This window comes from Odocoileus virginianus, chromosome 2 (genome assembly GCF_023699985.2).
Source record: "Odocoileus virginianus isolate 20LAN1187 ecotype Illinois chromosome 2, Ovbor_1.2, whole genome shotgun sequence".
NCBI lineage: Eukaryota > Metazoa > Chordata > Mammalia > Artiodactyla > Cervidae > Odocoileus > Odocoileus virginianus.
Window position 1 is genome coordinate 78089513 of NC_069675.1, and position 72089 is coordinate 78161601.

Consider the following 72089-nt stretch of genomic DNA (forward strand, 5'->3'; position numbering starts at 1 on the left):
ATGGATCTCACTGGAGAGTCCAGGGCTTGTAGATGGGACAGAAGCTGCTATGGAGCCATAATAATGGAACCAGCTAGAGATCTGCCTTCTAGGTTCCAGGACAAGCTATTCCTGGGGAGATATTTCACTGGAGGCACTTTGCTATAAAACCACCCAAGGCCTGGAGTGCCGTGGGATGCCAACCATTAGGTGCAGCTGGCCTCTGTGCACCACTGAATCTATGCATATTGCAAAAGCTTTAGCATGATACTAAGGAAGCTACCAGAAGGAGTTCATTGCTGTGAAAGTTGAAAACGCACACAGGAGCCTGGTCACCTCCACTGTGAGAAATGGGTAAGCAAATGCATTGGAACCTGGAAGCAAAAACTTTCTTCCTGCAGTGTCTCTCCACTGTTCTCTAATGACAAAGCTGAACACCCATTTCCTTCCTTAGTTAGCAAATGGAAAATATTTAAACAGCTAAGCTTCATTTTCAAAGAACAGGCAAAAAGAGAGAATTTGGAACTAAGAAGCAATTTAATAACTGGCACAGTCCACCTCTTTGACCACTGAGCTTCCATATGCAATTCTTTGTTTCAAGCTGATGTCTGTTTGACTATATTTCCACCAATGTGGTCTAGGGTTTACCTCCTGGATTATTTAGAACACAGTCTATACAACATGTAAACCATGATATATGTTCTTCTTGAGGACCACAGGAGTGAGTAGGACTACCGACACTTTCCTTTGGTCCTGATATATGGTATCATGGCTTGGACTTTGGTTGCCAAGCCACATCGGTGGCTTTTATTAAACTTACTTCCAATTAAACTTTGAGTAATGCTGTTCTATAATCTATGCTGCAACCTTTTGCTTTTAAAGATTTGGAACATTTTTTAAAGTCTTTATTGAATTTGTTACAATGTTGATTCTATTTTATGTTTTGGTTTTCAGGCCATGAGGCCTATGGATCTTAGCTCCCTGACCAGGGATCCAACCTACACCCTCTGCTTGGAAAGTGAAGTCTTAACTGCAGGGCCACCAGGGAAGTGCCTATACTGTGCTCTTTTGTGTCATTTATTTAGTTTGCATGTTTATCTAGTCAATCAATTAATATATATTGAACATCTGTTCTATGATGGGTGAAAAGGGCCACTGCCTCTTACTCCACAGAGCGGCAGCATTGGCTGGGTCCTTGGGTCTCTGCCAACCACTCCTGAGCCTTTTCTGAGCCTTGCAAACATACCTCCTACCCTTCGTAAGAAATTACATCTTTATCACTATGGGAAATGAAAATTTTTCCTTTTCTACCACCTACTTAAGCCTTGAAACTCCTCTGAGTAATTATAAGATAGTGTTGTTTCCAATTTCAAATCCAATGAGATTTACCCTCACATGGGAAAAAGTGTAAGAGAGGTTGGCATAAATTATACATGTCTGTGCCAATGCATGCTTTTTCCATTACTACAAAGTAATGTAGAGATTTCTGGGTGTCCTCACCTGTTCTCTAGGTGAGCCAGAGATTTCTCGCCCCAAAGTCAACATTGACAAAAGGCCTCAAATTAGGATCTTTAGCGCTGGAGCAGATACATTTTCACTCCATTCTCTCACTGGAGTGGGATTTCAGGAGAGCCAGAACTGTCCGGAATTCAGGGAGGAGAAGAGATGTTTCCAGGTGACAGGGCAGAGTGGGAAAAGTCAGAGAGAAGACAGGTGATGGTTAAGGAATGGGAATGGGAAGACATGCAGACCACATTGGAGAAAAGGCTTTCATACCCAGTGGAAAGAAACAGAAAGTCTAGCATCCAGGGAATGTCTTCAGGGAACCTCAGCCCTGCAATTTCTCTAACACTGCCTATCCTGCGAACTGTGAATGTGTGTAGGTGTTTGCCTGAATAACAAAATTCCAACACTCTTTTATTTATTTATTTTTTGAAATTCACACTGTCTCTATGAGGGAGAGCGGTGTCTCTCTTTTTCTATGTAGTAGCAACAGCCTGAGTAGCAGGACGCATTTCTTGGTTTCACGTTGTTGATTCTCAAAGGGTCCACATTCACCCCCTAGACCTGGAGCTCACAGATGATGTCTCTGGGGCCCTGGCTGCACCAGCGTGAGTGTCATCCCAGGCTTGTCATTTCAGCCGTGTCTACAAATTTTCAGTTATTCCCAGTTTCCTGCCCAGCTCTCTAAGATAGGAGTGAACGTTTGTGGTAATTAAAACAGTGTGAAATTTGCACTGTCAGGAAACACAGCTATTTTTTTTTTCTTCTGCCAGCCATCATGCTATTTATAGCAATATGCTTCACCATTTATTTGCTGGGCAATGACATCAAGAAACAGATATTAAGCAAGGAAGCCAATTTATTCCACAAAAACATCCATTATCTTTATCACCAACAGAGACTGGAAAATAATCAATTAGAATGCTTCACTTGGGAGTGACTAATTGACTTGTTAAAAATATACAGTATTGGGAAAGTTATCCTGAGAGCCTAAATATTAATTCACATAAGAGGCAACACCTACTCTATAGAAAATTGGTACCACTTTGTACATCAGGATTGAATGCATCAATGGACTCAAGTTACAAATCAAAATCCTTCCTTGTGAATCTACTGGATCTGAATATCATTTTATTCCATAGAAGTGTCACACTTGCTAGTAACATAAACGTCTATTTTCTAAGCACCCTACCAGAAGACTATCTCCCGGAAGGTAATGCCCGTAATGAACCCAGACTAGGATATGCAGTTACATAGGCGCACGTGTGCACACGCTCATACACTATTCTCAGTATAGTAAATAGATACTTTGAATATCTATTTAAAAATGAGATGCCATGTTCTCGTAAGAGAACTTGAGACACATGTAGAATGGTTTAGCCAAAGATCCATCCCAGAGAACAAAAAAAATTATTTTCCATTGTTTATTTTATTCATTCTTTCCTTCATTTTATTAAATGTGTGTTAGATGCCTATGACCACTTAATGCTCTTAGGATACATAGATGTGGAATAGACAGTTCCTGGTTTCAAGGAGTTCATACTTTGGTGAGAAAGACAAGCTGAGAGATCAGTCATTACAATACATATTGACAAATACTATGGGGCTCTGTCTTGGTCACCTTGGGATCACAGAGGGCACTTCGCTGACATTTCAGATGAGTCTGACAGTGAACTTAAGTCAAATATGTGGAAGAAAGGCATTCTAGTTAGAAGCAGTACCTCTTTCAAAGAGGCACTGGTATATTTGGAGAATATGTTACGTGCAAAGTGTAGAATTTGAGGCGACATGTGGAGAAACTGAGAAACCAAAGAAGGGTTTTGCTTGCTGTACTAAGAGGCTTGATCTTTCTTTGGAAAACACTTGGAAGCCTCTGAACTGTATGAAGCAGGGTGTAATCTGATGACATTTTTTTTTTTTCCAGGAAATCCTCCTGGTGCTAATGTGAATGATGGGAGGAAGAGTGAGGGCAGGACAGAGAACGGGCAAGGGAAGTGGGGGAGAGACTGGACAAGGAGAAGCAACTAGGAAACATTTGCAAAAGTATAAATGAAGAGTCACGCAGACCAGAACTGGGTGACCGGAAGTTGGGGACAAGCAGAGATTGGGGAGGGAGATTTGACAAGTCACACGGGTGTAAGGAGGAGGCAGACACCCGGGTTTCTGGGTTGAGTAAAGAAGCACTTCATCAAGATGTCAACTGAGATTCATCACAAGAGAAGAAGCCATCCTCGAAGAGGTCAGCTTCGGACATGTTGAATTTGGGGTGTCTGTGGGGTGATGGATGAAAGATGGGGTGGATAAAGGTGTATCAGAATCAAACACTAGACAAGAAGGAGGCTCCTGCGTGGCTTTCCTGGAGACTTCGGAGAGCCTGAAAGGATCATCCCTGTGTCCAGACTCTCACTTCCCTTAAAATCCTCTGCTTGGTGGTGGGTAGAGGAAGCGGGGAGGGTGCTCTCCTCGTCTGCTCCCTCCTTAGTTAGACCAAAGATGCTCAGTCTGAGGGAGGTTACCATCTACCTCTTTCCTCCCGCGAATCCAGGGTGAAGTGCTAACTCTTCCCTTCAAAGAGCCCACTTTTAGAATAAAGAGACTCTCATGAAGAGGACTGTGTAGGCAAATTAAGATACACTGATATATCACCTCAAGACTCCACTTATGTGTGTGTGTGTTAGTTGCCTGGTTGTGTCTGACTCTTTGGGATCCCTTAGACTGTAGCCCACCAGGCCCCTCTCTCCTTGGGATTCTCCAGGCAAGAATACTGGAGTGGGTAGCCATTCCCTTCTCCAGGGGATCTTCCTGACCCAGGGACTGAATCCAGGTCTCCTGCATGGCAGGCAGATTCTTTACCATCTGAGCCACCAGGGAAGCCAGGGGTCCAGCTATTTTTCATTAAATTAAAAAATTTCGTTATGAGGTTCTTAATTTTATAATTCAGAGAATTTAGAGAACAACCTTCTCTCTTTCATTTTATTCCAACTCTTATCTTCCTCCTTCTTCCTCCCTCAGTAACCAGGGCCATGAACTGCTCTGGGGTGACGTGGAAGAACTCCCGAGCCACTCATATCGAAGGTCCTTGGTAGAGATGTACCAGTCCCTGTAGCCTCCTTGCCAAGCACCATTCTTTTTTTTCCCTTCCTAAGCGAAATGACCTTCAACAGAAATCACTATTTTATAATGCAAGGCAAGGACAGTCTGTCTGTATTTTGCATCTGTGCATAGCTAGCTCAGTTATAGAAAAATAAGATTCCTTTTTCTAGGAAACTGGACTATGTGGGATAGTTCTGGATTTTATTTTGTTAGGGGTTTCCATCCTCCCAAAGCACTGGAAAAACACAACCATTCAAAGATGACTCTGAGTCTGGGGTCCCACCATCTCCAATTTCATTGCTTGTTTTTCCAGAGAAAGATTTAAAGTTCTCACCCTCTCCCATCAAGAAAGCACACTTTATAAGTGAGAGGGAGAGCCTGGCTTTGAATCCAATTTCAGTGTTTTGTGTTTTTTCTTGAAATTGAGAAGAAGGCAAAGGCAAACATTACCATAGCCATGAAGTAAATTAGGCCGGGATGATGGAATTTGGAGACTCCCCCTCAGATTTCTGTTAAGCAGACACCTTTGCTTACAGCCTTCCCTTTAAATATACATTTAAAAGCCAAGCCGGGGTAGGAATTCACAATCATAAAATGCATATACACTTTTGCCCTACCAATTGCAATTCTGGAATTATATTTTTAGGAAATAACCACAAATGTAAGAAAGACTTTGTACACAAATACATTCATTACACTGTCGTTTGTTATTGCTCAGTTGCTCAATCATGTCTGACTCTGTGACCCCGTGGACTGCAGCATGCCAGGCTTCCCTGTCTTTCACTCCCAGAGTTTGCTTAAACTCATGCCCATTGAGTCAACGAAGCCATCCAACCATCTCATCCATCCTCTGTCATCCCTGTCTCCTCCTGCCTTTGATCATTCCCAGCATCAGATTCTTTTTCAACGAGTCAGCTCTTCGCATCAGGTAGCCCAAGTATTGGAGTTTCAGCCCTTCCAATGAATATTCAGGGTTGGTTTCCTTTAGGATTGACTGGTTTGATCTCTTTGTTGTCCAAGTGACTCTCAAGAGTCTTCTCTAGAACCACAATTCAAAAGCATCAATTCTTTAACACTCAGGCTTTCCTATGGTCCAACTTTCACATATGTACGTGACTACTGGAAAAAACCATAGTTTTGATTATGTGGTATGGTAGCAGAAAAGACAACTAGTAAAACATTCCTGGAAAATATTGCTCACAGGAAAAATATGGTACAATATCAAGTAAAGAAAGCAAGATAAAAAATGTTTATTTTCTATGCAATTTCTGAACTATAGATATTAGTTAATATTAAAAAAAAATTTAAGTACACAGATCAAAATATGAACAGCTGTTGTTTCAGGCTGATGGTTTTACAAGTTCCAAATCTATGAGGGGGGTAGAAAAAAGAAAAAAAATGAATTAAAATGCTATGAGAAATTTTTTATATGTTAAACATTGGGAAATTGGCATCAAGTTTGAGAAGAGATTTATTAAAAATAAGATGTGTGTATTGTGAAGACTGGCAGTTTCTTCTGCTTTCAAAGGGGTTGCCAAAGGGGTGGAACACACTGTAACAGTCTAGAACTATAGATGATGCTCAGTAAGCGTATACCTTTTACCCCAAGCTGAACCAGGTACTAGGATCTCCAGAGGGAGATAAGGGAATTCAGTGATGACTGATTCATAGTCTAAAATCTTGGTCTCTCAGTCAGGAATACAAAGGACCATCTTGCAGATGTTTATGAGAGAAATGCAACCTAAATACTTCAAGAAAACTCATAGTCCACACGTTTCAATGGATGGAAAAGTCTTGGTTTGAAATATAGATGATAAGAAGGAGAGTTGAAAAATTATACTCAGCAATTTCTACACCTTGGCCAATAATTGGTGCAGAGTGATCCATGTTTGCCAAACTGCTGACCAGTCCTTAGAGCTCTTTAGAGTTTGGCCCAACTGTGGACATCCAGGATGACAATTTGTATTCTGTTGGCCATGAGCACCCACGGAAAGTGTTTGAGCAGAGGGAATACAAGGTAAGAGCTTTGTTTTAAGAAAACTTAGCTGGTTGTAACAAGCAGATGGAATGGGAAGGAAAGAATGAAGGCAGATGTAGAGGGTGGTGGGGAAAAGACTGAGAGTAAGAGAGAGAGAGAGAGAGAAAGAGGTGCTAGGGCAGTAGCAGAATTAATTATTAAGCGGGTCGTGAGGCTATATAGGAGGCTTCCCAGGTGGGGGCAGTGGTAAAGAATCCATCTGCCAAGGTAGGAGACTCAGAAGATCTGGATTTGATGCCTGGGTTGGGAAGATTCCCTGGAGTAGGAAATGGCAACCTACTGAGTACTCTTGCCTGGAAAATTCCATGGATAGAGGAACTTGGTGGGCTATAGTCCATGGGGTCAGACACGACTCAGCACACACCAGACTATCTAGACAGAATGGCAGGACTAGCCGTGTGCCTGAGGCCAAGGCAAAGGAGAGTAAGGAGTCCAAAATGGTGATTTGGGTGCCAAAGAATACTTCATAACCTCTGTTGTTGAACTGGAGTCACCTACATAAGCCCCAGGTTTCACAACCATCACGCTTTCCTGTGAGTCTGGAGCTGATGAGGACATGTGCACGCAGGAGGAAAGCTCGCAGAGCCAAGTCATTGCCAAACAGGTGAGTCTCCTCAGGAAACCAGCAAGGGGTCTCTCTCTGTTTCCACTCACACCTACCCTTCACCTGGGTTCCTGTCACTCACTGCCAGAGCTTTGGCAGAGGGATCTCAGCGAGCTTTGATCCTTTTACGAGGCAGCGCGTCCAGACTTGCGTCTCCTGCCTTCTCCTCTTCTGGGCTCCCACGTTTCATTCTCAGTTACCCTGATGCTGCCTTCAGAATCCATCACAGACCACATATACATTATCTCTGGCCCAGGTGGTCTTTCAAGTCCCCACAAACCTGGCATCTCCCTGAGTAAAATCACTCTTCGACTCTGCAAATGTGTGGGGGACATTTTTAGTGGCCTATCCAGATTGCATTTCTCTCTTCATCTCTGACTTTTATTCAGACAGTCACACATTCTCCATCCACTTCTGGGCTATCAAGAAAGCTGACTGCACTCCCAATTCCAGGAATGGGTCTGATTTGTTAGAGTAATTCTACTGATTGGTTCAGGAGGTGTAAGGCTGCAACTTGGTCCAGTGAGACCTAAGAGATATCTTCTGCTGCTTCTGCAAAAGTAAAGAGTTGGGGGGCAAGAATGATGGTGTTCATCCTCTCCCTCTCTCTCTCACACGCACACATATACACTCATATCCCACACCATTCATTCTCTTTCTCTAGAACGCCACACAGTACGCCCTGCCCCCACGGCTTTCGTAGTTTAAAGACATAATCGTCAAAACCAGTCTTCCCTAAGCCCCCCCTTGTTCCAGTAAACTGAACAAGGTCATATGTGGCAGTCCCCCAAGGCTGGCTCAGAGGTGTTCCTGCCACCAGGTGAAGATGCGTCCTCCGGAGCAGAGCAGTCCTGAGAAGCTGAAATGAAGGCAGCCAACCACTTAGCATGTGATGCTTATGTTCCAGTGAAGGAGTGCTTTCTTGTAACAAAAGCAAATGGGATTAGTAATGAGCGTGTCACTTCGTCATTAAACTTAGACTCTTGAATAAACAACCCAATATGTATAAATGAAAGATTTAGAACGGAAATTAAAATAATAAGTATTTCTGTCAATTCATTTTGACCGTATGGTTTAATAGGTTTTTTTTTTTTGAGCCCAGGGAAGAAGTTGGAAATAAGACACAAAGAAATTCCAGCCTCCTGACTCCAGTTTACTTTCTGGTTAGGGACTTTACATGTGGGATGCTTTGCGGCCATGTCTTTATAAATGCACGGAGGAAGCAAAGTGAATAAACTTGAAATTCAAGGGGGAGTATGGCCCTATTGAAGGACTGACTCGCTTTCAATTTACTCAGAGAAAGAGCATGAGCTAACATTGTATTGCTGATTAGAGACACTGCAGTATATAGGAAGAAGCATCAGGGGGGGGTCCACAGGCAGATTTGGGACTTGACATAAGCCCTGTTCCATCTAGTAGTAGGAGAGTCTGGGCTTAATATGAGCTTCAATGTCTTCATCTGTAAAATATAGCTAACAACTTTTACCTTATGGACTTCCATGAGGATAAATAGAAAGCAATTCAAAACAAAGCACCTAGTGGAATATAATAGCTATATTACTATCACTATGATGATGATATTATTGTCTTCATCATTTTCATGTGGAGCTCTCCTGAGGTCTGGGTCCTGGCTTCACAGGTGAGATCCTCTGGCAGCTCCCTGCTCTAACACTTTGGATTTCCCCAGCATCTACAGGCTGGACTTCCCCCATGGCGCTAGTGGTAAGGAATCTACTGCTGAGGCAGGAGATGTAAGAGACAGGGGTTCAATCCCTGGGTTGGGAAGATCCCCCGGAGGAGGAAAGGGCAACCTACTCCAGGATTCTTGCCTGAAAAAATTCCCATGGACAGAGGAGTCCTGGCAGACTCCTCTGGAGTCAGAAAGAGTCTGACACGACTGAGCATCTCAGCACATGCACATAGGCAGAGCACACTCAAGTCACCTTGCAAGCTTTATATCATTTGGTGTTAGGGCCAGCTGCTTTATTACACTGTATCCTACTTAAGGAAAGGGACACTTCATCTTCTGTTTCTCTTGGAATACCTGGGAGTGTCAGTGCATGTACCTAGTCAAGATTTCAAGGACTGTGCTGTGGGTAGAACTTTGGACTTGAAGCCAGAAACCTGAGCTTGTTGGCCGATGCTCTTTCTTCCACATCACACTACATCTCTGGAAGAACATCACCAATAGGGATGTTTAGAAACGTCCTCCGGGCCTTAGGGGTGTTCAGCATAGACCTCACAGGGCCAAGGATAAGAGAGCCTTTGGAAATGAGCCTTAGCTACAGGTGACTTTCCCCGACCTGCACTCAACCTGCATCCCTCAGGTATGTGATGTCCTGACTCCAAGCCCTTGAACAAGAAGACAGTCAGATGTGTTATAGTAAGAAAATCTAGATTAGACTGAAGGTTCTAGTGAGCAGAGGAGTATGGCATGGGAAGGGAAGGTTCAGGAGAAGTAAGGAAGTAAAGGAAGGGGCCAAGAGGAGATGAATTCTCTGGTGGCCCAGTGGTAAGACTTTGACTTCCAGTGCGGGGGGTGGGGGTTCAATCCCTGGTTGGGGAACTAAGATTCCTACCTGCCTCACAGCCAGAAAACATAAATCAGAAGTAATATCATAACAAATTCAATATAGACTTTAAAAATGGTCCACATAAAAAAAAATCTTAAAAAAAAAATGGAGCTGAGGGAAGAAGATGGTGGACGGCTTCATCTTAAGAAGCCCTTTGAATGGCCCTAAGCCACCAAACAGCCCATTACAGGGCACCAGGAAGAGCTCAGTCATGCTGCAGTGCACCCTGTCTTTGACAGTCACCCAGAGAGCCTCCTCCATGGGTTCCCTCCTACTGTGACTTTTGCTCATTTTCACCGTCTCTCCCACACTGACTCTGTTATCTGATTCCTCCCATAAGCCTCAGGCCCTCCTTGTTTTGTCAGCCCACTTGGACCTTTCCTCCAGTTTAATTATGCACAGATCTCAACTTGCAAACCCAAACACCTCCCTTCTGCAACCGTGGTAAGAATGCTCCCCCTACTTGCCTCACCCCCTAGGACCATGATGTTTGCTCAGCCCTCTTGACAATGTTGGGGAGTTGTCAGGGGAAATGTGGAGGGATAGAGATGGGAGGAGGGGATAGCTGACTTAATTCAGGTGTCACCTGCCATCAGAAGTTCTCATAGTGTCTTGCCAATTTAAAGATTAGAGCTGATACTGGTTAGTAACTGTATGTCAAGATGTTCAAGCTCCTGACTCTTTTTGGAATCCTTGAGATTTTGTTTAGTCCTCTTAAGCAAGAGAACATGATGAAAATTATTTCTTAACACTCTTGTTCTTTGCCCAGGTTTAATGGCCTGACCTATGAAACATCACAGAGAAAATACCCCATTTTAGGGGCAGATAGCCTGAAAACCACCACAAAGCAAATTTGTAAATTCCACAATAATTTGTGAAAAGGCCAGGTGGTTGCCAATGTATTTTTGCCAAGACATACAAAAATGTTTAAAGAGAGGCTAAACGTGCAATTGGAGTTAGTGATAGTAGGTTCAAACCATGTACAATGAGGTAGAGTCTGGCAGTCACAAAACTGAAAATCCATTACAGCAGATCACGAAGCTGCATCAGCTCTTCCTGAGAAACAAAGGAGGACTGCCTTGGAGGTTACATTTTTAGCTTGAACAGAACTCGTCTGGTTTGAAAGTGGAGATTTTTTTCTTTTCCTAAAAGTTTTATTGACTGTGTTGACATCTACTTTTAGCAGTATTTCAACTATTTTCCCCCCACACTTTATTTTCAGCAAGACCTTTGTTCTTCTTGCCAGCTAAGGAGTTTCAGCCTCAGTGTTTTTTTCAGACAGCACTTCCCATTGTTGGCGAGAGATGAGGGATTTTTGTATCTGTTTCCTCCTTAGCATCAGACTTGTGTTTTAGTTGAGATCCAATTAGGCCAGACGAGCCAACCAATTAGGTTTCCTACCTGAGCCATAGAGTAGATACTGCATAAACAAGTAAGATTAAAAAAAAAAAAAAAGGTATAGTTGTTTTACAATATTGTGCTAGTTTCTGCTGTACAAAGAAGTGAATGAGCTTTATATATATACATATATCCCCTTCTTCTTGGACCTCCCTCCCACCCCCACCTATCTTATCCATCTAGGTCATCACAGAGCCCTAAGCTGAGCTCCCTGTGCTATACGGCAGGTTCCTGCTAACTGTTTTATATATGGTAGCATATATATGTCATCCCAAACTCTGAACTCATCACACTCTGCTCCATTAAAAGGAACAAAATTGGGTCATTTGTAGACACGTGGATGGATCCAGAGACTGTCATACAGAGTGAAGTAAGTCAGAAAGAGAAAAGCAAGTATTATATATTAACACAGGGGCTTCTCCCCCGGCTCAGCAGTAAAGAATCTGTCTTCAATGCCGGAGACACAAGTTTGATCCATGGGCCAGGGAGATCTCCTGGAGGAGGGCATAGCAACCCACTTCAGTATTCTTGCCTGGAGAATCCATTGGAAAGAGGAGCCTGGTGGGCTACAGTCCATAGGGTGGCAAGAAGTTGGACAGTGTCTGAAGTGATTGAGCATGCATGTGGAAGCAAGTTAGATTTTTTAACACATTAATATAAAGCACAACTTTTAATGCAGATATGCTAATATTTCTTTTATTTTTCCCATCTAATTCTACAAAATAATTTGTGATGATGATTGTTGTTTTTATATGTATCATTAAGAGATGCTATAAATTAGAGCATAATGTCAGATTTCCATGTGGTGACAAAAATTTATTCATTCATTTGGTCAACAAATTATTATTAAATGTATTTTTTCAAGCATTGGAGATACTCTGGTGATCTTTGATACAGTTTCTCAAAGAGCTCAAAGAATATGAAAACTAAAGATGAAGAATTTCAAGGCTGGCAGTAGTATAAGTACAATAGCCTAGTCATTCTCCTGTTTATCTTGACAGATTTCCACAGCCATTACCCTGAACAGTGACTTGGCCAGATAAAAGGTAGGAAGTCATATAAGGATTAGTGTTGTGGTGACTTAGAGCATCAGAGACCCTTGGAAATCATCTCTTTCCAATAGTCACTCCTGAGGCAGAGAGATGGAGACTGACTTGTCTAAGGTCATAGATCAAGAAATGGAGATTGCTTGGCATCTGATCTCTTTGATTGTTGGGGAGGAATGAATAAGATTCTCCTTCCCCTGGTTTCTAAGCAAGTGCAAATCTAGGTAAAACCATGTGGTGACGTGGTCATCACCAATTGGTGTGATCCCAGCTGGCTTCCCTCAAGCTTCTTCTGAACAACATGCTTTCTCTTCCAAGAATGATCTCCCATTGTTGACTTCAAAACAGGACAGACCTGTTTTTGTGCTGCCTTTGAGTTTTATTTTCTGGTTTTTGTTCACAATTTTATTTATGTATTGACTTATTGGCTGTGGTGGGTCTTCACCGCTGCATGCGGGCTTTCCCCAGGTGCAGCCAGTGGGAGCTACTCTCTAGTTGCGATTCCTGGGCTCTCATTGCGGTGGCCCCACTTGTTGCCCACTGGGCTCTAGGGCACTCAGGCTTCAGGAGTTGCAGTTTCTGGGCTCTAGAGCCCAGGCTCAGTAGTTGTGGACATCGGCTTAGCTGCTCTGAGTCATGTGGGATCTTCCTGGACTGGGAATCGAACCAGTGTCTCATCTCCCACGTTGGTAGGAGGATTACTGCTGAGCCACCAGGGAAGCCTTGTTTTCTGGTTTTTTGGTGATTCTTTTCTTATTATTGTTGCTGATTTCTTTATTCAATATCAATATGTTATTAAAGAATTAAAATTCCAAACTCTAAAAATAAGAAAAGGTCTATAGAGAACTTTTCTGAATTCCCACCTAGGCTCTATGACCTGACCAATGAAACATGGCAGAGAGAGAACATCCCAGTGAAGGGTAGGTAGCCCAGTGACCACAATAAAGCGGGTCTCCAAGTTCCAGAAGTATCTGTGAAAAGGCCAGGTGATGACAGATGCATTTCGGTAAAACTTGCAAAAATAAAGGGAGACTGTATGGTTTCTTGTATCCCCTTCTAACTGGCCCCCAATTCTGTCAGTAAACCAAGATGCCAAAGTTATTTCTCAAACCAGGTCAGTTTGCCTGGCCACCTGTCACTCCAGACAGAATTTTCAAGTCAAATATGTCTTTTGCAGAAAGGCAGAATCTCTTTATCAGAGGAGAAACATAAAACAAGTAGGACAACCATACCCCTGTTTAAACCAGGACACACTTCTGCAGGTGAAAGAGGCACTACTACTAATTACTCCTAGACAAAGGTATTAATTAGAACTTTCCAGGGAAACTGGGATATGTCATCACCCTAGGCATAGGGAAAGAGCTTTAGATTTGAGGTCAGATCTACTGAAATGGAGTCTGCACCCTTCCCCTCACAAGGGGAAGGTATTCCCCTGAGTTGGTATTCCCCTATGTAAGGCAGGCATTGTAATATAGCATGCTCTGCAATGTGTGACTTGGGATTAGCTGGGTGTAGATGTAAAAGCTCTGGTACTTGGTGGGCTTTCAAGGTAGCTGTAGCTAATATGGCTTCTTAAGTGGCTCAGTGATAAAGAATCCGCCCGCCAATGCAGGATGTGGTGATTTGATCTTTGGGTCAGGAAGATGCCCTGGAGGAGGGCATGGCAACCCACTCCAGTATTCTTGCCTGGAGAAACCCCCTGGTCAGAGGAACCTGGAGGGCTACAGTCCATGGAGTCACAAAGAGTTGGACATGACTGGGTGACTAAGCACACACGCATGCATAGCTAACACAGCATCTCTGTGAGATGGGTATTATTATTGCCCAATAAAAACATTAAGGAAATCAAGGAAGTAGCTAGGTGAGTCATCCAAGACCCCAAAGCTGGTAAGTGGTGGTGTTGAGAAGCTGCCCCCACCACGGGCAGTCTGGCTTCATCACCTGCACTCCCAGTTTCTCCTCCACCTCACCTCAGTGTGTGCCCTGTATAATCAAACCTATCTATATGCAAGGTAGATGCTCAGTCAACAGGTAATGTGATGGGCGGTAGTTTGGGGAGGTGAGGAGGTGGAATGAGGGAGGAGAGGCCCAGGAGCACGTGACCACATGATGATGCGAACTTCCCAGGATCAGGCTGGTGACCTTGGTACATGGCCTCCTTTCTCTTTGCAGTGCAAAGTTAAATGCCCAGAACTAACTTGCTGAGTCATCGTAAAAGGTCTGGGATCAGTTTTCTTACCTATAAAGTGAGAGTGTTGGAAGGAAAGATGCCTCTAGCTTGCCTGTCTGCTCTCTGAGACAAAGATTTTTCCATTTGCTTTTGGTTCTCAAGTCAACTTCCGGCTATGACTCTGAGGTCCTGGAAAACCTAGAAAGGCCCTGAACAGCCCAATCTCTCAGGAGGGGGTGAGTTCACCTTCTTCTTAGACTGCCTGCAGGCGAGACCGGGCATCCTGGGCTGTGTGGGCAAGGAGTGGGTTCCCACACACCCACACCTCGGCCAACCAGAGAGACTGACCACCCATGCTCGCACCGGTCCTGGCCACATCAGACGGCAGCCTGGGTGGCCTCGTTGTCACTGCAGGCAGAGCTGTCCACCAGGATTAGCTGGACTAGCCGCAATGGCTCTTGCTTAGCTCCTTACTTCTGTGGCTCCAGTGCAAGGCATACAGCTCCCTGTCCTTCCAGCAGCTCCTCAGAATGGAGTTCACTGTGAAAAGCAATAAAATCTCCATAAGGGGGAAGAAAATCTGTTCTGGCAACATGTTCTGAGCATGCATGTGAATCAGACATCTGAAATATCACAAGTAGAAAGTCCCAGAGAGATACCTGAATTCAGTTTCATCCATCCTTTCATTCATTCATTCAGGTATTTAACACAGTAAACCCTTCTGTGACATCTATGTGCTGGACACAATGCTAGATGTTAGGGATTAAAAGATGACTCAGACACAATCTTAATCTTAAAAATAAAATAAAACCTCATAGTAAATGGAAGAGCAACCAAGAAAACAAGTTATTTCTTTATGAGTCAAGATGTAGCCGTGATATTCACAGATTACAGGACCCCAGAGGCGAAAAAATGATCAAAACCACTTAGAAAGGATGGGGATGAGGGAGTCATAGGTGGTTTCTTAGGGAAAGAAGTTTACAATGTACATCTTAGACTAGGAGTCGGCAACATGAAAAGGGGCTGAGAAGAGGTAGTACAGGCAGAAAAAGCATCTGTGCACCCTCCCTGTTGACAGGTCTGTGGCATAGATCATGGAAGAAGGAGAAACAAGAAATGAAGCTGGAGAAACAGGCAAGGGCTAGTCACAGAAGACCTTATAAACCAGATTAATAAGCATGGTTTTCATCCTTACTGAGGGTCGGAAATTCACTGAAGTGGGTCAGGTGAGCAGGTGCAGTGATGTGAGTTACAGAAAGGCCATTCTGGCAGTGTCCACACAGTGGCTCTGGAGGAGGCTTGAAAGCAGAAACCCTAGTGAGGAACCCACATTGTAACCCACAGAGAGGCAGTGAACCTATCCCTGAGTGCAGGGACTGCCTGAAAGGCACGTCTTCCCTGAGGTCACACTGTGGGTTTGCAACCTTGGACGGCAAGGAGATCAAACCAGTCAATCCTAAAAGAAATCAGTCCTGAATGTTCATTGAAAGGACTGATGCTGAAGTTGAAACCCCAATACTTTGGCCTCCTGATGCAAAGTGTTGAACCATTGGAAAAGGCCCTGATGCTGGGAAACCTTGAGGGCAGGAGGAGAAGGGGGTGACAGAGATGGTTGAATGACATCACCGACTCGACGGACATGAATTTGAGCAAACTCTGGGAGATAGTGAAAGACAGAGAAGCCTGGTGTGCTGCAGTCCATGGGATCGCAAAGAGGCAAACACAACTTGGTGATTGAACAACACGAGAGGCCAAGTCGATAATCAGCCATGATGACACGGGTCTCAGAGGGAAAGGAGAGAGCTAAGGGGCAGAGCACAAGACCAGCTCAAGGTGGGCTCTGCTGGTTGTGTAACGCTTCCCCATCAGCTTAGTATCTGGAGGCTCAGCTTCCTCACCTGAAAAGTGGGGACATTCCCTTCACTTGATTTTGTCCCAGATCTGGAATGTCAGGGGAAGAAAGCAGAAAAGGTTTTATAATGTGCGAGGCCGAGTTCGGTTTCTTATTTTATTCACAAAAAATCCGTGTGACAGATGATTGGAAAAAAATACCTTGAATGCATTTGTTTTAGACAAATCTCTTCAGGGATTTGATCACCTAGATTTGGATATCCCCTTTCTAATCAATTTCTTTTTCTTTTCTAGGTTTTCCTTTATATATATATATGTATAGGAGAAGGGAATGGCAATACACTCCAGTATTCTTGCCTGGAGAATTCCATGAACAGAGAAGCCTGGCTCCAGTATTCTTGCCTGGAGGATTCCATGGACTGAGACGTCTGGTGGGCTACAGTTCATGGAGTCGCAAAGAGTTGGACACAACTAAGTGACTCACACACACACACACACACACACACATATACAATTTTTTTTGGCTCTACTTGGTCGTCATTGCTTAGTGCAGTCTTTCTCCAATGAGTGAGGCTACTCTTCATTTCTGTGCATGGGCTTCTCCTTATGGAGGCTTCTCTTGGGAAACATGAGTTCTAAGTGCACAGAATTCAGTATTTGTGGCACATGGGCTTAGTTGCTCTGAGGCATTTGGGATCTTCTTGGACCAGGGATCAAATCCACGTCCCCTGTATTGGCAGGCTGGTTCTTAATCACTGACCCACCAAGGAAGTCCTCCCCTCACTTTCTTAATTCTTTGCTTCACATTGGTTGGCCTTGACAGCCTGACTACAGTGTAAGCTGGTTCAGTTTTCTAGCATCAGAAAAAAGAGAAGACATTATACTCAGTACTATCAAAGACAGACTTCCCTGAAATATATAATACTATACATATGTGTACATACATTATATGCATATTACATTATATCACATATATAACATATATTGTATATATACACCTATTATATATTAATATACATCTTTATTAACTTCATTTACATTATAGAATTGAAAGCTGTACATACATACTTAATATGTTGAAAACATGGTTCCATTTATTTAGAAGTACAACTGATATTTGTATTCAGCAACAGATCTGCAAAATTAATACATTCTGCACTTTCCCCTCAATTTTCAAATGCAGGTTTGGCACCTAACAAGACCAGTAGGAAGCTGCCACCATACTTTCTTCCTTACCTCTCAGCCTGACTTCACCTTTTAGAGAAAACAGTTGACCCAAGCCCCAGAGAGCCCTTGACACTGAGCTAAAGTGTCCCTCCATTTGCTCTCCCATCCCTGGCTCCCTCTGTCTTTTATGACCTGGTTGATGGTCTCCGTCACTTGTTCCTTTGAGTTGGGTGGCACTTGGGGCTCTCTAGAGTCATGGACATGCATTTATTTACCTGGAGGTTTGTTTACACACTTGGTTTCAGATTAACCTTCTCCTTTTAAAGTGAGAGATAGACTGTTTATTTCTTTTGATATACTGAAGGAGAAGATTGTGACCCCTGTGGGTGTAGTAGGTGTTCTGCTCCATGTCTGCATAGATGACACGTAACCAGACCTACATGTTAGCTGAGCTCACATCTGGCCAAATAAGCCAACTGGGCAGGTTGCTTTGCTTCCAACATGGTTCACCTTGAAAATGCTTTTTTCAGTTGGACATTGTACCCAGAAGGCATTGCCTGATCCTGCAACTGGGTTGCAAGTGAGGTGACAGGCAGTTACAGTAGCTCCTCAGTGCATAAGCACAGACTGACTTGGTTAGGTAAACTGTCTGTGTGCACATGTCTGCATGTTCATTTTGGTAAGCAATTCTCTCTATATAGCAACCATTAATAATGTCCCCAAATCATGCTGTTCATCATTGTCTAATTACTAAGTTTTAGGACATTCTATCATGTATAATTATTAGTTGGCTTATTAGATAATTGCCATGATCTGAAGTCTATTAGCTATTCCCACAATAACTGAGTTATGTTTACAAACAACCAGTTTTAGAATGTATCCACACCACGGCAAAATGAAGTGTGCTGTTTTTCGAAACTTCAGATAATCGAATGAGTTAGATGATAGAAATACAAATCTTCCCAGGGCAGTCCCTGCCCCAGAAGCCTTTCTTTCCATACTAGCTCCCCCATCAGACAGGCTGCTCTCCTCACTTCAACTTGAACCTGTCTTTTGTACAGTCATTTGCACCAAGAACGCCCTCTGCATTTAAGATCACTACCTAAATCCCAAGTTCAGCTCAGATCTACTGAAGGCAAGAGCTGTGATATGAAATAAGGCCATCTGACCTGCCTCTGCCTCCCTACATTCCTTGCATATCTCTACCTGTCCTTCTGAAGACTTGAAAAAGGCATGGATGAACTGGGCTCTGAAACAGAAGAAAAATAGAATTATTCAAATCTTTGCAGGCAGATTACTGTCTAAACTACCAGGGAAGCCCTAAGAATACTGGAGTGGGTTGCCATTCCTTTCTCCATCTTCCCCACTCAGAGATCAAACCCAGGTCTCCTGCATTGCAGGCAGATTCTTTACCATCTGAGCACCAAGGAAGCTAGAGAGTCTCAGAGGATTTTAAATACAGGCAGCACCTTAATGATCATTGAGGACAATCCACTTTTCTTAACTGGTAATAGTTGCTTCTACAACATGCCTGCCAATGTCATCGCAACTTGGTTGGACCACACATTCCTACAAGGTAGCAAGTGTAGTTCATTTGTCTGTTTTGCTGTTGCCAAGCATAGTAAAAGCACAGAAGCCGTGCTCAGTGACTGTTATGTAATTATTAATGCATTCCTGTTGAATAAATGCATAAGGGAGTTGGCCAGCCCTGCCTCATGTACATTCAGTGACTAGGAGCACTCTTTCTTTCTTTTATTTTTTATTTTTATTTTTATTTTTATTTATTTATTTATTTATTTATTTATTTATTTTGCTTTTAAACATCCTGCTCTCTGGCTTTCTTTTTTTTTTTTTTTCTTTTTTTTCTTTTTTTCCATTTATTTTTATTAGTTGGAGGCTAATTACTTTACATCATTACAGTAGTTTTTGTCATACATTGAAACGAATTAGCCATGGATTTACATATATTCCCCATCCCAGTCCTCCCTCCCACCTCCCTCTCCACCCGATCCCTCTGGGTCTTCCCAGTGCACCAGGCCCAAGCACTTGTCTCATGTACCCAACCTGGGCTGGTTATCTGTTTCACCCTAGATAATATACATGTTTCAATGCTGTTCTCTTGAAACATCCCACCCTCGCCTTCTCCCAGAGCCCACAAGTCTGTTCTATACATCTGAGTCTCTTTTTCTGTTTTGCATATAGGGTTATCGTTACCATCTTTCTAAAGTCCATATATATGTGTTAGTATACTGTAATGGTCTTTATCTTTCTGGCTTACTTCGCTCTGTATAATGGGCTCCAGTTTCATCCATCTCATTAGAACTGATTCAAATGAATTCTTTTTAATGGCTGAGTAATATTCCATGGTGTATATGTACCACAGCTTCCTCATCCATTCGTCTGCTGATGGGCATCTGGGTTGCTTCCATGTCCTGGCTATTATAAACAGTGCTGCGATGAACATTGGGGTGCATGTGGCTCTTTCAGATCTGGTTTCCTTGGTGTGTATGCCCAGAAGTGGGATTGCTGGGTCATATGGCAGTTCTATTTCCAGCTTTTTAAGAAATCTCCACACTGTTTTCCATAGTGGCTGTACTAATTTGCATTCCCACCAACAGTGTAAGAGGGTTCCCTTTTCACCACACCCTCTCCAGCATTTATTGCTTGTAGACTTTTGGATAGCAGCCATCCTGACTGGCGTATAATGGTACCTCATTGTGGTTTTGATTTGCATTTCTCTGATAATGAGTGATGTTGAGCATCTTTTCATGTGTTTTTTAGCCATCTGTATGTCTTCCTTGGAGAAATGTCTGTTGAGTTCTTTGGCCCATTTTTTGATTGGGTCATTTATTTTTCTGGAGTTGAGCTGGAGGAGTTGCTTGTATATTTTTGAGATTAATCCTTTGTCTGTTGCTTCATTTGCTATTATTTTCTCCCAATCTGAGGGCTGTCTTTTCACCTTGCTTATAGTTTCCTTTGTTGTGCAAAAGCTTTTAAGTTTCATTAGGTCCCATTTGTTTATTTTTGCTTTTATTTCTAAAATTCTGGGATGTGGGTCATAGAGGATCCTGCTGTGATTTATGTCGGAGAGTGTTTTGCCTATGTTCTCCTCTAGGAGTTTGATAGTTTCTGGTCTTACATTTAGATCTTTAATCCATTTTGAGTTTATTTTTGTGTATGGTGTTAGAAAGTGTTCTAGTTTCATTCTTTTACAGGTGCTTGACCAGTTTTCCCAGCACCACTTGTTAAATAGGTTATCTTTTTTCCATTGTATATCCTTGCCTCCTTTGTCGAAGATAAGGTGACCATAGGTTCGTGGACTTATCTCTGGGCTTTCTATTCTGTTCCATTGATCTATATTTCTGTCTTTGTGCCAGTACCATACTGTCTTGATGACTGTGGCTTTGTAGTAGAGTCTGAAGTCAGGCAGATTGATTCCTCCAGTTCCATTCTTCTTTCTCAGGATTACTTTGGCTATTCGAGGTTTTTTGTATTTCCATACAAATTGTGAAATTATTTGTTCTAGTTCTGTGAAAAATACCGCTGGTAGTTTGATAGGGATTGCACTGAATCTATAGATTGCTTTGGGTAGTATAGCCATCTTGACAATATTGATTCTTCCAATCCATGAACACGGTATATTTCTCCATCTGTTTGTGTCCTCTTTGATTTCTTTCATCAGTGTTTTATAGTTTTCTATGTATAGGTCTTTTGTTTCTTTAGGTAGATATACTCCTAAGTATTTTATTCTTTTTGTTGCAATGGGGAGCACTCTTTCTTATAAGACATTTGAATAGCTTTTGTGATGAGAAATTTCTTCCTTACATTGGATCTAAATCTGTCCCAATATAATTTCCATCCATCTATCAGCCCCAACTCTGCTCCCCAGAGGTACACGGAACAAATGTGCTCCTTCTGTGGATGTTTATAGGCAGTTACGTGTTCCCTCGAGACATTTCTTCCCCATGCTGATTGACTGATGTTGAGGCTTTGCTTGGGATCCTCTATATACAAGTAAATGTCTTTCAGCTGGAATGTACCTCATGGAAGTCCCCTCAATGTCCCAGCATTTCAGCATTAATAGAGGCTTGTTTTAGAGATTAAAGGGTCTGAGAAAGTGCATCTTTGGAGGAGAAATTTGTCTGGACCCCCGAGAGGGGCAAGTCCTCATGGCTCCGTGTTTCTGCAGAGTAACTTCTCCTGCTCCATCCATTGTCTTTAAGGTACACTGTGTTCTTCTATGGCCTTGAACCTCAGTTGACTCAGGTACCGTTGTAACTGTTCGGTAAATGTTAGGGACTCAGCACATGTCATGGCTCTTTACCTTGTACAGTAACAAATCTAGCTGTGCTTTTCTTGAAACAGTTTCAAATTTTTTCTTCTTTGCTTAGAATCATCAAGTTCTGGAAGGCCAGGAAGTCCCAGATTCATATATTTTTGCAATCGTTAAAATTAATTTTCTTTGTCTTTACGTCGAATGATCATGTTCTAAAATATCAGCACTGAGTCTTTCAATATCATTCTACTTCATCCTGTGACATTGGAACTCTATCAGTTATAGATTTAAGGCTATACAAAGACTTTAGGCTCAGTAATATAATAATAATAATAGTGCTTAATCATCACCATCATAGGGCTTAATAATAATAATAATAGGGTTTCCCTGGTGGCTCAGATGGTAAAGAATTTTCTTGCAATGCAGGAGACCTGGCTTCGATCCTGAGTCAGGAAGAACCCCTGGAGGAGGGCATGGCAACCCACTCCAGTATTCTTGTCTGGAGAATCCCATGGACAGAGGAGCCTGGTGGGTTACAGTCCATATGGTCTCACAGAGTCGAACACAACTGAAGTGACTTAGCATGCACAAGCAATGTTCACAATTAAGGTTGCCACAAGTAGTAAATGTAGATCATTGTACTGCATGAATATTCCACTTAATGCTCTGTCAAATTTGAGTGCTATCTGTCCTTCTTCATCTTTCTTTAGGCATTTTCTTTTAGGGCACTACAATAATGTAGTAGACTTGGGGACAGACTGGCATTAGATAAAATTCTTGATATCATGTAGAAATAATCTTTTCCTTTTACATAAGACTTTAAGATTTATAAAAGGATTTCACAGTTTTGCCTTTGTTTTTTCATTTGATTCTCAAAATGACCCTTGACTGTTCCTTCATTTGATAAAACAGTGAAACTGAAGCACAAAGAGAAGTGATTTGCTCAATTTCAGCAATTAAGTGGTGATAGAGTGTGGACTTAAACCCACGTTTGTCTGACTCAAAATGTGAGCTTCTTCCCGTGTTACCAGTTGATAGAAGGTGCTGAACTAAGAATCTATAGAAAGGATGGTTCTTTGCAGAAAGGAAAAGCCTAGGTAGGTCAAAGTGCCCACCTAGTGAATAACAAGAATTTTTGAGGAAATCAACACTTTGTCTCAGGGAAGCTACAAGTTCCAAAGCAGTTCTAGAAACGGTCATCATGAATGTTTATAAATGTTACTTCAGAGGACTCTGGGCATCTTTCATACCAACTGGAGTCAGGAGAACATGCATATTCTGTTCTACAAAGAAAGGAAAGCATTTCAGTCTGTGCTGCTTTGAACCCAGGAGCACAACATACTGAAATAAAAGTGTTATTTTGATTATTAACATGAACATTTGAATTGTGGTGTTGGAGAAGACTCTTGAGGGTCCCTTGAACTGCAAGGAGATCCAACCAGTCCATCCTAAAGAAAATCAGTCCTAAATATTCATTGGAAGCACTGATGCTGAAGCTGAAACTCCAATACTTTGGCCACCTGATGTGAAGAACTGAGTCATTTGAAAAGACCCTGATTCTGGGAAAGATTGAAGGCAGTAGGAGAAGGGGACAACAGAGGATAAGACGGTTGGATGGCATTACTGACTCAATGGACATGAGTTTGAGTAAACTCCAGGTGATGGACAGGGAAGCCTGGCATACTGCAATCTATGGGGTTGCAAAGAGTCAACACGACTGAGTGACTGAACTGAACTGAACTGAACCTTCATAGTTGCTGATTATGCTTGAAGCCATGATAAATGATGGTCAAAGCCTATTGAAGGACAGTGTGCCCTCTGTATCCATGGGTTCTGCTTCAATGGATTCAACTGACTTTGGGTTGAAAATATTCAGAAAAAATATTCCAGAAAGTTCCAAAAAGCAAAACTTGAATTTGCCACATGCTGACAACTACTAACATAGTATTTACATTGTATTAGATATTATATGTAATCTAGAGATGATTTGAAGTATATGGGATGCTGTGTAGGTTATAAGCAAATGGTATGCCATTTTATGTAAGATACTATAGCATTTGCAGATTTTGGTATCTGCTGTGGTCAGGAGGGTTCCCTGGAATCAATCTCCCATGGATACTAAGGACACTGGACAAAGCAAATATCAATTAACTTTTAGCATCCTTTATCTGGTGATGTTATGTATCAGGCATGGGCTTGGTGAGAGGATTCCCAGTAGAAAAGGACTTATTAAATTCTTTACCTTGTCTCTCTACTAACCTTCCAAATCTTTATTCAATTGCTATACATATGCTAACCTTTCATCTTTTAATATCAATTCAGAGAAGTCAAGTTACTAGACTAAAAGTTTACCTTAAAGTGTGGTTGATATCTTTATCATTAAAGAAAGAATTTCTTGAAGTCTGTAAAATAATTGAAATGTTTGGTTCTAAGGGACGTGAGTCTATTTGCCTGGTGTCTCAATGATGCAATGACTTCATTAGTTAAATGGCAGTGGCTTCTTCCTGAAGGCCGGGAACTGGTCCAACCCATGGTTGGCAGGTTCTTGGTGTTCTGAAGACTGTGATGCTGGGACATCTGGCCTGGGTACCCAGCTAGCCTAATGTTACCTGAGCCTGTGCTGTATAAACTCTTACTCCTCTGAGTCCATTTCTGTGTGGAGACTCCCAAGATGTGCAAAACTATTGCATAAGCCTCTGCTAGCTAACTTAATTGGCACATTCAATTTAGTCATATAAACCAGATTTTTTTTATATTTTGCCAATCTTTCATAGTGTAACAGGACTGTTTCCATGTTAAGAATTTCAAATAAGTGTTTCCTGGAGTGATTAGCATCTGACTAGACTGTGCTCAGCAATTACGCACAAACACGTTGATGCCCGTGCCTGATGGTGGATAGAGGGAGTTCTGAAGGCATCTCCACGTTATCCTTCAGTACCTCCTCGGAGGAAGAGAGGGACCAGCTGTGCTAAGCAGAGGCTCCAAGAAACACTTCTGGGAACAGGTTTGGGGGCTCTAAATCTATGGCCTCAGCGACTGCAATAGACCTGAACTCATTCCCCTCAAATACACGTGCATGGTATGGCCTTTTGGACATGCAAATCTGAAAATCTCCTTTATTTTTTTCCCCCAGTCCTTTATTAGATGGTTACCAACTCCCTAGAGAATGGACACTGAAGAAGGTGGTAGTGGTGTAGGTTTAGATGTTAACTCGTGTCCAACTCTTGTGACCCCATGGACTGTAGCCTGCAAGGCTCCTCTGTCCATGGGATTCTCCAGGCAAGAATACTGGAGTGGGTTCAGGGGATCTTCCTGACCCTGAAGAATATACAGGTATATCCTGCATTGCAGGCAGATTCTTTACCAACTGAGCTACAAGGGAAGCCTCATTGAAGAAGGTACAAAGTCCTTTTCCTGGCTTGGGCCCCATCTACTAGTCAAATCTCATTTCTCTCCACTGCCACCTTTCCCCTTCAACTCCAGGAAAGCCTGATCCCAGTTGGGAGGCGAGGAGCCATGAAGTTCAATCTCTCCCAGAAGACATTTCTGACGCCTGCTGGTCCTCAGGCAACTGTCAGGTAGGGTTGCATTGTGGGACATAGATGGGATTTACTTCTGGCAACCCCACGAAGTTCTCACGATGAAAAGCCAAGAAAGATCGTCTCCGGCTCTGGCAGGAGGAGGGGGAAAGTGCTCATTTAAAAACAGTCCATTCTTTTTGTCTTCTTCTTCTGGGACTCCTATGATTTGAATGTTGGAGCGTTTCACATTGTCCCAGAGGTCCCTGAGGTTGTCTTCATTTCTTTTGATTCTTTTTTCCTCTCTGCTTCATTTATTTCCACTATTTTATCTTCTACCTCACTTAACCTATCTTCTGCCTCCATTATTCTACTGTTGGTTCCCTCCAGAGGTGTTTTTTATCTCATTTATTGCATTATTCATTTTTAATTGACTCTTTTTTATTTCTTCTAGGTCCTTGCTAAACATTTCTTGCGTCTTCTCAATCCTTGTCTCCAGGCTATTTATTTGTAACTCCATTTTGTTTTCAAGATTTTGGATCATTTTTATTATCATTATTCTAAATTCTTTTTCAGGTAGATTCCCTATCTCCTCCTCTTTTGTTTGGCTTGGTGGGCATTTTTCATGTTCCTTACCTGTTGGGTATTTCTCTGCCTTTTCATCTTGTTTAGATTGCTGTGTTTGGAGTGGCCTTTCTGTATTCTGGTGGCATACACATTGAGGAAATCAGATCTGAAAGAGACACATGTACCCCAATGTTCATCGCAGCACTGCTTATAATAGCCAGGACATGGAAGCAACCTAGATGCCCATCAGCAGACAAATGGATAAGGAAGCTGTGCTACATATACACAATGGAATATTACTCAGCCATTAAAAAGAATTCATTTGAATTAGTTCTAATGAGATGGATGAAACTGGAGCCCATTATACAGAGCGAAGTAAGCCAGAAAGATAAAGACCATTACAGTATACTAACGCATATATATGGAATTTAAAAAGATGGTAACGATAACCCTACATGCAAAACAGAAAAAGAGACACAGATGTACAGAACAGACTTTTAGACTCTGTGGGAGAAGGTGAGGGTAGGATGTTTAGAGAGAACAGCATTGAAACGAGTATACTATCAACTGTGAAACAGATCACCAGCCCAGGTTGGATGCATGAGACAAGTGCTCAGGGCTGGTGCACTGGGAAGACCCAGAGGGATGGGATGGGGAGGGAGGTGGGAGGGGGGATCGGGATGGGGAACACATGTAAATCCATGGCTGATTCATGTCAATGTATGGCAAAAACCACTACAATATTGTAATTAGCCTCCAGCTAATAAAAATAAATGGAAAAAATAAAAACAAAAACAGTCCAGAGGCCTTGTCTCTAGGAGACAAACTTCCTTTTTTAAATTGAGATACAGTTGACATAAACTATTACATAAGTTTGAGGTGCACAATGGGTTGTAAATGTGTGCAATGCAATATAATCACTGCAACAGCAAGAGTTTACCGCAGTCTTGTCTCACCTGGGGGAAGGATATTTCTCCTACTGCAGCTCCTCTGGCCTTCCTGCATCACTTAAAGGAAGGAGGCAAAGTAAGAAAACAAAGTCAGCTGGGAAACTCATGTGAATTCCAAGCAGTCTGGGAGTCTGAAGGCTTTAGAGGAGAACCCAGAAGAGAACGGAACTCATCTGCAGGACCAAACCTGGGCTGACCTGCAGGGGTTAGAATCCTCCTGACCTCCAGGTGACCTCAGTCTTTTGTCAGACTTTGTGCAGTTCACTGAAGAGTAAAGCAGCCCTGTCTGAAAGTGTGGCTTCCCAGATGGCGCCAGTGTAAAAGAACCCACCTGCCAGGGCAAGAGATGCAAGAGACATGTGTTTGATCCTTGGGTCGGGAAGATCCCCTGGAGGAGGAAATGGCAACCCATTCCAGTATTCTTGCCTGGAAAATTCCATGGATGGAGGAGCCTGGTGGGCTATAGACCACAAGATCACAGAAGAGTCAGACTGAGCACGTGTTGCATGTTCTGAGGGCAGGATGGAGTCCAGCAAGAAGTGCCCCGGCAACAGCTCCTCCCACAACAATGCCACTTCCCAGGTGACTACCAGAAAGCCTGGAATGACCTTCCTGGTCCCCACATTCAGAGATGGCACTGAAGGGTCAGTGTATGGTTGGGGTCACTAACCAGGGGTCCAAGATAAGGAATTTGTATGCAAACCTGGAGCGTATGTAGACACATGCAGTTTTCTGAGATCATGGGATTCATATTCTATCAGATTTCTGAGAGTCTGTTAACCAGAAAGGAAAGTACCACTAACCAGAAGCCTTTTCTTTACAGTGAGCCCTGAAATGGATGTTCCTAAAGAAAGCTATTGAAAACAAAATAAACCCATCTACTAAGCCAGAGAACAGCAGCTCTCACAAGATGGAATGAAACTCAGAAAACATAATGGAAGCAACCGGTATGTGGGTTACATGTAAAATTAGAAGCATCTTCATGGCACATCTGTGACCTCTCCCTCACCTGCCTCCACATCACAACCACCATAAATAAGGTGAAAACACTCTCAATCTACTGGAAAAGCATTTTCAATGTAAATGACAAACATATAAATGTACACCTATAAGGAAAAAGCAAATCTCTCAACAATAATAAAAAAAGAGCTTAAAAATTATAAACAAGTTAGTCTATATAAAAATGCAAATGACCAGTAAATATGAAAAGCCAATCAGTGTCACAAAAGGCTGTGAAAAATATGTATTGTTTTTCTCCTGAAGAATTGACAAGAATTTAAAAAATAATTAAAATTGATATTGATGAGTGTCTAAGCACTGATTCTCAACTCCAGCTACACAGTGGAATAACCCAGAAAACTTTTAAAAATACTGATGCCAACATCTGCTTCTGACCATGAAGGATTAACTGCTATGGGAATTGTGCTTCCACCATAAACAGCTAGAAAACCAGACAAATACATGAAACAACTGGTTTCAGATACTGGACAACAAGCAGAGCAGGCCTGTTATCCCTGAGGGAAGAGAAACAAAAGAGATGAGCCCCACAATTGTCCAGTTTGCTGCCTGGAGGCAGTTTCCAGGACACAGGGCAGAACAGAGAACCCAAATCGAACCAAAATGAGCTGAAGGCCAGTCATCAGAGTTCCAGGAAGCAAATTTGCAGGACTAGAATTTGCAAGGCAGAATGCTGAAAAGGAGGAGGTTGCAGAAAGAGCTCTAGAGATCTGCAAAGAACCCCCTCAAATCTTTGACTGATTAGTGAGGTCCACATGCATGGGGAAAGCTCCATGAGATGAGTAGGTAAGAAGAGAGAGGGGCAACAATAACAGTAGGCTGACCATCCTGGGAGCTCATAGGACTGTTAACAGTGGATATATAGTCATCCACAAGGTATTGACTTAGTAATGGGACTAAATTAGCCCTAGACTAAGTTACTGTAGGTTTTCTCTGCCAAAGCATAAAAGCAGTTCTACAGAGGCTCAGACTGGTGCTAAACAACTTAACTGCATGCCAGAATAAAAAAACTTGCCTGCTAATTACAGGATTACAACAAAATCCAAAATCCAACAGCATACAATGCACAATGCAGAGCATCCAATAAAAAATCAACAGCAAATAAAGAAGCTGGAAAATATGATCCACTAAACAGACACTGAAATAACAGATATTATGACATCATCAGACAGGACCCTGAAACAGGTATTATAAGTACAATCTGGCAATTCACTAATGTAAAGGAAAACATCAACATGATGGGAAGTTAAATGGAAGATATAAAAGACCCAAGTGGAACTTTAAGAGACAAAAAAATGCATTGTTCAACAACAAAAAAAACACACCAAAAACACGTTAGACATGCAGAAGAAATCATCAATGAACATGGAAACATAGCAATAGAAATGAACCAAAATGAAATACAGAAAGAATGCTGATGCTGAAACTGATGCTGAATTAATTAATTAATCAGTGCTTATGAAACATCAAGAGACTTCCCTGGTGGCGCAGACGGTAAAGCGTCTGCCTACAACGTGGGAGACTCCGGTTCAATCCCTGGGTCGGGACGATCTCCTGGAGAAGGAAATGGCAACCGACTCCAGTATTCTTGCCTGGAAAATCCCATGGACAGAGGAGTCTGGTAGGCTGTAGTCAGTCCGTTCGGTCGCAAAGAGTTGGACATGACTGAGCGACTTCACTTTCACTTTCTTTCTTTCACTTATGAAACATCATAAGCATCAGTGCTTATGAAACAATATCAAATCCCAAGAAAGATGAGATAAATACAGGAGGGAATGATGGCTGAAGATTTTTCCAAATGTGATGAAAATTACAAACACACAGATCCAAAAAGCTCCATGAATCTAAACAGAAGAAACAAAGAAAATCACCTCAAAGTACAACACAGTGAAATTTCTGAAAACCAATGATAAAACTTTTTGAAGTAGATAGGAAAAAGAATTCACAGTAAACATAGGAACAAACAAATCACAGCAGACTTTTCACAGAAGTCATGCAAAACAAAAGATAATGAGCGATGTTTTTAAGTGGTGAAAGAAGTGTAAATGTAGAATTTATTATCTAATGAATTAAAAAAAATAAAGATGGAATAAGGGCTTTGCAAGCAAAAGACAAAGGGATACACTTGCCTCAGAGGTGTGCTATTAAAAAAAAATGTTAAAGGAAATTCTTTAAGCCGAAAAACATGATACAAGGTAGAAATTTGGATCTATATAAAGGAATGAAGATTATGGAAACTGTTGAATATGCAGGTAATTAGAAAAGATATTCTCTTCCTTTTTTTAGCTTTCTTAAGTTAAAAAGTTGTTTAAATAAAAAAGTAACAACTATGTAATAGGTTTATAACACATAAAGCTGTATGATAATAGTACAAAGGCTAAAAGGGGAAATGTAAGTAATTAAAAACAAAAGAAATTGTAGATAAAATGAAATCATTTTATAATAATCATCATCATAATAATAAACATAATAATCATATCAAAAAAATACTGGTGAAGAGGGGAAAAGTTCAAAAACAGATAAGTAGAAAATTGATAGCAAGCTAGTAGGTATTAAACTTAATTATAACAATAGCTATATTAAATTAAATTACTTACCAGTCTAATTAATATGCAGAATGATTATTAGATTGGCTAAGAAAAGTAAAACCCTACTGATTTAAGGATGTGCTTGCCACAAGAAACCCAGTATAAATATAAACATATGATATGTTAAAAGTAAAGAATAGAAAAGTATACACTATGCTAACACTAATCCATAAGAAGATGGCACATCTATTGATATCAAAGTAATTTCAGAACAAAAAATATTACCAGAGATATAAAAGGATTTCCATAAAGATAATAAAATAATCAGAAAGATGTAACAGTCCTAAATTCATATAAATGAAATAACAGAGATTTAAAAAGCATTAAACTATAACTGATAGAACTGCAAGAAGAAGCATACAAATCCACAATTGGGATATCCCAACACTTCTTTCTCAGGAATTGAAAAATAAATGGAAAAATAAGTATAAGAGGAGAATTGATCCACATCTAAATCAATTTGACTAAATTGATACACATGGAAAACATAATTCAAAAGTAGCAGAATACAAATTAAGTTCAAGTGTACATAAAATATCCACTTCAGTTCAGTTCAGTTCAGTCGCTCAGTCGTGTCTGACTCTTTGCGACCCCATGAACCACAGCACGCCAGGCCTCCCTGTCCATCACCAATTCTCAAGTCCACCCAAACCCATGTCTATTGAGTCTGTGATGCCATCTCATCCTTGTTGTCCCCTTCTCCTCCTGCCCTCAATGTTTCCCAGCATCAGGGTCTTTTCAAATGAGTCAGCTCTTCACATCAGGTGGTCAAAGTATTGGAGTTTCAGCTTCAATATCAGTCCTACCAATGAACACCCAGGACTGATCTCCTTTAGGATGGACAGGTTAGATCTCCTTGAGGTCCAAGGGACTCTCAAGAGTCTTCTCCAACACCACAGTTCAAAAGCATCAATTTTTGGCACTCAGCTTTCTTTATAGTCCAACTCTCACATCCATACATGACCACTGGAAAAACCATAGCTTTGACTAGATGGACCTTTGTTGGCACATCATATTCTGGGTTATAAAACATCTTAAAATATTTACGCAAAGTGAAATCATAAAGCATGTGCTTTCTGACGATAGCAGAGTCAGACTAGAAATCAATAACAAAATCATATCTGAAAAATCACCCAAATATTTAAAGATGTAAAGATAATAACCTCTGTTTAAGAAAAGCCACAATTAAAGTTATAAAATATTCTTGAACTAAGTGAAAAATTAAAAAAAAAAGTATCAGTATTTGAAGGATGCTGTTAAAGAAACAGTTAGCTAAACCATGGTACATCCAAATGACCCAATAATCTGATTTTTTTTAATATTGCAATGTTCAGATCTATAATTTTTTGTTGGAAAAGTTATCCATGAGATGTTGTTGAGTGAAAAAGTAGGTTATGGAAATCATGTTTCATATTTCTTTTGTATAACATTTTTGTGGAAGAAGTGTATGTTTACCATGAATGTGTACATTGATGGTCATCAAAATGCTTACACAAGGTTACTTCTTAGTGGAAGAATTTCAAATCACTTTTTCTTTCTTTTTACTTTTTAAGCATGTATGAAATTCATAAAGCATAGTACATTATTGTCATAAAAAATAATAAACTATATCTTAAATGATAAAAAGTGAAAAATCATTCACATACTCAAGACATTTGCCAATTGGACCCTACGTGCCAGGACTTTTCTAGACAGTGGGGATAAAGATTATCCCCATTATTTAAGTTCACCTCTCCTCTTTTCCCCTTTTTAGCAATCACATTGTAAAAACAGAGCTGACTGTTCCGTGTCCCCATTTCCTCATCTGTAAAGGTGGGTAGAATAAGTCTACACCTAAAGCGTCCGCCTCTGTGAAAACAGAGTGATTCCAGCCCAGTTCCAAGGACAATTGGGCACTTTCAATCAGAGAAGGGTCCCCGTTTTCCTGAGACTGGCTTAGTTCCTCTGCTGGAGAACATGGCAGAGATTCAGAAAGGTCTGCATGGTCAAACGGAGGACCTTGGAGGCTCAAGCAGCAATAAAGTTCATAGAGCCCTGGTCAGGCCAATTTTTTAATTTACAAAAAAAAAGCATTAAAAAATTAAAAAAAAAAAAGACTACCAGTAACATTATCTCATGAAACAAAGAGTTTCAAAAAAGTCAGACAGATATTAACCTTAAAATAACACTGTTTTTAATAGGCTGAATAAGCTTTATTTGCCATGTTGCCCTTTGTTTGTCTCATTTAGCCATGAACCAATGAAAACACCACAGTATGGACCAGCTCTGGTCCCTTGGACCAGGCTTGGAAACCACTGATATATACTATCTTGTGAAACCTGAAAGTGATGGAGAGTTTTAAAGGATTTTAAGAAGAAGAACAAGGTCAAATTTGTAATTTAGACAGTTCATTTTGGCCTCAATATTCAGGAGGGATTGCATGTAGGGGATTTGGAGGCAGGGAGATCAATTAAGAAGTGCTTTTAATTGTCTAAGCAGAAGGAACATCTTATGTTAAAGAAGAGGATTGAGAGGTATTACCTTACACCAGCCAGAATGGCCATTATCAAAAAATCTACAAGCAGTAAATGCTACAGAGAGTCTGGGAAAAAGGGAACCCTCCTACACTGTTGAGTGGGAATGTAAATTGTCACAGCCACTATGGAGAATGGTATGGAGATTTCTTCAAAAACTAAAAATAGAACTACCATATGACCTAGAAATTCCTCCACTGGGCCTATATCCAAGGACAGTCATAATTTGAAAAGATACATACACAGCAATGTTCACAGCATCTCTATTTACAATACCAAAGACACATAAGCAATCTAAGTGTCTATTAATCAATGAAAGGATAAAGAAGACGTGGTACATATACACAATGGAATATTATTCAGCCATAAAAAAGAACAAAATAATGCCATTTTCAGCAACTTCGATGAACCTAGAGATTGACATGCTGAGGGAAGTCAGAAAAAAGACAAATATGATATCACCTTACATGTGGAATCTAAAAAATTGGTACAAATAAACTTATAATATTTACAAAACAGAAATAGAGTACAGATATAGAAAACAAACACGATTACCAAGGGGGAAAGAATAAATCAGGAGGTTGGAATTGACATAAATGTGCTCTATATGTAAAACAGATAACTAGTGAGAACATTTTATACAGCGCAGGGAACCCTACTTCATTCTCTTTAATGACCTATATGGGAAAGAACCTAAAAAAGAATGGATATGTGTATGTGTATAAGTGATTCACTTTGTTGTTCAGCAGAAACTAGCACAACACTGTAAATAAACATTACAATAAAATTAAAAAAATAAAGAAGACCATTGAGTATTCCTCTAATGTGACAACTATTTTGACTTTTTTTCTCCCTTTCAAGTGAAATTTTAAGTCACCAATAAAAGCCTAAGTTAGTTCATTGGTCTTCATACTTTGGGTAATTGCTAACAATGTTATGTGTAACTAAGGCTAATACTAGGCAAATGTTTCTATCTCTGCATTCTTTAGGTATTTCTTTGGACCTCGGCAGGATATCTTAAGACTTTCTTTACACTCAATCGTTGAGATTAGTTTTTCAATCTTCTTTTTATTGGTTGGGAGTTTAGACAAATTGCTATATCTTACAGGCAGTGTTGCTCTGGCCTATATATGTCACTATCTATCAGACTTGATTTACATTGTTGAAAAAATTAATATAGTATTATAGTTGGTATTTTGTTAGAATATGAGAATGCATTTTAAGGACATTTTCTAATTTTATTCTTTTCTGAACAAAATGAGTTAGAATTAAGAGTGTCTTTAGACATGAATTTTTTTTCTCTTTTGTGTAAATGAGAATTTTGGTAATGAAAATTGAAATTATCTTGAAAATAATATTTTTAAAATCAAAATTATTTTCAAAATAACTTTTATCCATGCACTTCAGTTTCCACTTTGTATATGAAGTGTTTTCCAGTGGTCATGCATGGATGTGAGAGTTGGACTGCAAAGAAAGCTGAGTGCCAAAGAATTGATGCTTTTGAACTGTGGTGTTGGAGAAGACTCTTGAGAGTCCCTTGGACTGCAAGGAGATCCAACCAGTCCATCCTAAAGGAGATCAGTCCTGGGTGTTCATTGGAAGGACTGATGCTGAAGCTGAAACTCCAATAGTTTGGTCACCTCACGTGAAGAGTTGACTCATTGGAACAGGCTGGAAGGGACTGGGGGCAGGAGGAGAAGGGGATGACAGAGGATGAGATGGTTGGATGGCATCACTGACTCAATGGACATGAGTTTGAGTAAACTCTGGGAGTTGGTGATGGACAGGGAGTCCTGGCGTGCTGCGATTCCTGGGGTCGCAAAGAATCAGACACGACTGAGCGGCTGAACTGAAATGAACTGAAAACCACTTGAGTATTCTAACAGTCATTGGATTGGCCAAAAAGTTAATTCAGGTTAAACATTTTGGCCAATCCAATACAAAAGAAAGTGTTCCTGGAAAACAAAGAGAAGAATGAATAATCACCATCTATTACTATCTATGGGGTCGCACAGAGCCGGACATGACTGAAGTGACTTAGCATCAGCAGCATTACTATTTGTGAAGGAAAAGTGAGCAGTAGCACTGGAGCAGATATAATTTTTTGTTTTAAAATTATTCCCTTAATTCTTTGGTGCTCAATGAGAAATAAATAGTGGTTCTTTCTGTAGCTCTGGTTTTGTAGAATGGAGATGTTTCATTTTGAAAGAATATCTTTCATTGAATAGCTTTGATTTCAGCAAACATTTGTAGAGTATTTACTACGCACTAGGCCTGAAATATATGGGCTTCCAGTGGTAAAGAATCTGCCTGCAAATGCAGGAGACACAAGAGACGCAGGTTTGATCCCTGGGCCGGGAAGATCCTTTGGAGAAGGAAATGGAAACTCCAGTATTCTGGTCTAGGAAATCCCATGGACGAGGAGCCTGGCAGGCTGTAGTCCATGGGGTCTCAGAGAGTCAGACACGACTGAGCCCACATGTACATCCACAGGAAAGAACTATTTGCTGTGAAGAGGAAGAGAACTAGAGATAAATTCAACATGGTTTCCGCTAGCAAAGAACTCACTGTCTAGTGATGGGGCCAAGCGTGCAACAGGACTATCTGTTACAAGGTAGAACCAACTGAGGCTTACACTTAATAATAACTGTGGATCATATTTTCCTAGAGACAAAGGTTATCTCTCATTTACAGCACTTTCCAAAGACGTGTCATGAAGGGAAAGACAAGTTACTGACAATGAGTATTAAAGATTCTGGATTGTAAATTCCATGACAATAAGGGTTAGTTTTTATGGGTATAGGCTTCCCTTGTGTCTCAGATGGTAAAGAATCTGCCTGGAATGCTGGAGACCCTGGGTTCGATCCCTGGGTTGGGAAGATCCCCTGAAGAAGGGAATGGTAACCCACTTCAGTATTCTTGCCTGGAGAATTCCATGGACAGTGTAACCTGGCAGGCTACAATCCATAGGGTCGCAGAGTTGGATATGACTGAGCAACTAACACTTTCACTTTCATTCTCAGTACCTAATACAGACCAGGCACCAAGTAACTGCTCAATAAGACTCTGCTAAATTAATGAACTCTGAGTTAACGAACAAGTAATTAAATACTGAGGAACATTGTGGAACTCACAATTCAATGTGACTGAAATAATTCAATGCAATGAGAGAAGTTTTTAATAATCATATCGTCAGAATGAGGAAGAGAGGAAAGAGAGAATTACATGAAGGTGGTCCAAAGGAGTAAGCTTCCAGTAGTAAATAATTACTAGCAGTGGAATTCCTAAGGCCCACTTGACTTCACATTCCAGGATGTCTGGCTCTAGGTGAGTGATCACACTATCATGATTATCTGGGTCCTGAAATCTTCATTGTATAGTTAGTTCTTCTGTGTACTCTTGCCACCTCTTAATATCTTCTGCTTTTGTTAGGTCCATACCATTTCTGTCCTTTATTGAGTCCATCTTTGCATGAAATGTTCCCTTGGTATCTCTAATTTTTTGAAGAGATCTCTAATCTTTTCTGCTCTATTGTTTTCCTCTATTTCTTTGCACTGATCACTGATGAAGGTTTTATCTCTCCTTGCTATTCTTGGAACTCTGCATTCAAATGGGTATATCTTTCCTTTTCTCCTTTGCTTTTCACTTCCCTTCTTTTCACAGCTATTTGTAAGGCCTCCTTGGACAGTCATTTTGCTTTTTTGCATTTCTTTTTCTTGGGGATGATCTTGATCCCTGTCTCCTGTACAGTGTCACGAACCTCCGTCCACAGTTCATCAGGCACTCTGTCTATCAGATCTAGTCCCTTAAATCTATTTCTCGTTTCCACTGTATAATCCCAAGGGATTTGATTTTCATCATACCTGAATGGTCTAGTGGTTTTCCCTACTTTCTTCAATTTAAGTCTGAATTTGGCAATAAGGAGTTCATGATCTGAGCCACAGTCAGCTCCCAGTCTTGTTTATGCTGACTGTATAGAGCTTCTCCATCTTCGGCTGCAAAGAATATAATCAGTCTGACTTCGGTATTGACCATCTGGTGATGTCTATGTATAGAGTCTTTTCTTGTGCTGTTGGAGGATGGTGTTCACTGTGATCAGTGCATTCTCTTGGCAAAACTCTATTAGCCTTTGCCCTGCTTCATTCTGTACACCAAGGCTAAATTTCCCTGTTACTCCAGGTGTTTCTTGACTTCCTACTTTTGCATTCCAGTCTCCTATAATGAAAAGGACATCTTTTTTGCGTGTTAGTTCTAGAAGGTCTTGAGGTCTTCATAGAACCATTCAACTTCAGCTTCTTCAGCATTACTGGTTGGGGAATAGACTTGGATTACTATGATATTGAATGGTTTTTCTTGGAGATGAACAGAGATCATTCTGTCATTTTTGAGATTGCATCCAAGCACTGCATTTCAGACTCGTTTGTTGACTATGATGGCTACTCCATTTCTTCTAAGGGATTCTTGCCCACAGTAGTAGATATAATGGTCATCTGAATTAAATTCACCCATTCCAGTCCATTTTAGTTTGCAGATTCCTAAAATGTCGACGTTCACTCTTCCCGTCTCCTGTTTGACCACTTCCAATTTGCCTTGATTCATGGACCTAACATTCCAGGTTCCTATGCAATATTGCTCTTTACAGCATCAGACCTTGCTTCTATCACCAGTCACATCCACAACTGGGTATTGTTTTTGCTTTGGCTCTGTCCCTTCATTCTTTCAGGAGTTATTTCTCCACTGATCTCCAGTAGCATATTGGGCACCTACCGACCTGGGGAGTTCCTCTTTCAGTGTCCTATCTTTTTGCCTTTTCACACTGTTCATGGGGTTCTCAAGGCAAGAATACTGAAGAGGTTTGCCATTCCCTTCTCCAGTGGACCACATTTGGGGGTGGGGGGGACTGAAAAATCACTGCAGATGGTGACTGAAGCCATGAAATTAAAAGATGCTTGCTCATTGGAAGGAAAGTTATAACCAACCTAGACAGCATATTAAAAAGCAGAGACATTACTTTGTCAACAAAGGTCCATCTAGTCAAAGCTATGGTTTTTCCAGTAGTCATGTATGAATATAAGAGTTGGACTATAAAGAAAGCTGAGCACCTAAAAATTGTTGCTTTTGAACTGTGGTGTTGGAGAAGACTCTTCAGAGTCCCTTGACTGAAAGGAGATCCAACCAGTCCATCCTAAAGGAAATCAGTCCTGAATATTCATTGGAAGGACTGATGCTGAAGCTGAAACTCCAGTACTTTGGCCACCTGATGCAAAGAACTGAGTCATTTGAAAAGACCCTGATCCTGGGAAAGATTGAAAGCAGGAGAAGAAGTGGATGACAGAGGATGAGATGGTTGGATGGCATCACCGACTCAGGGGACATGAGTTTGAGTAAACTCTGGGAGTTGGTGATGGACAGGGGAGGCCTGGCAACTGAACTGAACCAAACTGATCAATGCAATGTAAACATGATATATGATTGACATCACTGTATGTTATAGGTGAAGGTTGTTCAGAGAGTAAATTCTAAGTGTTCTCAACAAAAGAAAAAAAAATGGTTTCTCTTTAATTTTGTGTCTGTATGAATTGATGAATATTCTCTAACTTATTGGGGTAGTCATTTCATGATGTAAGTCAAATCATTATGCTATTTATACACCTTAAATTTACACAGTGCTATATGTCAATTATATCTCAATAAAACTGGAAGGAAGAAAAAAAACAATCAAGCGACCTTTGAGGCAGGGCTTGAAAAATAAACCCAGTACTAATGTATTTGCATACTCAAAAGAGTATGAGGGTTTGAGGTCAAAAGGGACCTCAAAAAAAAAAAAAAAGAAAGAAAAATCAGGGCCTATGAATAAATTAACCAAACAGAATGATTTCATATTCAGCCTGGCCAGATAAAAATCCTGAGAATTACTTACTAAGCCTAACAGTCTGAAGTTGCTTTGTGATCAAATAAAGCCCCTCATAGGTGGTTTTATTCTTCCTTTGTTTAACAATGTCCACCCACCACTGCAGCCAGGCTGGTCTCTTCTCTGCCACAGAGTTGGGTCATTCTTCGTTCTGCCACCAGTCACATATGTACACGTACCTGCGTGCATGCTCAGTCATGTGCAACTCTTTGCAATCCCATGGATTGTAGCCCTCCAGGCTCCTCTGTCCATGGGATTTACCAGGCAAGAATACTGGAGTGGGTTGTCTTCCCAACCCAGGGATTGAACCTGTATCTCCTGTGTCTCCTGCATTGGCAGGCATATTCTTTACCACTCAGTCACCTGGGAAGCCCAGTCACACGTAAGGCACCCTAAATGAACTTCACTAATGAGCAATGAAGGACTACAGAATTTTCCGGAGGAGGGGACTCACATGATCTAATTTGTGTTTTAGAGCACAATAAAGATAAGTTTCTGTAATGAAATGTAAATCTAAGTGCTTTAACAAAGAGCAAAATAAAAGTGACTAAAGTAAAATAACTTTATTCTTTTTCTTGCATGTGGAAGTCTGAAGTGATAGATGGTCCCTGAGGCATAGGAAACATAGTCACCCAGCGACTGAGACTCCTTCCATCTTGGTGTCCCATCTTCCACTGAGGTGTTGCCTTTATTTACAGAAAAAAATATACTCAACACCATTGTGTACACATTCTTACTCACAGGGGACAAGAAAGAGGAAGTAGAGGGCAAGTGGAATGATGTAGAAATTACACATATCATCTCTTCTACCCACATCTCTTCAGACAGTATCCAGTCACATGGCATACCTCACTGCAAGCAAGGTCGCCTCTAGCTAAACAATCCTGCCACCAACTAGAACTTGGGATTCTATTACAAAAAGATGGAAAACTAGGGAACATTTAGCTGTCTCTAATATGCTTTCTGAACAGCTGACTCATTGAAAAAGACCCTGATGCTGGAAAAGATGAAGGCAAAAAGAGAAGAGGGTAGCAGAGGATGAGATGGTTGGATGGCATCACCTACTCAATGGACATGAGTTTGAGCAAACTCTGGGAGAGAGTGAGGGACAGGGAACCCTGGTGTGCCGCAATCCATGGAGTTGCAAAGGGTCAGGCACAGCTTAGTGACTGAACAACAACAACAATTATACTTTCCCTCCTTTCCCCTCTGAACTGCCATAAGCTATGTTGTTTCAGCCATGACAACATCGACCTACTAATATGTGAATACAGAATCAGAGCCTTGCAATAAAGCAATGTGTGTTGGGAGAGTGTATGTGTGTTGTGAGTATGTTGGGGGGGTGTCACTATTTTTATGCACCCATAGAGAGTATGCCCATGCCATGAAAAGTGGTTTACTGTGTGCTTAATTGCTCAGTTGTGTCTTACTTTTTGAGACCCATGGACTGTAGCCTGCCAAACTCCTCTGTCCATGGGATTCTCCAGTTAAGAATACTGGAGTGGGTAGCCATTCCCTTCTCCAGGGGATCTTCTTGACCCAGGGATCCAACCCAGGTCTCCTGCATTGCACGTGGGTTCTTTACCATCTGAGCTACTCCAGGAAGCCCAAGTGCTTTACACACCCTAGTAAAACCAGCTCTCAAAATAATAAAAGGTAGGTATTAATTACTATCTCCAATATAGCTGAGGAATCAAGGTTTGAAAAATATGTGGTCCCAAAACTGCTAAGTAATAGAAACTGGATTTGCTCTCAGATATATTTAACTCCAATTTTCTTTCCCTACAGTGTTTTCTTCTGAAAGTCTTTTTCTGAACTGATGATAAATTTAAGACTCCTTTTTCCTTTCTGGCATATGCAAATCAAATTATTTTTTCCTGATCCTTAATAATTATCCATGACTGCAGGGAAACTCAATCCATACATTGTCTAATTTCTTGTCCTTGAATAACCTGAAATTGAGTATAATTTGGTGTTTCATGACTAACCAATATCTGAGAAACTGTGGTAATTTTAGCAAATACTAGATTTCCCATTCCAGGGACCACACAAGGAAAGCCAAGTCTTCTTTTCTGTTTGGCTTTTTTTTTTTTTAATCTTCATTTTATTTAAAAAAAAAATCAACTGAGAAAACATTCTTTTTGGTTCCAAATGTCCAACTATCTTTCTGGCATTCTAAAACTCCACACATGTTCTTGATGATGCATGAGAATTCCTATCTACATTTCATAAACAGCAATGAATATCCTCCACTGCATCGGACAAAGAGGATCCTGATCTATGAAACAGGTCCCAAGATCACTCTTTCCATGGGGCCAGGATGCAATTTGCTAGCAAATTGGAGTCAGAATTGGATTTTTAAAGAGAACCTTCCCACAGTTATAAACATCCTTAATTTTTACAGCAACACATTGACTTCAAACCGGACTCCTAATTATTGCAATATTTCCTTTAAAAGCCTGCATTGTAGATTCAGCAAGGTCCAGACATCTGCTTCAAATCCAGAAATTTCTTTCCTTTCTCAAAAAGGTTGCTCTCCTCCAATTAGCCTCACCAGAATGGTGGGAGCAAGTAGAGCTCTGCGGATGGGGTTTCGTATTTACTGGGCACATTCCAGTCTCACCAGCCTTCTCCCACAAGGAACCATAATAACCACTTTGCCTGCTGGACCCAGGACCAAATGGCTTTTGAAGTACAAAACAGATATGTCTTAAGCCTTTTTAAAATATCCCCTTGCAAACTTTAGGTTTTTCGTAAGTAAATGCAATTTCCCTAAGACAACACATTCCTTGACATTTCTATTGGCCGTAAATTTTAAGTATTGGTGGGAGAAAACTTTTGATGTTGTTGTTGTTGTTGTTGTTGTTGAGGCCTACCTTTACACACCTGAAGCCAAAATTCTGGAGGCTGCTTGCCTGGAATTGGTGGTTCGAGGCAGTAACTGCTACCCAAAATCCAGAGAGCTGCGGTCATGATGAATATTTCAACTAATACTTAAACTTGTCCTTTATCCTCCACAATTCTAAAGCTCCCAATGAATGTCCTTATGGTAAATGCCAATATGGTTAAATGACTTATTGTAACTTAAGTCTACCTTCTTTAAGAGTCTTATGCTGAAAAAGTATAGATCTGGGCTTCATAAAAATGTAGGTTTAGAGCACAACTATACTACTTATTAGAAATGGCCTTATCTAAGACTTTTACCTTCTGGGCTCAGTCAATCCCAGGTCTCATTTTTCCCCATCTGTAGAATGGAGGAGATTGGGAATTTTAAGAGTCAGTGTGAATCATGTATCTCTCACCAGTTTATCTCCGAGCTGAGAGCTGATTGTTCACAGATTCAAGGAAAAAAAGAAATCAGTTTCTCTTGATAAAGTGAGTTTAGGGAATGAGGTTTGAGTATGGCACATTCAACTAGAGTTGTCCATGGAGAAGGGAATGGCTACCCACTCTGGTATTCTTGCCTGGAAAATTCCATGAACAGAGGAGCCTGGCGATCTATAGTCCATGGGGTCACAGAGTCAAACTTGAATGAGGAACTACATTGGTTGATTAGAGGTGTGACTCTGGGGCTTAGAGGAGAAACCTGGGCTGGAGGTAAGATCACTTGTGGAAATCATTAGCTTACTTCCTGTAATTGAAGCCATGAGAAAAGATGAGATCACACAGAGTTTGTTCAGACTGAGAAAAGAAAAGGCAGAGATTCAGATGGGGAGAGCAGAAGGATCTGGGCAGGGGTCTGAGTCACATCCAGGCCGAGAATATACTCCATCATGGATGTATTTTGGCTCGGAGATGCTTTCCATGCTCAGCTTGTTGGAGACCTTCCTTAGATCCAGGGGCAAGACCAGTAACTCTGCCTGGCTTGGTTAGAGGGTTAAGGTCTGGTTTGTGGTATCCTTGTAGCCACACATTTCATGCAGTGGTGGATCCTTGCTATCAATTAGCTTCAACACTCCAAAAATACTAAGTAATAACTATCTGTAGTCCATGTTACCCCCAAAATTCCAATGCACCAACAACTTTCTTTAAATTGTCTTGTTTGTTGGATTTTGTTATGCACACCAATATCAGTTTGTGGAATCTCCCAGGAAAAGTCTTTTGTCAAACATAGGTCTCAGTTTTCATTTTAGAAGAAAATGTCCTCAGAGATTATGTGTATCCTTTCTAACCAGAAATTAAGTTCGTCCAGCTAAACCAAGGAAGTTAGGTTGCCAGAGGTCCAGGATTGCTCTGGCATAGCTGAAGCTCTCTGTGGGCAATGGTACTCCTCACTTATGCAGCTCTTGCACCGCTCAACTCTGGGGCTTCCACTTAGAGTAGATTTTCCGTGATTATCATCACATAGCATTTGAGCAAAGGTCATCTCCTAAAGTTGAGCAGAACATAGTCTATACAGCCATATACAGCAGTCCTAAATCCACCCAAGATTCTTTTCTTGCTTTCAATATAGCCAACCAGACACCAGGGCTCAGCCAACATTCCAGCTGCAGACAGCTTATTAGCTTCAAAAGACAAGCATCATCCCTCCAGTCCATGGATGAGGCCACAGAGATCTGGTCAGAGGGAAGGAAGGAATTATGCAGGATTCTCCCACCCATTGAGTTATAGCTGGGGCCAAGGAGTCCTTGGCAGCAGCTGGGACTGATTTCTCAGAGTACTGGTCAATCCCTTGTCCTCACTGGTAAAGTTTCTGAAAGCCTTACAATCGAGTCTAAGCATGAGAATTAGCCAGCTAAGTGGGCTCCACTTTAATGGCCTTAGTTTCTTCCTCCTCCAGCTCCATCTCTCTCCCATCATCTGGACTTAATGCTAAAAACCAATAGAGGAACTGACACAACTTTGAGGGCTGAGTGACCAAGAGGCAGGAAGAAAGAGTACATGAGAGAATCTAAAAAGTAGCAGCTAGGGTAGGAAAATCATTCTAACCATCTTATCCTGAAGATGATCAATGGATGCCCCTAAATCAGATAGCTCCTCTCTAGCTGTCTCCTCCCAAATACCTTTTGGAGTTTCATTCCAAATAACTTTGCTCTTAGATCCACAGAATGAGGAAAGTTCTGAAATGCATCTCCATATTGCTGCCTTCCGTTTCCCTTTCCCATATGTACCAGCTGATTCCAACAGTGTTTGCTATTCCCACATATACCTGGGGAGGGGGGCTTGCCTGGTGGCTCAGATAGTAAAGAATCTGCCCGCAATGCAGGAGACATGGTTTTGATCCCTGGGTTGGGAAGACCCCCTGGACAAGGGCATGGCAGCCCACTCCAGTATTCTTGCCTGGACAGAGGAGCCTGGTGGGCTATAGTCCATGGGATTGCAAAGAGCCGGACATGACCGACTAAGCACAGCACAGCATCTGGTGTTTGGTTGATGTTAAGGATAGAGAACAGGTGTTTATCTTTCAGCCCAAGTGCGAAGGAGTGGTACTGGCTCTCTGGAGTGCTACTTTGACCAGAATTTTGATGCTTTATCTTGGGGGCTTTGTTTCTGGATTCTAAAGCAATGTGTTTCTCAATCCTTAATGAAGCTATGTTGGCAGTGAGTGAGTTATGTTTGGATCCAATAAGAGCCATTACCTGTCTGAGTGCCCTTAAACTTCCCAGTGAGGGTCCTGCCATGGCTCATGGGTCATGACCTGCAGTGGAGGAAGGAATTTGGCTGAGCTATTGGGGTGCTCAGTACTGTATGGAACTGCTGGGGTGGAAAGTGTAATGATAGGATCTGGCACCTGATCCTCAAGGAACTTCTAGTCTATTAGAGGAGATACATATATATGTAAATATATAGCAACAGCAGCTTGGTATCAGCTATGGCACTTTATGCTCACAGGAAAGGATGTTTTCAGTTCTTTCTATGGTCACAAAGATAATATAGAACAAGACTTGGAAGCACTAGAAAGATTATGCATTAGAGAAGGACAAGGAAGAGTGCACGGGCATTTTGAAGAAAGGTCTAGAAACAAGTTAATGACATGGTGTACAGCTGGAATGTAGGTAGCATGGCAGAGAGCAAATGGAACTCAGGCTTTGGGCCAGAAGGTAGAGGGCATAATTACCAAGTCAGGGAATGAGGGGCTGATGTGGGACATTTCAACAACAGGAGTAACTGGATCACGTTTATGCTCTAGAAAGTTTACTCTGTAGCATGGAGATTGAATAGTGAGTCGAGAAGCAGGGAGTAAGGTTAGAATGCTTTCCTCTAGGCAATAAATGATGGTGGACTGACTGGGTGGTAAGATCAGACCATCTGAGACAGAGGAGGCAACAGACAGAATATTTAGAAGCTAGACTCCAGACGACATTTTGATGATCTGCAAATACGTGGATACCAGGGGTAAAGGAGCAAGAGAACCCTAGGCTGACCCCAAGAGGATGCATAAGGCATCAATTCTCTGAATGAAGGATAAGAGGAAAGAGGAGCACACAGCCCGGAGAAGAGCTTGAGGTCTCTACCTCAACCCACTCCTACCACTCCTTTCTCAACTTTAAACTGTGAGCAGTATAGAGGGACTTTGTTGGGAGAATGTGGGAAGCATCCAAGCATTGCTGGACCTTCACTATACAGAAAAATTCTTAGAAATAATGTTCTAGATGTAACTTCTCAGATACTCCTAAAAAGAAAAGAACAGCTAGAACTATGAATCTCCAATACTTTGGCCACCTGATTTGAAGAGCCAACTCACTGGAAAAGACCCTGATGCTGGGAAAGATTGAGGGCAGGAGGAAAAGAGGGCGACAGAGGATGAGATGGTTGGATGGCATCATCAACTCAATGGATATGAGTTTGAACACACTTGGAGAGATGATGAAGGACAGGGAAGCCAGGTATGTTGCAGTCAGTGAGGTTGCAAAGAGTCAGACATGACTGAATGACTGAACAATAACAAAGAGTACTGCTACTAATAACAGCTAAATAATTAAAAATAGTAATGTCTAATGACAATTTAAATGTCTATACAATGGATTTGTTTATTTAATGTTGCTGCTGTTATTATACTTGAGTGTTTTGTCACTTCAGTCATGTCTGATTCTTTGTGACCCTATAGACTGTGACCCACCAAGCTCCTCTGTCCATGGGATTCTCCAGGCAAGAATACTGGAGTGGGTTGCCATGCCCTCCTCCAGGGGATCTTCCTGATATCGAATAACATATTTTCCTTCTGCATCCTTTTTGCCCCTTCCCTAGGGTCAGACACAAATGCAGTGTTTTAATCTTTCCAATCGTCCTTTGCAAAAGAAGCTTGTCTTGAAGCTCTTATAATAATATACATTTATCTATTTCAAATGGGGCTTCCATGATAGCTCTGTTGGTAAAGAATCCACCTACAATGCAGGAGACTCCAGTTCAATTCCTGGGTCGGGAAGATCCTCTGGAGAAGGGATGGGCTACCCACTCCAGTATTCTTGGGCTTCCCTTGTGGCTCAGCTGATAAGAATCTGTCTTCAATGCGGGAGACCTGGGTTCAATACCTGGGTTGGGAAGAGCCCTTGGAGAAGTGAAAGGATACCCACTTCAGTATTCTGGCCTGGAGAATGCCATGGACTATATAGTCCATGGGGTCACAAAGAGTTGGACATGACTGAGGGAATTTCATTTTCAATTTCTATCTGTTTAAAATACTTTTGGATTAGGTGCCTGTATTTTCATTTGTGTATTCACATATACATTTATATGCATATATATTAGTATATTCCTTTTAAAATTAATACTCTTGTCTGTCCTGTTATATTATATTTGTCGTATTATAAGCCACATATCAAATAAAAATTTAAGGAAGATAAATAGACATGCTAATAATTTCCCATATTCTTAAAGACCATTTTGTATAATCTCTAAGGGTGCCTACTACATAAGATCTCAAATAAATATTCAGCTAGTCAATTTGTCTAGTAGAATTAATACAAAAAAATATGTTTATATGGGTAAGGATTCTCTTTCACTGTGAAGTGGTTAAGCTAGGAGGGGGCTGAGGCAACAGCAGGAAGGCAAGCAAGGTGATCTCTGGGGCCCTCTTGGTTCTGCTGCTAAAACCCTGACCTGTGAGGGGAACATGGCATCCTGGTGTGTGTGGGGGGGGACTCTCCCTGGGACTTGCCATGGTTGGTTGGGAAGGAAGAGTGGTTGGAAAGTCAGTCTTGGGTCACTTTTTCCCCTAGTTTGGGGGGAAACAAAGAATATTCTTCATCACCACACTCAAAAGTTCTCCTTGCCTCGTGAAGGTGTCACCTCAAGGGACAAAGCTCTCCGTGTGGAGCCCCAACACATAGACATTTCTGTTTCTTAACCCAAAAACCTTTATACTTTTGATTTAGAGGAAACTTCAAATTTGTCTGAATGCTACACAAAAACATATGTGCTTTCTATTTCCTTTTCTCTGAGGCCTGGTTCACATATTAAAATAGACAGAGACATTTGGGGGACGGTCTAAGTATATTCCTATGCATCAGACAGTCCTGGTTTAAATCCTGCTCTGTCACTATCCGTGTTAAGAAAGTTGCTTGACTCTTTGAACCTGCTTCTAAAAATAGCAAGCGCAGCTCTCCTGGTGGGGTTTGGGAGGAGTTAATAGAAGAACAAGCATGAGCGTCTAAGACAGTTCTCTGGAACAACATAGGTGTTCAACAGTCAACTCCAAGTCATAGTGGCCTTTGCAATACCACACAAGACTGCCCCCAGAAAGGGGACTGTTTCACATGTTATATGCCTAGCATATAATTATGAACCCTGGTAGGCACAGTTATGTGAGACATGGAGAAAGGCTGGGGAGTAGTTTGAGGTGACGCTTCCATGCTGAAAGGCAGTTGGGAAACCTATACAAAGGATGTTCCTGAAGTCACCACAAGGCCAGGGTGCCACAGCTCCCATGCCTGGTGTCCTTGATAACCTGGCTGTTTTATCAGTGTGGGCTCAGTTTTTCCTTTGGTTAAACTTCCCCTTTACCACAGTGAAAAAAAGCCATTGTCCTCACGAGGAAGAGTTATGTGGTGGGGAAACCACTTCTTCAGGGGAGTTGATTGTGGCCAGTCTATTCCTGGGCTCAGAGCAGAGCCAAGGGGTCCTTCTGAAGAAAGCAATAGTTCTCATGAATCATGTTTTCAGCAAGTCGAGGGCAGTTGACTGAGGGGAGATGTCTGTTCCCTGCTCTACAGGATGCTGGAGCTCATAACTCTTTCTGAGGCCACAGGATCTGTCTTGTGGGGCAAACATAGGGAGAACAGTGAGGCCTCAGCCCTGTGGTGTGTGGCCTTTGTCTGGAATGCTTACACTTTGGATAAGCTCAAAGACGGGACTAATAAACCTCAGGGCTCAGAGGCCCCTCCTGTTCTATCAATTTCCTTAACCAACTCAGAGCTTTGGGCAGTAGGGAGAAAGTCCTCTTTTCTGTATCGCCCTTTCATGCTTGGTACTCTGGGGGAAGGCTTAGAGTGAAATCCTTGTTCATTTTGGTGGCCTTTGCCTGAAGCCTTGGGACTAGAGTTTGTAATATATGAACCCAGACTCCCTCTTACCTTGTAGGGTGGACCCAGGGCAAAGATTGAGCTGGTTGGAAATTCTGAGTGGAAGTGAGTGTTCAGGACGTTCAAAACATCATGATTTCCCCGAAAATGGAACACAATGTATCTTAGTGGCAGAGAGTATAAACTTGTGATTCCAATAGACCGTGGTTCAGTCTCCTATGTACCATGGTTCAGTCTCTGGCCAGATGGCAGGTGTTTTTGCAAGAGGCTTCATTTCTCTTACTCCAGATTTCTTCATAAATAAAGTAGAAATAATATTAGAATCTTTGGTTGTTGTTCAGTTGCTAAGTTATGTGGCTCTTTGTGACCTCATGGACAGCAGCAGGCCAGGCTCCTCTGTCAGCTCCTAAAATTATAATAAATATTTCATGGAATAAGTGCTTGAGAAACAACACAATTTGGGGCACACAATGAGCCTTGGGAAGTTGGTTTGTATATTACCCTTGAGCCCCACATCCAGGGAATAAAGTTCAGTCTTACATGTGTGATAAACTGAGTGGTGTCCATAGGGCAGACTCCAGACTGGAAGGTTACCTCAAGCCAGTCCCTTGGTGAAGAAAAATGGGCTCCTGCAGCTTATATAAGACTCCAGGAAGCCCAAGGGCAACCATGTTATCCAACTAGTAAAGATCTGAATCAACTCAGGGATCCCCACGCTTTCATTGGGAAGTTTTCTCCAACTTCCTGAGCCAAGCATCTCTCACCTAGGATTCACAGTCTCTGAATGTCTGTCTTCCAGAGGGCTTTCTGCGTCACAATCATCTTCATGTTTGTCATGTTGGTTTGACTCTCCATCAACCACCTTTCCTAGACTCAGCTCTGTGAGTACAGGGACCAAGACTTAAACATATGTATCCCCTAGCACAGAATCATAACAGAGTGACAGATCAATGGTTGGCGCCAACATTGAGTTATGATGACCAATTACAATGGGTGAAATAATGTTTTTTTTTTCCCCATATACACACCACTAAGCAAAGCTTGGGACACCAGCTGGGGGTCCTAAAATTCAACTCAATTCTGTCTACATGGAGAGAGCACTAGATCCCACAGATTAAGGGCTCAGTCCTACAAGCCCCCTTCTCCCCAACTTCAGATGTGAGTCCCAAGCTCAGGTTATCAACTATGTTTCTGACCTACCAACTATGGATTGGAGGTGCCCACAACCCCTTCCTTGGGTTTAATTAACTTGCTAGAGCAACTCACAGAACTCAGAAAGGTTGCACTTACTAATAACAGTTTAGTGGAGTATTATAAAAGAGTATAACTCATGAAGAGACATGTAGGTCAAGGTATGGGGAAAGGTCAGAGGGTTTCCCTCCCCTTTCTGTAGGTTCACCTCCATCCAAATCTCCAAGTGTTCACCAACCCATAAGTTCTCTGAACCCTGCCTTGTTGAGTCTTTATGAAGGCTTCATTATATAGACATGACTCTTTTTTTTTTGCTGCACTGGGTCTTTGTTGCTGCGTGAGGGTTTTCTCTAGTTGCAGTGAGTGAGGGCTACTCTTCCTTATGATCTGCGGGCTTCTCAATGCGGTGGCTTCTCTTGTTACAGAGCGCAGGCTCTATGATGTGAAGGCTTCAGTAGTTGTGGTACATGGGCTCAGTAGCTGTGGCTCATAAGTTTTAGAAACAGGCTCAGTAGTTGTGGCGCACAGGCTTAGCTGCTCTGCGGCGTGTGGGATCTTCCAGTGTCAGGGATTGAACCTGTGTTTCCTGCATTTGCAGGAGGATTCTTTATCACTGAACCACCAGGGGAGCTCTACATAGATAAAGTTGATTAAATCATTGGCCATTGATGATTGAATTCAATCTCCAACTCCTCCCTTCTCCCTAGAGTTCAATAAGTAGGACTGAAAGTTCTAGCACTCCATTTAATGCTGGTTTCCTGGCAACCAGTCCTCAATATTATGTGCTTTCCATAAGTCACTTCATTTACATAAACCCTCTTATGTTGAGAAAGGACTTATTGTGAATAACAAGACACCTATTCCATCTTTAAGGCTCTGAAGCAATTTTTTAAGAACTGAGGATAAGAGAACAAATATTATACCAAAAAATATTCTTATCACTTAGGAGATTTCAAGGGTCTTGGGAACTGTGAACCAGGTACCATGGATAAAGACCAAAAATATATGAGAAATATATTTTGGTCATCTGAATGACCGAATATATATTTCTTATAAATCACAATACTTCATACACCATAATTTCTGAACAGGTCTATTATGAACTCATTTCAGTTCAGTCACACAGTCGTGTCTGACTCTTCGTGACCCCATGGACTATAGCACACCAGGATTCCCTGTCCATCACCAACTCCTGGCACTTGCTCAAACTCATGTCCATCACTTCAGTGATGCCACCCAACCATCTTGTCCTCTGTCGTTCTGTTCTCATTCTGCCTTCAATCTTTCCCAGCATCAGGGTCTTTTCTAATGAGTCAGTTCTTTGCATCAGGTAGCCAAAGTATTGGAGCTTCAGCTTTGGCATCAGTCCTTCCAATGAATATTCAGGGTTGACTTCCTCTAGGATTGATTGGTTGATCTCCTTGCAGTCAAGGGACTCTCAAGAGTCTTCTCCAACACCACAGTTCAAAAGCATCAATGCTTCAGTACTCAGCTTTCTTTATTGTCCAACTCTCACATCCATACATGACACTGGAAAAATCATAGCCTTGACTAGACGGACCTTTGTTGGTAAAGTAATGTCTCTGCTTTTTAATATGTGTGTCTAGGTTGATCATAGCTTTTCTTCCAAGGAGCAAGCGCCTCTTAATATCATGGCTTCAGTCACCATCTGCAGTGATTTTGGAGCCCAAGAACTATTTCCTACCAACTCACTCCTTAGACTTATAGATTTGTCTTCCTTGAAATATGAGCCACCATTTTTCCTTCCTGCCATTCAAAAGGTATTCATCCATCAGTTACATGTCCTCCAGATATCAAGTTCCTTAAGATCTCACATTGACCTTTGCATTCACAGTGACTAGCACTGCTGTTCTGCGCTTGTTTTTAAGTAAATGGATGACTATATCTGCAAGGACAAAATAGAAAAAAATAGTAACTATAATTCAGAAGAAAAAAGATGCAAATTTAAAACAGAAACCACCCTATTTCCCCTTGCCCCCACATCCCAGCATAGGACGTACTCAGCTGTTTCTGGTTCTAGTACACACCAAGTTCCACTTCAGGCTGGAACACTTGACCTCTCTCCTTCAGCCCCCAAATCCACTTTGCCCCATGACACAGGATAAGTAGCTCAAAGTAAATATGAGAAGTCATTTTTCCCTTTCCCAGTCTATAGACTTTATTTCTAGTTGGAGACAGTTTAGAACCAAAAACATTCAAATAACAACAGCAACAAAAAAAGCTCAGTTTAATCAGGAGCTATTATTAAAAATCATCATTTTGGGTCTATTCCTGCTGCTGGTTGCTTCATGGGAGCCTCTGACTCATTTCCTGTTCATGCTTAGGCTGAGCAAGAACAATGATCTTAGTTTCATGTTCTCGCCATATTCTTTTCCTTCTGCAAAATCTGCCATCTTTTTTCTATGGTGTATGGCTATGTGAACACCAAGATGACATGACTCCTAGAAGAAATTACTCAAAATGGCATATTTATTCAAAAGAATGGCTTTTTATTTGGGCCTTTCAATACTGGGCAATATTTAAGGGAAACTGTCAGGACTGTTCTCAGTGGTTGGTTATGCTGATCTGAATATATTAACTGCCATATTCCAAAGGCAAAGCTCCAAGTGAGAAGTTGATGAGAAGAAGCCCTGGGAGTTCCAGGGCCCAGAACTGTGGTCTTGCCCCAGAAGCCAGGAAAGCTCAGACCTTAGGCCAGAGCCAACTCTCTCTCTGGAGAAGTAATCTATTATCCACAAGATGGAAAATTCAATATCACCTGGAGCTCAGATCAAAATGTATGTTAGAGACACAATTTGAAAATTACAGGTTTTGATGAAGTTATTGAAATTATGCAGGTAGGCAAGATAATCTAGGGGAAAAGTATAGAGTAAGAAGACACATGAGATGAGAACTAAGTCCCAAGTGCTTTCAAACCATAAAGACACACAGAGGAAGAAGAGCCAGCAAGAGGGTCATGGGAGTCGAGTTGGAATCCTTTGAGTGTCTCCCACTCTCAGAGCTGCCTGAGGCTGCTTTCTGGCCCTGACTTCACCGTGGCTAGGTTCCTGGCCGCTAGCGCTACAGAAGTCCACAGCCTATCTGCCTAAAGTGACCTCCTCCGGGGACCTGCACATTTCTGCCTTATAATCTCTTGCCTCAGTTTGTCGTTCTCGCCAGTCCCCCCAGCAGGGCACGAGGCCCCCACAACCCCCTCCCACCCCACCCACCGTGTAGACTCCCAGCCCACCCATAGAACAACAAGCCTAAACAAGCCTCCTGGGCAAGCTCCCCAGGCCCTTCAGTCCCCCATTGAATGCTGAGACTCTCTGGCCCAGATTTCTCAGCCCATCACATCTGCTGGTTTGAGAATCCTGGTCCTTTACATTAATATCAAAGTCTTGAGGAAAAAAGAGGCATGAAATAGGGAGACCTGGGATTACCCTGCAAGTCCTGGAAATACCAGGACTTAAGATAAGCGCCTCTCAGGGTTTTAGAGATCCTGCTTTTCGCTGTGGGGACTGAACACAGGGAAACCTCTTGCCTGGGAGGTAATCCAGTCAGGAAACGTCAGCAATTTCCAGAGATGTAGTTGTATTCCTGGAGGAGAGACTGGCTGGGGTCAATGAGACAAGATTTGAAAATGAGGAATAATCCTGATTCTTAAGGGAAGGACTGGTGTGCAAAGTGCTATCAGTTTGCAACGAGATGAGCACAGAAATTGCGAGTAAGCATCTAGAAGATTGTACAGCAAATGATAGCGCTGTGATCTCAAAGTGTATGATCATTTTCCTAGTAAGTCATTCTATTATATTTTATAAAATCATCAGGTTATAATGGAATTTTTTTTTAAATTCAGTCTTTCATCACAGAAAATTTGAGAAGCACAGTTATAGTCTGAGGCCCATCAGAAGTTAACCCTCGTGTAGAAGGAACACAGAAATGATTGGCCCTGGGGTCTGAGGATGGGGGGTGGTTAGGAGGAGCTAGTAGGGATTCTGCTAGTTTTATAATCCAAACCCTAAGAGTTTCTTTGGCTAGAGTTCAGCTTCTGTTTTGTGACAAACTGGTTCATTGTGTATGGTAACCCTCATTACATGTGTTTTTTAGTAGAAGAAGAAAATAAATGTACCCTCTGCACAGTGTTTCAGAAGGAAGAACCCATCACTGTTACTACTCTTCATTGAGTGGCAGAGCCGGAATGTGCAAAGTGGCTGCCTCAGGACCTTTGCACATGTTGCGATGTCGCACATGTCGCACATGTTGTTCTACCTCGCAAGTGCTTCCTCAACTGTGTCCTGTCCCCGTTGTGATTTCAAGTTTCCTCTAGAGTAGAGCTCATGCACTTAACTTCTTCAGGTGCCCCTCCTGCTGCTCGCCTCCCCTCACCGAGTTCACTGCTTCTTATGCTTATCCTGCATGGCAACAGTAACAGCATTAACTGTGCAATCAATTGTTCAATTTCTATCTTTCCAAAAGGTGAGTTTCCAGAGGGGAAAAACCTAACCCGGGGAGCCCAGCCTCCAGAATCTAATGCCTCATGATCTGAGGTGGAACTGATATAATAATAATAGAAATAAAGAGTACAACAAATGTAATGTGCTTGAATCATTCTGAAACCATCTCCCCCCACCCTCCACTCTCCATTTTGTGAAAAAACTGTCTCCCATGGGGCCAAAAAGGCTGGAGACCGCTGACCTAATTTACCCTCTTCACTGTTATATCCTTGTAGCCTAATACTGCTTGATACATAGCGGGTGTTTGATACATATGTAGAGTAAATAAACACAAAAATGAATGGATGGATCAATATACTGTCAACCTCTTCCCCATAATTAGAAAACTGGTCTCTTTTCCCACTTTGCTGTCTCTTCCACCCACAAGTCCTGGCTTTGCCAACACTGAAGATAAGCAATTAAGAGTCTCAAGATTCTAATTCCTTCGTAGTGTGCTGATACTGGCTTGGCTGGCACCTGGCTTGACTCTGGCACCCCTAGCCCCGTGTTTTCCCCTCTAGAGCTTTCCCTAGAGGGTGAGCAACAGTCATAATCATTTGCTATCGTAAAGTAAATTTGCAAACCTTTGTATCAATCCAATTTCCTTTGAAAAGCGGTCTACCCAGACAGTCTTTAAATCCTGAACACTTTTTTGTTTCATTCTGCAGATATTTACGACATGTGAAGCAGGAACGGTTCACATCAGAAGGGCCAGAGTGGCCTCCTGTGTAAAGCCCAGAGCGCTGCACTCCTGCGTGCCTGCATTCACCGCCGTTACTGATAATAGGAGTGAGGTGTATAATGGCTGTTCCTGTAAATCTTTCCAGAGGATAATATACCCCTTCATTTAAGATAGCTGATAAAGTGTGAATAAAGGCCTCTCATCTTTACCACTTCTCATTTCTATTAAGAAAGGAATCACACAATGTTTTAGGGCTCTAAACTAATTAACTGTACATATGGAGCTGGAGGGCTGAGGTTTGTGCAGAATGGGTTATTCCTGAATCTACATTCAGAGGAGGCTGGAGTTCTGGGACTAGGAACCCTGGGCGTGATTGAACTTCAAGGTGCTGGCTCTGATTGGAAGAGGTGGTCTGCTTACCTCTTGGCAAAGGAGAGGAATTGCTAAGTCAGCGGTGAAGAGGGAAGAATTGAGGACTAAGGCAAATAAGGGAACTAGAGAAAAAGAGATTAAATCCTTTGAAAGACTTCAAGTGTCTGCCGCATTGCCTTCAAACCTGACCACATGCTGGGCACCCTGAAACTTGCCCATAGCAGTGATTCTGCCCAAAGCAGATTTCTCAGAGGTCCTTGATATGAAAATCTATGTTTGGAGAGCAGAAATGGGCAAAATAAGAGCACAAGGAGTTTGTGCTCTTAATTTAAACATATAGAGGGTATACATGCTTTTCACTTGCTATATTGTTTTTATTTATTATTCACCTAGTTCTTGATGCTTGCCAGACCCTTCTGGCTAATGTCGACATTAACTGATGTTTGGTCTTTAGCTGTGACATATGTAATTAACAAACGAGATAAATATATGTTTTGCCACTCTGATAGAAGCAGTGTAATTAAATATTCTTCTGTACATTCCTTCCTTCGGGAGATATTCACAATCAGCAAGAGGATAATTAAAACAACAAACCGATACGTTTCTAGAATACAACAAAAGAGGCAATTTCTATGAAAGCCACTAATTCAAAACTCAAGAAATTATTTGATATGAACCCTTAGTAAGCACTCAATGAAGACATGTTCCATTAAATTGAACTGAGCTAAAAATTCAAAGAAATCATTCATATGCAATTCAAAGCAGTGCTTTTCAAATGTCAGGAAGTTGGAAGCTACTCTTTTATTCACAATTTCCGTGTAGTTTGAGGGGAAAAAAAAAGTATTTGTCTTCTGTTATTTCTTCTTCTCCCTTCTGTAATTAGATGAAGGTTATATAGTCTTGTTAAGACAGTCTCTTTTGACTTTTCAAATTACACGAACAATATAAAGCAGATAGATGTTTTCCAAGAGAGGAATAAGGGGAAAAAGAAAAGAAAAAAAGACCTCACAGAATCTTTGCATTTCCAGCAGGGCCGTGAGTGACAAAGCCAGCTTCAAGGACAGCCCATACGCTCATCACTCAAGCGGGAGTTATCTAATTTCTGCTGTTTAGTGATTTCATTTCTGTGATGTTTTCTTCTCCTCCTCTACTCCAAATCTCCAACCCACTCTTTTTGTTTGTTTGTTTGTCTTCCCAGATGTTCCCTGGACACTTCTTGATTTTAAAGCAAATGCAGTAAATATGGACTATTTCCAGCTTAAAGGTGACTCGCTCCACCCCTACTACATAACTCAGGGGCTTGGCTGCTCAAAGATGGGGTTAAGTGACACGTGACTCTGAGGCATGTCTGTAAAAATGTCCATGAAGCAAGAAAGAGACTCATAATACTGCTTTTTCAAAGTGCAATCAAACACCCAAATCTACCAAGAGCTAGTGGGCCCTTGCACATGACAATTAAACATTAACAGGCCCCAGGGCCCTGGGAGCAGGGCCCAGCAAGCCTTTGAAGGCCTGTTTGCCAATTAAACAGCGGCTGACATGAGCGTCAAGGTGGCAGGGATCCAAAGCAGAGATAGATAGGAACGTCAAGCACTTCTGGGGCATTCATTAGCTCCCAGACATTCCTGGCGTGGCCTGTTTCTTTACTGTTGCCGAATCCACACCCTGCTCGGGAACTTGGGGGCTCTGAGAACGTTTACTCAGATAAGCTTATTATGGAAATAGCACTTTGTCACCGTTTACGACTCACTCCTTGTTCAATTATCTTTTATCTGTGTAGAGTATTTGCCAGCTCTCTCAAGGTTCCCTCTGGGATGAAGGCAGTGGACAGAAAGCCCCCGCCGGGGCTGTGGTGGGGGAAGGCGAGGTACCACTCTGTGCTTGCCTCTGGTCTGGGAATGCTGGCCTCTCTCCGGAGCTTTGCAAACTACGGGGAGAACACAAGAAAAAGATCCCGTGTTTTCTGATCATGGGGAATCTTCCTCCCCTGGAGACAGAGACCTAGGCGCTCTGTGGCCACACAGCTTGCAGTAATAAGCATGTGGTGTCCTTTTGCAGGTGGCCTCCAGCACAATATCATTCTGGTCCTTCTTTATACAGGAATCCAAATTGTTTTTAGAAAGTCACCCCATCCCAAGCATGGGCTTCTCTGGTGACTCAGACAGTAAAGAATCTGCCTGCAATGCAAGAGACCAATGTTCGATCCCTGGGTTGGGAAGATCCCCTGGAGGAGGGCATGACAACCCACTCTAGTATTCTGGCCTGGAAAATTTCATGGACAGAGGAGCCTGGCAGGCTACAATCCATGATATCACAAAGAGTTGGATAAGACTGAGCAACTGACACACAGCCCCCCCTCCCAAGCTTACCCATCCTCAAATCCAAGAGCAAATCTTAATTGGTACAAGCATTCCCTGATTCTGGGAAAGATTGTGGGCAGGAGGAGAAGGGGACAACAGAGGATGAGATGGTTGGATGACATCATTGACTCGATGGACATGAGCATGAACAAACTCCGGGAGATGCTGAAGGACAGGGAAGCCTGGCAGGCTACAGTCCATGGGCTCACAGAGAGTGAGACATGACTGAGTGACTGAAGAACAACAACAATCAGGGTAGTCTCTCTCTTTTTGCCAGGGATTGATTTGGTTTTGGACCTGTGATGCAATTCTGGTCAATGCATCTGGTCAATGTATAAGGGAAAATCTGCTGGAGGAATTCTGGGAATGTTTTCCTTGCTCCTAAGAAAGAGGCAGAGAAATAGAAGCCCATGTTCTCCCCTTGGGTTTTTTTGTCCCACCTTGATTTGGCTCCTGGAATGGCTGTGGCATCCTGCTACTGCTATCCAAATCTTGGAGGAGGGCACCACTGAGAGTCACTGCAGAGAAGCAGAGCTGGAATCCTGGTACCGAGACGCCATGAGCCTGCTCTTCTGATGCGTCTTTATTATAGGGGATGATGGCTTTGCTGTCAAAGCCAATTTGTGTCAGGAGGTCATGCTCCAGACAAACCAGGCCTCAGGGCCAGAAAACTCCATTTCCTCCATGATGCCTTCATACATGCACTCACTCTTCAAAGCCCTTCTCTTCTTAGAGTCCCAGTGCCACTGTCCAGGTTGGCAGTCCACTGGTGATTGCTGAACTCACAAACCATCATTCAGTGGATTACACCTTCACACCCTGTTGCCATTCACCACCCTGGGAGGCTTAAGGAGACTGTTGCTGTTCAGTCGCTCAGTAATGTCTAACTCTTTGCTACCCCTTGGACTGTAGCACGCCAGGCTTCCCTGTCCATCACCAACTCCCAGAGCTTGCTCAAACTCATGTCCATTGAGTCGGTGATGCCATCCAACCATCTTGTCCTTTGTTATCCCCTTCTCCTCCTGCTTTCAATCTTCCTCAGCATCAGGGTCTTTTCCAATGAGTCAGCTCTTCACATTAGGTGGCCAAGTATTAAAACTTCAGCTTCAGCATCAGTCCTTCCAAATGAATATCCAGGGTTGATTTCCTTTAGGAGATTTTACCTTTATGTAGATTATTATTTTCCTTTATGTAGATTTTACCAATATGTGTATTCCAGCAGCCACCCTGCCAGTGAATAGGTTTAATCAAACCTCATAGATTCTGCTGCACTGTCTCCTGAGCCAATAGAATCATTACAATTCTGTGACTTAGGAAGGCACATCAGTGATTCCTCACATAATATGTAACAATTATCCTAAGATGTTGCCATCTCTGCCTATTTAGAGAAACTGTAAGCATCAATGACCTTGTTATAAATGGGTGAATCTAGTGTATAAAGCCACTATTGGTTATTTTTTCTTAAAAATGTGAATTGGAAACTATGAAACCTACCTCAAATGTGGTGTGAACTGAATGAAATAATGCATGTACAACCCTAACATAGTGCATGACATATAGGTAGAGATCAATGAATAGCCAGGGTTTTATAGAATGCACGATCTCTGGATAGCACACACAGGCCAGATCTAGTCAAATCACTTGAAAGGGCGAACCCATTCAGAGGAATTCCTACTATGCAATGAACTATCCGGGTCTTTGCTAGGAAGAGAGATTCATGTGGAGAGGAGTCACTGAAGCTTTTTTTAGACAACAAGAAAAGCTGACATATGTCATTGTCCTGGTTCTTTAGAGCTCCAAGTGGAGGTGCTATCCTATAATGATAAGGTGAGTCAATAAAATGCCTGTAACTCGAAAACCAAATTTTCTCTTCCATATCAAGCCAGAAGGGAATATGTCATTGTTTTCCTTCATTGAGTGCTAGCCTGTGCTCTTCATTCTTCCTAGTAGACATTTTCTTGAGCAAGGACAATGCCTAGAATGGGCTCAGATGAATGAAACGCATCAGTATTAACCATAAATGATGCCCTTTCCCAGTCTTTAAAGTGTCAAGGGTGGGAACTCTTGGAAAGTTCCCTTTATTCTTATACTAAAATTAGAAATGAACACTGGGTTCAGTTTTGTGACCAGAGTTTCCAACTTCCTTCCCTCCCTGGCACCAAAAGCAAGATATAATTACCCAATCTAAAACTGGAAAGAATTGTGTCTATGGATTATGGTGCCAGAGAGCAAGCCTGGAGTTTAGGTTTGATACCCACAAGAGATCTTGTCATTTCTCATGGAAGAAATGCTTTAGCTTCAAGTTGAAGAAGTAACCCCAAGGGCTAAGAGAACTGGGGGTCACATTGGACAAGGGAACTTGGGCCAGAATGTGTTGGCTCATGTCACCCTTGACTGTGGTTCTTCACAGTCGGTGACGTCTTAGGAGGAAGAAACAAGCCCCCCAGCCTCATATCTGCCTCTACACTCAGACTGCCCGACCATGTGGCCTCAGGAAACTCTCCTGAATTAAAGGGTTGTAGCTCTGATCTTCATTTCCCCTTCATGAGGCCAATGTGATATTCTGTGTTTAATCATTTACTTTAATAAATTTAGAAATGGTAGATCTCATAGGAAATTGAAACAAAACGAGAAAGGTTCTGAAATATGCATAAGCTTTTGATGTTTCTCTTTAGCAATATTACTCCAAATGTTTTACAGGAGTGAATTAGTCACTGCAGGCCGAGAGAGGAGAGAGAAAATGTGTAGTGTTTCTTCCCCATTGAGTAACATTTAAATACACTGAAGATCCCCAAATATGTGTATGTGCCAGCAGACTTCTGAACCAGTTGTTCGGGGGACCACTTAAAAAAATCTAAAGAATAAAAAACAATTAAGAACATACTGGACAAAAATATTGGGGGACTCTGTGGAGATAAAGTACGTATTCGATTTATAGATTCATCACACTTTATAACCAAATTGGGTAAAACCTACAGCTGGGAAGGAATATTACAAACCCTTTGTATTATGGTGTTTCTTATCTTCTATTTGCAGAGAGAAGTCTTGGAGTAAGACTTAAAGTTTATTATGGATAACTGTTCGTGAAAGAGTTCCATAAGTGTGAGTCTCTAGTGCAAAATTCAGAACTTAGAAACTTCGCAAATATTTTTTTCTTACCATGATAATTTCTATCAGCCATCATACCTCAAAACAAGTCTCCTACGGGAGTCTTTTTCTAAAGCTATAATGTTAAATCCATTATAGGATCCATTATAGGATCCATTTAATCCATTTGTTACCTATACCACCCCTTCCCATGGGTTTGTGATGCTACTTTTATTGTGTGCTGCCATCTGCTTTTAGGGTATAGCTCCTTCTTTCCATTAAAGTGTTAGTTGAGTCTTACATTAGCAACACATGTTTAATTTTTTTAATGACTATATTTTTAAAAGATTTCCTACCTGGAAGTTAAATTCCTCTACATTCTTTTATTAAAAAAAATTAAAACAGTTAAATTATTTGTCTGCTTATTTTCCAGACAGTTTATCAATTTATTGACATTTTAATCAAGATTTTTGAAGTCTTTATGGGCTTTTTGAGATTGTTATTACAGTCACTCTGTAAGTCATTTGATATCTTTACAATATGTACTCTTCCTGTTAAGGCAGGACATTAGAATATGCAACTGGATATTAACATTTCTCTTCTAGTTTGGCAAGCTGTATTGTGTTAGCAGAAGTGCTTTTAATGGTGTTTCATTTTTTAATCGTGTTCTATTATTTGCCTATTTGTACCACAGAGCTTTTGGAAAGGGGTTGGATGTAAGTAATAAGTGAGTTTACCGTCTGAGCTCTAGGGAAGTCCTGGTTAAGAATCATCACATTGGTAGCCCTCCACAGGAGAGCCTCGACTATAACTGGAGCTCAATCGATGCCCAGAAACAACTTACAAAAAAAGAGCTGGAACAACCAAAATCACACAGGCTCATAGCTGCCCAGCTTTGCCTCAACACCCACCCCCACCCAGGGGGTGCTTCCTTGCTGCTTCCCTGATACCCAGCTCAGAGGTTGAAGACTGCAGCCGATTTGCTTAATGAGTGTGTATGGAGTAGAGAGCTATGCCTGATGTTAGTAGTAAGGTCTTGATACATTCTGAAAACAAACATGTGCTCTCCACATCAGATCTCGGGTCTGCACAGCCCATCCCTTCAGAAGGAAAGCAGCACCCAGCTTTCCAGGCTGAGCAGATGGGTGTACTAGGACTCTCAGTCCAGTAGAGATTTGGCAGTTCTATCTACAAAATTCTTTTTTACAGGATACATAATTCAAATTTTATCATTCAAATCTCTATGAAAATAAAACCAAGGGGGAAAACTGTTTTTAGCAACTATTCTCTTGTCTTTGTTTAGCCAGAAATAAGATAATGTGTCCTTTTGGCTTTAGGTCATGCTTAAGGTCTCTCTGTGGTGTGTGCACTATGCACAGACATTGACCCACAAGTGTTCACAAGCAGGAAGCCTGCCTAAGAACACCATTCTCTTCTGCCATTGGTGAATTAAACTTATGAGAGTCCTATTATTTATTCATTGGACAGAGATTTGTTGACTACCTTCTGTATTACCCTCTGTGTGCCAGCTCATGTATTCTAAGTTATAAATACAGGTTTAGAAAAGACCGTCCATGTGCTTGTATTTTCCCTCAGCTTGTCTTCTGAGACCCTATGCACTTTAAAGGAATCAATTGTAGTTATTAAGACATGCTTGCAGATAGAATCTATGTTTACAAAGGTGTTGAATCTAATAGTACAAAGGTATTGAAAACCAGGAGCAAGCCTGAGAGATACATTCTTCTGTTCCAGGGTGTATTAGTCATGGGAACTATGTTCACTGCTATAGAATTAGACAAAAACATGGGTTAGCTCAACACAGTCATTGAATTAAGCCCCAACAGATATTGTCTTAACAAAGTGAAAAGCTGTTTCTCACTCACGTAGGCAGTCCCAGGAAAGTTAAAGGGGTTTCTCTCTTTCACTTGGTCACCTCGGGGTCTAGAACTCCTTCCAAATTGTTGCTCTGCCATTCCTGGAGCCTTATCATCATTTGTGTTTAGCCGACAGAGGAAGTGGCTCAAGCCAGCAGACTGTGGGTGCCAGGCCCAGCGAGGAGACATAGCAACTTGCTCATGTTGCTCAGCTCTCACTCCAGCACACATTCCCCAGGAGCAATGGTGATGGGAAATGGAGTTTAACTGTGGTCCAGGCAGAGGAGAATAAAGATTTTGATGAACAGCTATCAATCTCTGTGCACAAACAGCACAACTAATTCTGATGGGTGGAAATGAAAGGAAGATGCATTTGAGTTCAGTAAAAGGCAAACCCACTTCATTTAAATGTCTGACAGTGCAACATTTTGCAACATGAGAAGTTTCACATCACTCATCAAGCCAAGGCAACATGTCTGCATGGCAGAGCTGCTATGCAGAGCTATGAAGATCATTTCATCCTTGTGTACAGAGTGTATTCACAAAATCAAAGGGCCAGCATTGGGCTCATAATCCCTCATGGTATAAAGAGCATTTTTTCTTTTTTCTTTTTGAAAAATAGCACTTTATTCAGATCTCCACTCAAATGTTCCCTTCTAATGCAAGCTTTCCCTACAATCATTCCTTACAAAGAAACTCCATCACCCTCTGATATCTTACTTGAACTTATCAGTACCTGAATTTATATTGTGGGCTGTGCATGCCTGCTTATGGTCTATATCTCCTTCTGATTCTGGAATGTAAGCCTCTTGAGGATCAAGACTTTGATTCCACTGTTGATGCTATCCACAATTCCTAGGACAGTACCTGGGCACAAATATTTAGAATGAATAAACAAATTCAAGGAAGATAAAAGTGGAAACTTAAAGACGGTAAAAAGTGTTAACCTGCAGCCCCTTCTTTCTATAAATTTAAGATCAAAGAGTTAGAAGAACCCAGAGTTCTTTGATTTCAACATTCTCATTCTTTCATTCTTTTGTTTGTACTCAGTCCAAACACTGTTTACTAAGTACCTAGGCCCCTTGTGAAGCAGTAGAAATACAAAAATGAATAGAACTCTATCCTAATTGGGGAACATTTCTCCAGGTCAGAGTACATATCATGCTTTTTTACTGCTTGTTTTTAGTCTGTATTTTTCTTCAGCTATAAGCTCCATGGGCAGAGCAAGTGTATTGTGTTTTAACATCTTGCTTGCACCATGTGGGTGTGCAACCCTGTTTTGTGAAAAGATGATAGAAAGAAGAGGGCCAGGCAGAGAGCAGGGCAAGGGAAAGACGGAGGGGAAGCAAGAGGGAGATACAGCCCTCCAGTTAAGAAGTCCGCAAGCTAATCATTTCCATTTTCGGATGAGAAGAGTTGCTGGCGGTGTGTACCACAACCTCTTGGTGGCAGAGCTGGGTCTAGACTCTCATCCCTTGTCTCATTCTCTAATGCACTCATACTTCTCAAGGTGACAATGAAACACGAGCCATTTCTCACATATGCATGCATGCAGCTGAGTGTGCGCTCAGATAACCACACACTAGCAAACTCATTTCCTGCCAAGTGGTCTTACTTGACTTCTGAACAAAAGTTGTTATTCTCTACAAAATGAGAGAGGTGATTGACCGGAAGTGGCCCCAAATGACACTGAGAGACTTCCTTGGTTCTACCCCTTCGTGGTTGGTCTACCAAAGTACCAGAGATTGGGTTGCTTGTAAGTGACAAACATTTACTTCCCATAATTCTGGAGGCTGGAAGTCTGAGATCAAGGTATCAGCAGGTCACGTCTGTTGAGGACCCTTTGCTGGGTTATAAATGGCCATTTTCTTATGGGTCCTCATATGACAGAGAGGAGAGCATCCCTGGGGTCCCTTTTCTAAGGACACTAATCCCATTCATGAAGGATCTACTTTCATGATTTAATTACGTCCCCAAAGTCCCATCTCCTACTCTCATCACATCGGCAACTGAGATTTCAACATGCAAACTTCGGAAGGATACCAGCTACTCAGTCCATGACAGCAGACATTATCTTCATAGAAACAAGTATGTGCCTCTGTGGGGTTTCACAGTCTTCCTTTAAAAGAAGGATGCATGCCATATGTGACATCAGTGCACTACGGCAGAATCACAAGACTTGAAATCAGAAAAATTCAGAACTTGAATTTGCCAGTTGCTAATTACAGAATATTGGAAAAGTCAATTTACCTATCGGAGTTCCTCATTTGAGAACTAAATCTATAAATACTTCCTCACATACTCTATTGGGCTTCCCTGGTGGTTCAGATGGTAAAAAATCTGCCTGCAATGCAGGAGACCCAGGTTCAATCCCTGGGTGGAGAAGATCCCCTAAAGAAGGAAATGGCAGCTCACTCCAGTATTCTTGCCTAGAGAATTCCATGTCCAGAGGAACCTGGGGGGCTACAGTCCACAGGGTCACAAAGAGTCAGGCATGACCGAGTGACTAACTCCTTTGCCTTTCAGTTATTGTAATTCATGAAATAATTGATCTGAGAAGGGCTGGAAGGTAATGTCAGTACATCTCTGTTGACCTGAGTAAGACAGCGACACAATGCAGATGAGCTTAGGAATCTCAGGACCTGCTGCCTGGCCTTGCTCCTTGTCTGCATCTTTGCACAAGGCTGGTTACTCCTCAAGGGTGATGACCTTGCTCCAGACCTTCAAACCTCACAATGCTGAACACATTTGTTGTTGCTGTTCAGTCACTAAATCGTGTTCTGACTCTTTGTGACCCCAAGGACTGCAGCACGCCAGGCTCCTCTGTCCTCCACTATCTCCTGGAGTTTGTTCAAACTCATGTCCATTGAGTCAGTGATGCTATCTAACCATCTCATCTTCTGCTGCTCTCTTTTCCTTTTGCCTTCAATCTTTCCCAGCATCAGGGTCTTTTCAAATGAGTCAGCTCTTTTCATCAGGTAGCCAAAGTATTGGAACTTTAGCTTCAGCATCAGTTCTTCCAATGAATATTCAGAGTTGACTTCCTTTAGGATTAACTGGTTTGATCTTCTTGCAACCCAAGGGACTCTCAAGAGTCTTCTCCAACACCACAATTCAAAAGCATCAATCAAATATTGTGTTGTGTATCATCATGCTATTATATGTGATCATAAAAGTGGGCAGTAAATGTTTTTTAGTAATTTGAAGTTTACTAATTAAATAAATTTTTATAAGTTTGCATGAGGAATCCATTCATTCTCTGTTTTTATACATAATCATAGGAACTACCTTAGACTGGTCTTTAAACTGATAAAAGTATGCATGTGTGTTGTTTCATTTGGTCCTAAGCTCAATCTTGAAAGAGTAAGTACATTTATCCCCACTGTACAAAAAAGGAAACCAAGAATTCCCAGAGGTTAACTAGTTTTCCCAACCTGGAAGACTTGACAAGTAATAAAGACATAATTCAAAATCCTTTCTCCAAATTGTACTTTTTTCCCCACTCCAGGAGAGCTTTCAAATCCATTCATAGGTCATGGAATGTGGTGAGTGTACAAGGAAATCTTTCCTGGCCAGAAACAGCCTACAAATTCCTTCCTCAGGCTTCCAAACTTTGTCTGGGAATGAGGTCTCCCCAGGATGAACAGCATAACTTGCCAGCCTCCCTGAGATGGTACATGTTTCAGACCTTGACATCACGTCTGTAGGATTATCTGTCCCTCTGTTATGTAAAAATAGTCCTTGTGCTCATTATAGCCAGCGCCACGGCACATGATACCCCCTTATCTGGGACATGCAGGCCTTTCGTGCAGGGAGCCACACTCAGCCACATGCCCTGTGACCCTCTGACCGCTGGTCAGCTGCACGGAAGCCAAAACATCCTGGGTTGCGCTGAGGCTGCCTCTTCCTGACAGTTTCCCAAGTCTATCTCTGGCTGCCAGTATTTTCTTTTTAGGAGCTGAGAATATTATTAATCATCTGAATTGATAGCCACCTCATAGTCAATGATTCATCCCTTGAACAAATATTTGCTGAGTGCCTGTCCTGAGTCAGGCTATATTCATGGCACGTGGGATAAATCAGTGAAAGGAAGAGGTCCTAATCCTCATTCTAGCATAGCTCCACCCTGGTAAAGGGAAAGAGACAGTCAACACCAAGAGCAAGTAAAGGAAGAACAGAGCATATAAGAAAGGGATGAGTGCTATAGGAAAAAAAAAAAAAAAACAGAGGAAAAAAGCCTGGAGGGGCAGCTTGCAATTTTAAATGATTGTAGTTGGAGTAGACCTCAGGGATGGGTGATATCCAGGCCAAGATACATATTTAAGGGGAAGGAAATTCTGGGCAGAGGAGACAGCCAGGGCAAGAACCCTGCAATATCAGAATGCCTGACATATTCAAGGCATTAAAGAAGAGTGGTGTGGCTGGAATAGAGTTTGAGGGGCATGGAGGAGTTGAAATGGGTCAGAGCAGCAGGGCTAAATTGTGTAGGAACGGGTCGCATAGAGTCTACAGAACTTCTTAAGGACTTTTTTTTTTAACTCTCAGTGAAATAGGGAGCCCTTGTAGAGGTCTAAGGAAGGAAGAGTATAATCCTACTTATTTTTAAAGAAAGAGCTGACTCTCTGTCAAGAATAGAGTGAAGGCATGACAGGAGACAAAAGCAGAGGCGGAGAGACAGGTTAGGAAATTCACATAGAAATCTAGAGGAGATAAAATGCCTGGTATCCCAGCAGGGGGAAGTGAAAAGGATAAGATAGTAGAACTGGCATCATCTCCCAACAGATGGGATAGAATCTGTGGAAAAGGGGTCATGGAAGACTCTGAAGACTGAGGCTTAAGCAACTGGAAGAATGGCAGTGTCTCAACACCTGTAGGGATGGGAGGGGCTTTTATTTAGACTTCCATTTTGCTTATGCTGATTTTAGGATGCCTGAGTCATACATAGATGTCAAGTAGATGGTGAAGTGCAAGTCTTGAAGACAAGAGAAAGGTCTGGGGATGAAGATAAAAATCTGCAAGTCTGGGAGTTGGCATAGAGATTGCATTTGAAACCATGAGATTGATTAGAGTATCAAAGGAATGTGTGAAAAGAGAACAGAAGATTATCAAAGACTTAACCCTGAACTCGGAATGGTAAGACTGCGAGAGAAGTAGAGAAATTGACAGAAGGAGAGATGTGAAAATACCATGTAATGTGTATGAGTAAGAAAGAGGAGGCGATTGAATGTGTCAAATTCTTCTGGGAGGTCAAGTAAGATGAAGACCAAGTACTGACCATTGGTGGCAAACTGGACATCACTGATGACCTGAACAAGAACAATTTGGGTGTTAGAATAAGTTTAAGGAAGAATGACAGAAGCTGAACTAGTTGACAACTCTTTTGGAAGGTTGCCCTGCAAAGATTCACATACTAAGAAATGGGCAGTACCTTGTGGAATCAGGAGTAGGTTTTGTTAGGTTCTGTTTTCTAAGATGAAAGAAATAACAGCATCTTTGAATCCTGATGGAGTGATCCAGTAGATGTGTAATATTTCTTTTTCAGATCATTTTTATCTCCGTATGCACAGTGGTTTGAAATTATTACTTCATAATGAAGATATAATATAAATACAAATATAAGTAACTCATAACCCTGAACTCCCTATTTTGTTTTACTAAAGTACAGTTTATTTCAGTAAGAGTGTAATATTGATGAAGGGAAAATTGCTAGAGTCATGTCCTTGAATAGACAAAAGTGAATGAGATGTAGGGCATAGTAGAAGGCATGACTTTATTATTTTTTTAAATTTTTTTATTTCATATTAGAGTATAGCCGATTAACAATGTTGTGATAGTTTCAGGTGGACAACAAAGGAACTCAGCCACACATATACATGCATCCATATTCCCCCAAATGCCCCTTCCATCCAGGCTGCCATATAACATTGAGCAGCGTTCACTGTGCTATACAGTAAGCCATTATTGGTTATCCATTTTAAATATAGCAGTGTGTACATGTCCATCCCAAACAGAGGGCAAGGCTTTATATGAGACACAATACTTCATCTATAAGAAAAGGTTTTAAAGCAGAACTTAGGGCAGATGTAATTATTACTTCATAATGAAGATATAATATAAATACAAATAAAAGTAACTCATAACCCTGTTGGCTTCCCTGGTAGCTCAGTTGGCAAAGAATCTGCCTGCAGTGCAGAAGACCTGGGTTTGATCCCTGGGTCAGGAAGATACCCTGGAGAAGGAAATGGCAAACCACTCCAGTATTCTTGCCTGGAGAATCCCATGGACAGAGGAGCCTGGTGGGCTGCAGTCCCTGGGATTGCAAGAGTCAGACACAATTTAGCAACTAAACCATCACCATAACCCTGAACTTCCTATTTTGTTTTATTAAAATATAGTTGATTTCAGTATGAGTGTAATAATTACATTATTACATATGAAGTAATAATTTTTTTTTCTCCACTAGGCCTGATAGTTACTATTTTATGCTATGCTGATCATGTGTTTTCTGTTACAACTACTCAACTCTGCTGATTGTGGTTGGAGCATTCAAGTGGGCAGGGACTATATGTAAAGGAGTGGGCATGGCTATATTCCAATACAATTTATTTTTAAATACAGGTAGTTTGGTATGGGCTGTATTTGCTAAGCCTTGGTCTAGGCTATACTCATGAGACAGCATACTCACATCTGTTTTCTACACCTAAATTCAAACTGGTGATGTGTTAGAAGATGGAGTTTACACTGAAACAGCAGGCTTCTTAAATTTGGGAGTTGAAATCAAAACCAAGGATTCACTTCTACACAGATTGAAGGAAGTATAGCATTAACCAGACTGTAGACCCTGACAGTAGGAAATGGCACTTATATTACCCAACCATCTAGCCTCAGGCCAGCACCCTGTATGGTAGGTGCTTGGTGGTTCTTCTCTAATAGAGCAAATGACCAATTCTCACCCTCTCGAACTCATTTTCTCTTCACTTCTCATATAAAATTAAATCATCTCTGTGGTCCCTTGTGAGGGCCCAAAGAGATCTATAAGCAAGATGAATATAGATCCTTTTTGACACTGCATCACTACCTTTTGTTATTGAATAAAAGTATTGGTTAGGAAGTGAGTGGGAGTTTGTGCATGAATTTGTACAAACTCAGTTATCCTAGAGATAAAACCAAGAAGAGAGATATTGATTACGGCTGGGCAGTGGGACCATCCTTAGGATAAAGATGATGATGGTGGTGGTGCTGCTGATGGTGGTGATGATGAGGAGCTGGACGAGGGGAACATAGCCCCAGCAACTCTTCCAGGCATTGCTTCCTTCTTGTTAAGAGGTCGTGTTGTTTAGGAGAGCAAGGATCAGAAGGTTTGGATTTGAATTCTAGTCCTGCAACATATAGGGGCCTCCCCAGTGGCTCAGATGATAAAGAATCTGCCTGGGATGTAGGAGTCCTGGGTTTGATCCCTTGGTCAGGAAAAGTCCCTGAGAATGGAATGGCAACCTACTCTAGTATTCTTGCCTGGAGAACCTGGGCACAGAAGCCTGGCGGGCTACAGCTCATGGGATTGCAAAGAGTTGGATCACTGAGCGACTAACACTTTCACTTTCCTGAAATGTATTAGCTGCTCCTCTGTGAACTAATCACTTAGGGTTTCCTGAAAGATCTCAGATTCCCCAGTAATAGAATGAGGGGAAAAAAAGAAAGATAACTTAATTCCTGTATACCTAACAGACTGTTGGTGAGAAACAAATTAGCTCAGGGGTGAAAATAAGAACACAACATGTGCCAGAATCACAGTTACTATTAAATGTCTTCTCTATGAGACTTTCATTGTGTCCTTGTAGAATCTTGTTCTTCTTCTAGATGTGTATCTTCAAAAAAGAGAAGCTGAACAAAAATCACTCTATTAAAATAAAGCAGGAGGAATTGTTATCAGTTTAGGTTTCACTGTATAGGAGCAAATTATGTACTTTGTCTATCCCAGGTTGCTCTAGGTCCTTTTATGCAATTAGCATAAATCTGCTTGCCAGAACCTCAGCCCATTCTGACCTTGATGACCTTTTGGTTGTTATTATTCAATCACTAAGTCGTCCTACTCTTTGCGACCTCATGGACTGCAGCACGCCAGGCCTTCCTGTCCTCCACTATCTCCTGGAGTTTGCTTAACCGCTCTCAAGCAAACTGGAAATATTCCACCGCTCCTCTAGTTGATATCCACTGGGGTGAATTTATCACCATGGCACCTGCTCTGACCCAAGGATACAGCCTCCCTGTTTTACTCTCGATGTACATCACTAACCCATCTGTTTACCCAGCCTTCCAAACAGCTGGTGTCACTTCTCTCCAGTTTCTGCTGGCAACTGAATCCTAGCTCTGAGCCCGAGGCTACTTAGCGGGGGGACTCACCCCTATTCTGAGCTCTGACACCCCTCCCCCAGAGTCCCTTCCATGAGCAGTCATGGACCTTCCTGATCTATGTTTAACACAGAAATCCTCACCTGACGCTGAAAAACCCATGCATCTCCCAGCTCCCAAAACCAGCTCACTGGTACTACCCCAGGCTAAGGTTGCCATGCTTTTTGGAGCATATACACTCTTCCTGAGGGACCAACCTCATGTCCTGGGCTGCTCTATCCAGGAACCTAGATCCCCAAACCCTCATCTCATCTCCCTTTCCTCCTGGGAGCACCCACAATTTTGTGGTACAGTGCCAAAATACCATCTCTGATGTTACCTAGAGCAAGACAGTTTCTACTCAGCAAATATCTCATGTTTCCTTGCATTTCCCAGAGTTCTTTGCAATTAGAGTGAGACCATAGTAACAGCTCAGGTCAGAATGAGCAAAAGTAACCATTTATAATACTTCTGGAATGAAGATAGTTTGAATTCACTTGCCTCTCTGACCCTTTCTTCCCGTGAAAACTTGGATGCAATGGTCCTCACAGCACAGCCACAAGATGCAAGGTGGATGCCCACCCTCATCTGACGTCACCTGAGTGAGAAATAACCCTTATGGTGTTAAGCCATTACAACTTCAGAGTTTGATTCTTGGAATGGCTAATAATAATTATCCTAATTGATCCCTTCTCCATCTTAGACTCACAGAGAAGCATGTCTTTAAACATGTTCTCCTTATTTTTATGGGCTCCGAAATCACTGCAGATGGTGATTGCAGCCATGAAATTAAAAGATGCTTACTCCTTAGAAGGAAAGTTATGACCAACCTAGACAGCTTATTAAAAAGCAGAGACATCACTTTAACAAAGGTCCCTCTAGTCAAGGCTATGATTTTTCCAGTAGTCTTGTATGGATGTGAGAGTTGAATGGATGCTTTTGAACTGTGGTGTTGGAGAAGACTCTTGAGAGTCCCTTGGACTACAAGGAGATCCAACCAGTCCATCTTAATGGAGACCAGTCCTGGGTGTTCATTGGAAGGACTGATATTGAAGCTGAAACTCCAATACTTTGGCCACCTCATGCGAAGAGCTGACTCATTGGAAAAGGCCCTGATGCTGGAAAAGATTGAAGGCAGGAGGAGAAGGGGACAACAGAGGATGAGATGGCATCACAGACTCAATAGACATGGGTTTGGGTGGACTCCAGGAGTTGGTGATGGACAGGGAGGCCTGGCATGCTGTGGTTCATGGGGTCACAAATAGTCGGATGTGGCTGAGCAATTGAACCGAACTGAACTGAACCATGTATGTAAATACTTTAAGGAAATGCTCCTTTGCGAAGAAATTTTAGGATATTTTTGCAAATATTCTTTGCAAAGAAATTTAAGTTGTCTGCTTCTGTGAACAAGAATGA

The 72089-nt window shown here is 41.7% G+C and overlaps 1 long non-coding RNA gene across 1 annotated transcript; it reads right to left on the bottom strand.

Annotated features, from left to right (window-relative positions):
* Nucleotides 1-4644: 4644 nt before the first annotated feature.
* LOC139029944 (uncharacterized) lies at nucleotides 4645-50137 on the bottom strand. The gene is made up of 4 exons (XR_011482275.1): nucleotides 49653-50137; nucleotides 48988-49141; nucleotides 48275-48629; nucleotides 4645-14944 (listed from the first exon to the last, which is right to left on the bottom strand). It is a non-coding gene; the product is annotated as an uncharacterized lncRNA (long non-coding RNA).
* Nucleotides 50138-72089: the final 21952 nt, after the last annotated feature.